General features: G+C 37.6%; 9 protein-coding genes and 1 pseudogene across 12 annotated transcripts; 3 read left to right on the forward strand and 7 right to left on the reverse strand.

Annotated features, from left to right (window-relative positions):
• Window positions 1–1,273: 1,273 nt before the first annotated feature.
• Window positions 1,274–3,173, reverse strand: LOC112195091 (F-box/LRR-repeat protein At3g48880). The gene is made up of 2 exons (XM_024335453.2): window positions 2,723–3,173; window positions 1,274–2,345 (listed from the first exon to the last, which is right to left on the reverse strand). The coding sequence occupies exons 1-2, from the start codon at window positions 3,103–3,105 to the stop codon at window positions 1,778–1,780; spliced, it is 951 nt and encodes a 316-aa protein (XP_024191221.1). The 5' UTR covers window positions 3,106–3,173; the 3' UTR covers window positions 1,274–1,777.
• A 3,752-nt stretch (window positions 3,174–6,925) lies between these two features.
• Window positions 6,926–9,134, reverse strand: LOC112176511 (F-box/LRR-repeat protein At3g48880). 3 transcript variants are annotated; one of them, XM_024314505.2, is made up of 3 exons: window positions 8,979–9,134; window positions 8,037–8,444; window positions 6,926–7,779 (listed from the first exon to the last, which is right to left on the reverse strand). In XM_024314505.2, exons 1-3 carry the CDS (start codon window positions 9,014–9,016, stop codon window positions 7,221–7,223), a joined length of 1,005 nt encoding a protein of 334 aa, XP_024170273.1. In that variant the 5' UTR covers window positions 9,017–9,134; the 3' UTR covers window positions 6,926–7,220. The 3 variants fall into 3 exon arrangements, with proteins under 3 accessions (XP_024170273.1, XP_040368571.1, XP_024170340.1); XM_040512637.1 differs by having other exon boundaries at window positions 8,866–9,108; XM_024314572.2 differs by having other exon boundaries at window positions 8,874–9,107.
• An 818-nt stretch (window positions 9,135–9,952) lies between these two features.
• Window positions 9,953–16,226, reverse strand: LOC112176623 (DNA mismatch repair protein MSH3). 2 transcript variants are annotated; one of them, XM_024314679.2, is made up of 13 exons: window positions 14,948–16,226; window positions 14,565–14,756; window positions 14,189–14,353; window positions 13,612–13,710; window positions 13,270–13,521; window positions 12,812–13,066; window positions 12,579–12,710; window positions 12,216–12,476; window positions 12,042–12,113; window positions 11,504–11,653; window positions 10,672–11,145; window positions 10,264–10,586; window positions 9,953–10,146 (listed from the first exon to the last, which is right to left on the reverse strand). In XM_024314679.2, exons 1-13 carry the CDS (start codon window positions 16,112–16,114, stop codon window positions 10,143–10,145), a joined length of 3,546 nt encoding a protein of 1,181 aa, XP_024170447.2. In that variant the 5' UTR covers window positions 16,115–16,226; the 3' UTR covers window positions 9,953–10,142. The 2 variants fall into 2 exon arrangements, with proteins under 2 accessions (XP_024170447.2, XP_024170512.2); XM_024314744.2 differs by lacking the exon at window positions 13,612–13,710.
• A 5,382-nt stretch (window positions 16,227–21,608) lies between these two features.
• LOC112196755 (WD repeat-containing protein RUP2) lies at window positions 21,609–23,378 on the forward strand. Its single transcript, XM_024337177.2, has one exon. The coding sequence runs from the start codon at window positions 21,693–21,695 to the stop codon at window positions 22,974–22,976; it is 1,284 nt and encodes a 427-aa protein (XP_024192945.1). The 5' UTR covers window positions 21,609–21,692; the 3' UTR covers window positions 22,977–23,378.
• Window positions 23,379–26,331: 2,953 nt separating this feature from the next.
• On the forward strand, window positions 26,332–29,245 carry LOC112176822 (pre-mRNA cleavage factor Im 25 kDa subunit 2). Its single transcript, XM_024314933.2, has 7 exons — window positions 26,332–26,602; window positions 26,731–26,776; window positions 27,307–27,400; window positions 27,512–27,585; window positions 27,957–28,043; window positions 28,144–28,254; window positions 28,561–29,245. The coding sequence occupies exons 1-7, from the start codon at window positions 26,484–26,486 to the stop codon at window positions 28,630–28,632; spliced, it is 603 nt and encodes a 200-aa protein (XP_024170701.1). The 5' UTR covers window positions 26,332–26,483; the 3' UTR covers window positions 28,633–29,245.
• Window positions 29,246–29,454: 209 nt separating this feature from the next.
• LOC112176893 (pentatricopeptide repeat-containing protein At5g43790) lies at window positions 29,455–30,051 on the reverse strand. Its single transcript, XM_024315045.2, has one exon. The coding sequence runs from the start codon at window positions 30,028–30,030 to the stop codon at window positions 29,470–29,472; it is 561 nt and encodes a 186-aa protein (XP_024170813.1). The 5' UTR covers window positions 30,031–30,051; the 3' UTR covers window positions 29,455–29,469.
• LOC112176752 lies at window positions 30,024–31,266 on the reverse strand (annotated as a pseudogene).
• Window positions 31,267–38,297: 7,031 nt separating this feature from the next.
• LOC112182461 (transcription factor LAF1) lies at window positions 38,298–39,805 on the forward strand. The gene is made up of 3 exons (XM_024320955.2): window positions 38,298–38,524; window positions 38,907–39,036; window positions 39,145–39,805. The coding sequence occupies exons 1-3, from the start codon at window positions 38,383–38,385 to the stop codon at window positions 39,743–39,745; spliced, it is 873 nt and encodes a 290-aa protein (XP_024176723.1). The 5' UTR covers window positions 38,298–38,382; the 3' UTR covers window positions 39,746–39,805.
• Window positions 39,806–41,101: 1,296 nt separating this feature from the next.
• On the reverse strand, window positions 41,102–43,209 carry LOC121048773 (remorin-like). The gene is made up of 5 exons (XM_024315210.2): window positions 42,871–43,209; window positions 42,336–42,386; window positions 42,128–42,215; window positions 41,665–41,746; window positions 41,102–41,565 (listed from the first exon to the last, which is right to left on the reverse strand). Exons 1-5 carry the CDS (start codon window positions 43,070–43,072, stop codon window positions 41,365–41,367), a joined length of 624 nt encoding a protein of 207 aa, XP_024170978.1. The 5' UTR covers window positions 43,073–43,209; the 3' UTR covers window positions 41,102–41,364.
• Window positions 43,210–50,754: 7,545 nt separating this feature from the next.
• On the reverse strand, window positions 50,755–54,367 carry LOC112176962 (transmembrane ascorbate ferrireductase 1). The gene is made up of 5 exons (XM_024315140.2): window positions 54,033–54,367; window positions 53,660–53,838; window positions 51,821–51,869; window positions 51,480–51,679; window positions 50,755–51,291 (listed from the first exon to the last, which is right to left on the reverse strand). The coding sequence occupies exons 1-5, from the start codon at window positions 54,232–54,234 to the stop codon at window positions 50,998–51,000; spliced, it is 924 nt and encodes a 307-aa protein (XP_024170908.1). The 5' UTR covers window positions 54,235–54,367; the 3' UTR covers window positions 50,755–50,997.
• Between the last annotated feature and the right edge of the window lie 15,257 nt (window positions 54,368–69,624).

Genomic DNA, 69,624 nt, shown 5'->3' on the forward strand with positions numbered 1-69,624 from the left:
ATTAATGGATCAATTTGTGTAAGGACCCTTCTTCTAGGTGGTCGATCTGGTAGAGGTGGTAGAGTTTCCATCAAAAGGCAATGTGATATATTCAGAATTTCCAAATCATGTAAACTATCCAATATAGCGATCAAATGCTCCTGCAGGACGTTCGAGCATCGGAGGCTCAAAACTCTCAGTTTTGGAAGAGCAACTAGTATTGAAGCTATCTGAAATTCAGAAGCTACCATCAACCTCAGCTATTTGAAGTTCTTGCAGTTGTTCGAAATCTGGTGGATGAGGTATGAGAAGCTTTTGTTGTCAGTGTCTTCTATTGTGAGGGATTCAAGGTCTTTCCAACAAGCAATGGCCTTGCAGATTCCATCACTATTTAATCTGTTCCATGCCTGCATAACCAGCCGTTTCAGCTTCAGGGACCTTTCAGCAGTGTAATTGAAGAGATTATTAGGCAGATACAAGTTGGGATGGAAGATCAAGGTGATTATGTTCCCCTTGCTAAGACTTAATGCACTCTTCAGAAAGCAACTCAATATCGAATCCGACTTTTCAGAAACATAAATATAGGGCTCGACAAGAATGTAGATGAAATCAGATTTCATTGTGGACAAGTCAAGTGTATTCCAAAGCTGGGGGTCAGAGAGAATCGAACGCCATGCACTACAAACGGCACCTCAATGGAGCCAAGAAATGAGAGAAGTTAAACCAGAGGTGTCATCAAAATCAGACTCAACTAGAATCGTCTGCAGTATGTCACTAGGCAGGCCTTCCCATCTTCTCAGAGTTATATGGGAGTCACCGTCTAATTCCATTGTTCTTCTCTTTTTCTTTTGCCTATTTACTCTTCAAGCTAAGCGATCTTATAATTCTGCAGTCACAATTGAGACAATTGCAGGTTATTTTTATATAATTTGGGGTATCCCCAATCCCTTCTCCAAAAGCAATTGGGAGACCCGGCTCTAGGTCAGTTTAGACCCTTCTCTCTAAGGATTGGGAATGCTGGGATTGAATTCCTTCTCTTACCGGGAATATAGTGTGGTGAGAAGGAGGCAGATGAGTGTAGAAATTTCATCTAGGTGGTTATTTTAGACCCTTCTCTCTAAGGAAGGAGGCACTAGAAATTTCTTTGTAGGATTTTTGTTGAGGAATATAGTTCTCTGAGGGTTCTGGGTTTTTGTTGAGCCCAAATACAGGAGAAATTTTTCCAAACTTTTTAATTTTATCATCTATAATTCTGCAAAAATCATATGGGAAAGGTATTTGGCACGGTTTGTGATAACACACGAAACAGGTGAAAGATTCTTGGTATATCACACAATAGTTCACAAACGCCATTTACATAAAACTTTCAAGAGTTTTTGCATAGATCATAAGAAAAGAGTCATAACCCCAAGAAAACCAATAAGCTAGAGCTTCCACTCTTCTACCTCCCAACTATCCAATTTGGTGGCCCAACAATCCAAGTGTACAATAGAGTGATTGATTTCAAATAGCTCCATTCACACACTAAAGTTGCTAAGAGCTGGGAGTCCCACAGTTTAGTTGAGGAAAATGACGGTGGCTTCGATCATTTCAATGTCATACTTAATAATCTCTGCTTCACTTTGTGGCTTTTGACAAGCAAAAATAGCCTGTTCCTACTAATTTATTCACTTCATCACCATGATGATATATATCTCCACCAACTTTCTCTTAGCACTGTAATTTCTCTAAATTAAAGATCACGGTTCAACACTTTGGACTTAATTTGGAGAGACAAGCATAACACACTTGAATAGAATCAAAGAGCAAGAGAGCTCACCTCATCTTGTTTCCAGAGCCCTGCTTCATATTTATACCACTTCATAATCCCCCCATCGTTTCTGGCCCTTCGGCACATGATGCACCGGCCTACTTGCATGCACGTTATGAATCTCTGCAACCGAGCAGCCTTCTTAAGAATAGCTTCATCAAGCTCTTCAACAATTTGAAGAGGCTGATTACGCCGCGGGGGTTCAATCAGAAGCACACAGTGTGCTATATTGAGGACTTCTAGTTGTGGTAAGCCGTCCAATATAGTGATCAAAGCTTCCCTTACCAGCTGCGAACACCGCAGGCTCAAGACCTTGAGATTCGGAAGATCAGTACCAACTAATGTTGAAGCAAATCGGACATCGAAACGACCCATGATCTTTAGTTCCCTGAATTTACCGCAGTGTTTGGAGATCACCTCCATGAGATATGGGGGATACATTATCCCCGGCACTGTCAGCGATTCGAGATCTTGCCAGTTTTGAATTGCCTTGCAGATTCCAGTCTTCTTTATTCTGTCCCCGGTTGGCATCACTAGTCGTTTCAGATTCGGGCACCTACAACCAATTAGTCTTAAGTTGTCATCTCATCTACCAAAAACTCATCAACACATTCACTATGTTCAAATTGCTCAAAAACTTGTAAAGTATCCACACTCATAGTGAACGGAACATACAAATATCAGTCACCAACACTCCTAACATGTTCAAATCGACGATCATTACGCTGCGATTGATCCAAAATTGTAACAAACTAACAAACGAGCATGTATTCAATTCTTTTTAACACATTTTTGCCATGTCGAAATCCTTAACTATATATTTTTCAACTACACTCTTAACATTTCCACAGAAACACCGAAACGAAAAACCAAAACAACCAAGCAAGATCAAGTAAACACAAACCCCACGAAAACCCAACAAGCCAGCCATACCTTTCAGCAGTAGACGTCAGCTGGTCGTCGCTGATATACAACTCCGGGTTAAAAACCAATGTGGTAATGTTACCTCTGCTAAGACTCAACGACACCTTCAAAACCCGGCTCAATTGCTCTTCGGACCGGCTATTAACATAGACGTACGGCTCCTGATGGATCTTGATGAAGTTGGATTTCAACCACGACAAATCGAGAGTGCTCCAGAGCTGAGGATCGCAGAGAATCGAACGCCAAGCAATACAAACGGCGCTGCAACGAACCTGAGCAATGGCTGCAGACGCATCAGTGATGTAATCGAAAGTCCCGAAAATCTTACGTAGTATATCGGTGTTTAGATCTTCCCATCTTCTCAGGGTTACGAGGGAGTCACCGTCTTCCATTGGTTTGGAGGAACACGGGGTTTTGAGGCGGGGGATCTGAAAGCGGAGACTGGAGAGGTTGGGGAATGGAAACTGGATGATGTAGTTTTGCCAAGTCAATCCGGTTTTTATAGGGAAATTCGTTCAAACGGTGTCTGAACTTTTCCACACTATTAATTTTCATACCTATACTTTGAAAAATGTCATAATGGTACCTGAAGTTTTGGCCCCGACCTAATTTCTGTACCTAGCAACAGTAAAGTCGTCAAGGGCGTTAAATTTTGAGGGGTAAATCTGGAACTTCAGGTATTCTCAAGGGAAAATCTTCTAAACAGTGTCTGAACTTTTCCAGACTATTAATTTTCATACCTATACTTTGAAAAATATCAAAATGGTACCTGACGATTTAAGCCCGACCCAATATTCATACCTAGGAACAGTAAAACGGTTGACTCCGTTGAACAGTACCAGAAAAGTATGCCAATAACTACCATGCCCAATACGAGATTCAAATACCAATATCAACATGGTATACCTAGATCTAAATATTCATATACCCGTATCCAGAAGAACTCAGGAAGATCGGCGTACGATGCCAGACCACCGCCAACAGCCGTGCTCAGACCCATACTTGATCGGAACTCGACCTTCATCTACATCGACGACCTGAATTCGGAATCGTCCTCCGACACCCCAGAACCTGACTTAGGGTCCCGCGTCAAGGCTGTCTAGCAGATTGCCCAAACTACGACATCCCGTTTTGACAGAGATCGGAATCGCTTCGCCATTCCATTTCCGACAGAGATCGGACCCAGACTTGACCCAAAGTGGAATTACCAAAATTTCAGATTCCTTTGCTATCAGACTCGTCGGATTCCAACCTAAAGCATTGAAATTTCCTTGTGCATCCACTCGAATAATCTCCATGATTCCAATTATCTGGTGAACTAGGCTTAAAACCGAGCAAACACTTGCAAACCAAACCATTTTTGCTGTTATAGCTACCAAAATTTCCACATGCATCTACCCGACTTTTCTTTCCTTCTTCTCTGTTGTCTTCTCCCAAACGCATCAAAAAAAGAAAAATTGAAATTGATTTCAGCTGCAAATAATTGAATTTGATTTTTTGGATTGTGGGTTTTGGGATTTTTGATTGAAATCGAAGCAGAGAAGATGCTGGAGAAGATCGCGTTGCCGGCGAAGCCATCACTGAGAGGGAATAATTGGGTGGTTGACGCCTCACATTGTGGATTCGATCTGTAATAGCGAATTCCAACATATCTTCTAGTACCAGAGCTTCTGTTAGGAGTAAAGAACCCGAGTTCAATTTTTTCTCCTGATAGAAAACTGAGGTAGGTAGCTGAGTTCTGCGGCTCTCAACTGAGGTAAGACGAAGACCTTTGACTTCGAGGTCTGGGGGGCAATATTTGAACCCAACGGTAGTTATTGACATACTTTTCTGGTATTGTTCAACGGAGTCAACCGTTTTACTGTTCCTAGGTATGAATATTGGGTCGGGCTTAAATCGTCAGGTACCATTTTGATATTTTTCAAAGTATAGGTATGAAAATTAATAGTCTGGAAAAGTTCAGACACTGTTTAGAAGATTTTTCCTTGAGAATACCTGAAGTTCCAGATTTACCCCTCAAAATTTAACGCCGTTGACGACTTTACTGTTGCTAGGTACGGAAATTAGGTCGGGGCCAAAACTTCAGGTACCATTATGACATTTTTCAAAGTATAGGTATGAAAATTAATAGTCTGGAAAAGTTCAGACACTGTTTGGACGAATTTCCCGTTTTTATAAGAGAAGGGAAAAGCAATAACTTATCCTTGGAAGAAGCTAATAGGCCGATAGGGTAAAAATGGATACTCATTTTTTGGACAAAAAGTTATAGCTTACGATCTCCGTTATAACGAACCTGATTAGATTTTTGAGTTCCGTCAGTTCTAAAATTATTTAAAAATTATAATTTTAAGGGTGGATAAATTTACCGGAAATAAAAACGTGTAATTTTATCTGAAAAACAGTGTGTTATAGTCAACAATTTTCGGATGAAAAATCATGTTATCGGGCATTTTTATTTTTTCTGGGGAGTTCACAATCAAAATTACTTGACAATTTGTTTGGATGAAGGAAAAACAAAGCAAAATTTACATAAAAATGAAGATTTCATAATCTCTAATTTGTTTGCTATTCTAAACTTGGAAATTATGAATTTTTTTATGAAAAAAAAATTAATTTTTTTTTATTATCCAAATTCTTCCAGTTCAATTTTCATCAAAATAAGTGTCGGTTTGAATTGAGTCACACATACCTCGATCACTAGAAAACAGAGGGAGGGAAGATATATAGAGAGAGAGAGAGAGTGTGTGTGTGTGTGGAAGCTATACAAAAAGAGCTCATCCCCGGAGTTATAAGAGGGTTGACCGGTGAGATCGCAAAGTTTTGGGTTCCCGAAATCAATGACATCGCGAATCCATGGCCGGAGTTCAAACAAACCTTCCTTCTTCCCAAGAAACCCCTTCCACTCTTTCACTGACAGTCAAATCAACGCCGGTGGTCTCGCCTAGGGCTGGATGTGGAGGTTGATGAAGCCTATGAAATCGGAAAGTATTAGCAATCAAGAGGCTTCAATAATGGCTGCCGCACTGCCAATGATTATCAAGCATGCCACAGCGCACCTCTTCCTCTCATCTCTACTCATCGTGCTCTGAAACAAGCTTTTTGAGCTCTTGAAGAAGCCGAAAGAGGAGGAGGAGAAGGAGAGCGATGTTGATGGCTTTGGTTGTTCAGGTTTCGATGCGGGTTCGATTGTTGCTAAATGAAATTTGGACCGCATTATGAGTCATCCTCTTTTATGCTATTTTTTGATGAAAATATTAGACTGTTACCTGACTTTTTTTGGACAAAGGTTATACTAAGCCACGATCTTCGTTATAAGAAATTCAATAAGATTTTTGAGTTCAGTCAGTTCTAGAATTGTTTAAAAATTATAATTTTGAGAGCAGACACATTTTGGTAAGAAAATAAAAACATGTGATTTTAGTTGAAAAAACATGTGTTATAGTCCCACAGTTATGGATGAAAAATCATGCTATTGAGCAATTTTTTTTTTAGGGGGGGGGGGGGGTTCATAATCAAACTTACTTGACGGTGTGTTTGGAAGAAGGAAAAAAAAAATGAAATTTAAATTAAATAAAAAAAATTTCATAATTTATAAACATGCATTACATTGTTTAGCATTCTAAACTTGAAAATTATGAATTTTTCTATGAAAAAAAATGAATGAATTGATTGTGCAAATGTTTCAATTTTCGTCAAAATAGGTGTCATTTCAAATTTCTTTGTAAAAATTTCTTCTTATTACTTTATTAGTTTCCAAAACAAGGTTTTTTCCTTTTTCATTTTTAGTATTTAAAAAAAAATATTTATGCATTCTAAATTCTATATAGATACAAACCAGACAATGAAAATTAAAAGAATTTATAATTGTCTCATCCAAATTCAGTTAAAGAATCTTGAGAAATAAGTAATCTAAACCCTAATTGAATCAGAGAGTTTGAGGAGTTATATCTTCTTGCCGTATAGACGAACAAATCATCACTAATATGTAATTCGGGATGGAAAATCAAACTTGTTATGTTAGCCCCGCTGAGATTCAACCGAGTCTTCAAAACAGATACAGTGCTTCTTCGGAGTTGGAATGAAATCGGACTTCATGGTTGACAAATCGAGTGTCTTCCAAAGCCGAGGGTCACAGAGAACCGAACGCTAAGCACTGCAAACGGCACTAAAATGAAGCAGCGGAAGCAACGGAGAAGCACTGACGTCTCAAGCTTACTGTGAATAAGTGTTATTTTAGGTCTTCACTACATTTCTATGAAAGATTCCAATACTTCCTGGTCCTGATTATCAGACTGTGGACATCTTTGGGTACAGAGGAGAGCTTAGATTATACAACAGTATACCAACACAGATATTATTCAGTAATACAGCTCTCCATCAGGTATTTTATATGTCAATAGAGGTAAAAGTTTTATTGTGTCATACAGCAACACAATCACGAAAGGCAAAGGTTACACAATATATAGCTTCTAAACAACTAGATTACAGTTGCATTCTCATGCTCTAATCAATGAGCAAGGGAGCTCACCTCGTCTTCTTTCCATAGCCCTTCTTCATACTTGTACCACCTCAAGATCCCCTCGTCGGTTTTCGTCCTTTGGCACATCACGCAGGTGTCTTGACTGCAAGTCAAAAACCTGCGTAGTCGAGAGGCCTTCTCATGGATAAAAGGATCGATCTCTCTCAAAATTTTTTTAGATGTAGGCGATGGAGAGAGGTCGAAAAGAAGGCAATGCGAAATATTCAGAACTTCTAGCTGTGGTAGGCCCTCCAAGATCATGAGGAGAGCCTCCCTTAGGAGCATTGAGCACCGGAGGCTTAAAACCTTCAGCTTAGGAAGATATGCAACTAGGGTTGAAGCAAAAAAGATATCACAAGGACCCATGATCTTTAGTTCTCTGAAGTTCCTGCAGTTCTTGGCAATCTCTTCTATGAAGTATGGGGGATTCGCTATGCTAGGCATTGTCAAGGATTCAAGATCCTTCCAGCAGGAAATGGCCTTGCAGATTCCTGTCTTTTTTATTCTGTTCCAACCTGGTAAAACTAGTCGTTTCAGCTTTGGGCACCTGCAATTAAAGGAAATAACTCACATTTTAATGCAACATCTCAGATTAACTTTGACATGTCTAGAGAACCATTACAAGTCGATCAATAGCTATTGACAAGTGAATACTTGCACCACGTAAACCAGACCCTAATTCAGCGGATGTCATATGCTGACCAAATGCAGATTTCCAAACTAAACATATATAAGATAGAAATGAAATGCCAAAAAGAGTGGAGGATATATCAAAAGGGAGGTCAGGTGAAAGACATTAGTTACCTTTCAGCAGTATAAGTCAACTGATCATCGCTCACATATAAGTTGAAATGAAAAATCAAGGTCGTGATGTTTCCCCTGCTGAGACTCATGGAAATCTTCAACAAACGAGACAAGAGCTTATCGGACGGGTCATCCACATATACATAAGGCTCCGACGGGATTTTGATGAAATTAGATTTCATCATCGACAAATCCAACGTCTTCCACAGCAGAGGATCACAGCACGCCAAACGCCACCCACTACAAACATGAGCTATTCCGGAAGTTAACTCAAACACATCAAACGACTGAAAAATCTTGACCAAAATATCCGTCTCCAAGTCCTCCCATCTCCTCACAGCAGAGACACAGTCTTCCATTTCACCAGATCTCCAAACTTGCCCGGACAACCTTACTCCATCGCAATGCCTACACAAACAAAAATAACAGTCATCAATCATAAATCGCCAACACAAGCCACTACTTTAACACTCAATTAACTCATACAATATTACGATTGTTCTTAGCAACAATGATTTGGCAGGTAGCTCAGCTACCAAATCCTTCAATCCGCAAACAGAGACCAGGTTAATTCAATCAAACTAAAGATTAAACAACAGTCTCTGCTTTAAACAAAAAAAAAAATCACAGATTCCACGCATTATCCAAAATTCTAGCTCCTACAAACAACAATCGCCTAGAAACCAAAAAACTGCGCAAAGAGATCAAGTTTCCAAACACTGCTAGATCTCGAAAATTCCGAATCCAATTCAGAACACGAACAATTCAAAGTCAATACGATCCAATTTTCTCAAGAATTCAAGCGGAAAATCATGACAATCAGATCTACCTACTAGCCTCGAAGCCGCGATTCACAGAAACAAAGAAGAGAGCAGGTAATGAAGAATTAGAGAGAGAGAAAGTAGTTAATGAAGAATTTAGAGAGAGAGAGAGAGGGATTACTTTTCGGTTCGGGTTCTGGAGGAGGGTTTATCAGTCATCTGCTGCTTGGGGTGGTAGTGGTGGTGGTGGTGGTGTTGGTGGTTGTTGAGAGTTTCAGCCTTGCAAACTCAAATAATGTAACAAATATAATATATTATATGGGGGGGGGTCGTCATATTCTTCTTCGTTTTTTTTTTTTTCGGTTACTAAAAGTGAAAGAGAAGAGAAGAAAGCGGATTCTGCCTCCGCTGTGGCGGTTGAAATGACGGAAAAGGGCCTGGGTTTTCTAGAAAGAGCCTCTGAGGCAGACTGTTTCTGCTTTCGTAGCTACCTCAACAAAATCTTGTTGGACTGTCACGTGCTCCTATCACGTGATAGTCGCTCTCTAAACGGACCTAGCTAGCTGCTAGCTTTTACTATTTTTGGTCCGTAAATAAATATCCCAAAACGACCTGCCTGCCAGTCTGGTGTTTTTGACTGCAATCGAATCATCATCGAAAGTCTGGTACTTTTTTCTGGATGACGTGGCAGACCAGGTTCATCTAACTTTGATAACAACTAACTACTAAACGGTAGCAGTTGGGTCTAACCATGTTAAACTACAACGCGCGTATCACGTATGTATTTCGAGAAGCAAATATGGTTGTTAACGTGGAAAAAATTTTTATGCACTGGCGGTGCTTTTTTCAGAAGATATGAATTGTTGATATTTATAAACAATTTTTCTCTTAATAACTAAAAAAATATATTTGATGTTATTCAACCGTCCGAACTGTTGATATTTATAAACAATTTTTCTCTTAATAACTAAAAATATATATTTGATGTTATTTAACCGTCCATTTCTTGTTGGTGTATATATACATCACTGCACTGAATAATGTGTTGAATTCGGTCATCAATATGAGAGTCTTGTATCGATTAAGTAATTGGTGATAATCGGTATGCAAACCAAAAATGGCTAATTTTAACTATAGGAAACAAATTCGATAATGGGAAAGAAAAACTGCTTTTAAAAAGCTGGATTAAAATGACTAGGAAAAATAGATATGGTGATGATTGGTTGGTAAAACCGTATCATTTTGTTGATTCATAATTTACAAAAATGGCAATGGAGAGCTTGAGAAACTGATGAAATTCAACGTTCTAAATCCGCCTCCATGTTGCCGTATTAGGAATGACTATTTACCTGGGAAATACATGACAATATGTAAATTTTACATATTTTCAGTTTATAATGCAGTGCCGGATAAACTACCATGGTAATGTAGCAAAATCAATCAGAACTAAAAACGTTCATATTTACCTGCTTACTAATTCTTGTGCAATGCTTCTTGCATGGTTCAAATACTGAATGCTTTTTGTAAGGTCATCACTAGATATTGCAGTTTTCAGATTTAGAAAGAATTCCTTGTATTCACCACCAATTTTATCCTCTTTAACCTGATTCTCCCGTCCACAAACGTTGGTGGGAGATCCCAGCATTTCCTCTTGCACTTCTTCTTTTTGATCTATTGTCAGTGATTTTAACAACCTCTTGTTGCCATATCTATTTCTCTCTCGGCTTCTTACTACTGCCTCCAACCTATCAGCCATGAAAGTGGCTCGTCTGATGCAAGAGGAAGGTAGCTGAACAACAAAGAGTGCCCAACTTAAAAACACAATCAAGTGATATAGTATCCATGATGGGACAGAGAAAGAGAGAGATAGATACCTGAGCAAGCTCTGCAACCTTGAATCCAAAACTCCTCTCTGAAACACCAGGCACAAGTTTATACAAGTATGTGACATCTTCATTTTCAGATGTCATGTCCACTGTACCTCTATCCCGTTCTGAAGTCAGGTAAGAAACATGGTAAGCCCCCACTGAGCCTGGGAATTCAGTTCTGATAGAAGCAATTTTTGGATAGTGCGTGACAAAGAGGACCATGCATCTTTTCTGCTGTAGCAAATGATGTAATGTAGCGTAAGCAATAGCCACACCATCGTGTGTGCTGGTGCCTCTCCCAAGCTCATCAATGATAACCAGTGAGCGTGCTGTGCAATTGTGGAGTATGTGTGATGCCTCGCTTAGTTCTTCAAGAAAGGTGCTTCTCCCTTGTTGGATACTGTCAGAAGCACCCATTCGAGTGTAGATGCCATCCAACACATGCAGTTTTGCCAATGATGCTGGTACAAACGAGCCAACCTGAAAGAATCAGAACACACTCACAACAATTAGATATTCATTCCATTAAAAGATAAGCAGAAACGAGAGGAAAAAAAGAAAAGGAAATACTTGATCAATATGTCTAGCTTCAGACAATTATAACTGGAGTACCCTTTGGAGAGCATTATGCAGAAGAGATGCATATACATACAAAGAAGAAGAGGACCAGCTAGTTCCCGTTATTTATGTTTCTATTAAGCTATAAATGCCTCCCAGCATATCAATTAACAACATACAAATATTCACTAGTAGCATGCAAGTGAATGTAGTAGCCTCAACCAATCCCCTTGTATCACCAAAACATAGAAAGGTACATTGGTGGAGCTCCTAGTCTTACCTGTGCCATAATAGCAATGAGAGCAACTTGACGAATGTAACAACTCTTTCCACCCATGTTGGGCCCAGTAATTATCTGACAATACTCTCTGTCAGTATGTAAATCTGTGTCATTTGGAACAAAGTTGTCCTGTAATGTCGTCTCTAAAACCTGGTCACAAGAATTGCAACTATCAAAGAGAAGACCACAATGACGATGCAATATATTCATATCTTAGTACAGCTACAAAGGACGGTTTTGAGTTATAATATTTGATATATGCAACATTTTTACACCTAACTCTTCAATTTTAATAATTTCTTCAGAAATCAACTGTCTTGGCTAAAATCAGCAGAACAAACTTGAATTGCAATAGTCTCTAGGTTGAAACCCATTGTTTCTCAATGTCAATCGAAGTACTAAGATTACATTTTGTATCATATAATAGATGTAATTGCTCAAAATGCAATTTGTGAAGTAACCAATAATGACACTTAAAAGCAATTGTAATAGCTAGCTATGTTCTTAAACCAAATGAGCATTATACAGGTATCAGTACCGGGTGACGTCCAGAACAGATATGTATCTGAACAGGTTCATCATCATATACGAACACTGGACGCACATAGTTCTGCAAAAGATAAATTTTACACGATTATAATTATTGAACATCAAAGTAAGTTGCAGAATGAAGCATGCATTTCAATTAAATATGCAGCAGATGGTACTATACCTTATTTCTTGAAAGCACAGCAAGTGAATGTAGACAATCTAAACTGGCTAGTGCCTGAATAGCAGCTTGATACTCGGCATAATATTTACTGAATCCACTTAGAAAGCTATCCCAAGCAGCACGACAGGCAACAGTGAGTTCCTCTTTTGCAAGGGCTAGATGATCTAAAGCAGTCAAGACATCAGGTGGGTGATACCGGACTGTTTTTTTGGTGCTATTAATCTTAACCCAAGTTGAAGGCACCTTTACATCTACAGCCAACTGCAGGCAATATCATTTTATATTAGATATGTTAACAGATCCAACTTGCACATTGAGTGTTCATATGTATAAATATTCTCAGAATGGAGTTCAACTAACTACCTCTATCAAGTGTGTTGTCCCGGACACACTCATGAATTCCAACTTACGCATTCCAAGCTGTTTGCGGTATAACCCAATGAGAGAATTCAATTTCTCATTTGCCAATTGAACCTCCTTTCTTGCTTTAGCAACCTAAACAGATAAACATGACAGAGTCTAAGAAAAATGAATTTTTAGCATATATTAGCCAAAGATAGATGTGACAATCAGAGTGTTAAACTCCTAGTACAAACCTCAGGAAATTGGCCATCAGAAATGGTGATTAGGTTCTGTAGATCCTGTTGGTCAGCTGCTTCTTTGTTAAGTGTAGACAATAGTTTTGCAGCATTTCCAATTATACTGGATGATGAAGCAGTCAATATCAACTTCCTCAACAGCTCAGAGCACACAGTCTTTCCTCCCAAAAAATTTTCGCTTCCCTCCTCTTCAATTTGAAGTTGCTGAAGTTGTTTTCCGGCATGCAAAATAGCTTGAATAACTGCAATGAACTGTACAATCCCATTATTGAAAACTGAACCAGCTAGGCGAAGAGAACTATATCACTAGCTTATTTATTATATGATTCATGTATTCATTATATATATACTATAATTAATTAATTATTATATATGACAAGGTCAATTAAACCAGAAGACATCAAATTGATGATTTACAAACAGAATGGCAGGATAGAGAAGAACCCCTGCATCACCTCAGATGGAGTGGCAGTCCGATGAAAGATCCTTGTTATCCCACGCTGAATATCAGGTAACCTTCCCAGAGTTGTAAGAACTGAAGAAAGTATATAATTGAACTCTGGTTTCAAGATTGTTACGTGACAATCATCTGCATCTCCCCCTTTAATAATCTGACAAGCTTTAGATGACCCCATGGATTCTGCAATCTCAGAAACAGCATCAAGACGAGCAGAAATCATGTTTCTATCACATAAAGGGTGAGTTACCTGTACCATGCAACAGAACTATCAACTACTGAATAAATGAAAAACTAAAATCTAAATAGAAACAATAAACAATTTGCATGACCACCATACCCAGTGTCTAAGAAGCCTTGAACCATATATGGTAAGAGTATGATTCATACACTGCAGCAAGGAGCCAGACTCAGACCCATCATTGCTGTTCTTCAATACCTATGGGCATGTTTCCCTAATGTCAAAATAAGGTATGAAAAAGAAATTTAAGAAGAGGAAAAACTATTGCAGCTTTCAGAATATAGGAAAAGCATCATTTCTATATCATGGCAATTACATTACGACAAACAAGACAAGGCTCCAAATTTGGAAAGTTTCTGACTCTGCCAACCAAGTAGCAACATGTAATAGTTCTCTGAAATAGTTTGTATTACATTCTTTTCACAAATATTGATCAATAAATTCAACTTTAACACATTGACTACTGAAAATAATTGAATAGATGACACGGATTTATGACTGCCAACAGATCCATGTGCGTTGGAGCCTATTGCAATTAGTATAAGTAAATTCCATGACTCGTTGCGAAAGTGGACAACTGGCTGTCATCCTAATATATCAGGTTTGTACAACTGTACATATATCAGTTGGTATTTTGAAATCTCAAAATATTGATTATTGAAAATACTAAAGATACCTCTAGTTGTTGAAGTGCATTGGCTGAGAGAGTCATTTCCATGTTGCTTGAGAATGGCCTGAAAGAAGCTCCCAGGTGAAGGATCCTTTCTAAACCAAATTGCTTCAGATGACGAATAGTTAGGGCCAGTGCTTGGACTGCCAAATTTGGCAACTTCATGATTCCCTTAAAAACAGAGGGAAAAAACATAAGAGTTGAGGACAAGAAGTGCAATAACAAGAAATACGTTCCACAGGTGTGGTGTATGGACCTTATAGTCGAATAATGCAAGATACTAGCATAACATGAATGGGAACCTACTGCCTAATGGTAAAATGAATGGCAAAGAAACAAACAAAAGGTTCTAAATCACATAATATATCAAAAAATAGAATACCTCAATTCCCATGTGATGATTACCCTTTTCTATAACCTCTGAATTTATCCTTGTTTGATCGCCTAAATTATCTTCATCCATGTTTTCATATAAAGACATTACTTCAGCCAGAGCACCACCGTCTTTGACGCAATCCCGCGAGACACGCTCCACGCGGACATTTGAAGCAGGTCCAGCAAAAGCAAGTAACATCTATATGAAAATAATCACAAACCCATCAGTCAAACTCTGTAATGCAATAAAGAGAGAATGCAAGCTTGGATAGCCATACATCTCCCTAACTTGCCTATAATCAGTACGGTTCCAAGTTCCATCATTACAGACTAACAAAGTAACAGAGATTTAGTTGCAAGTTAACATTTCTACGGCAAAAGACTATATACCTTCTCGGTTTGTTTCGAAAGAGGATCCCCAAGAAGCAACTCAGCAGGAGACAAGCTCACCACAAAAGCCTCAAGCCCACTCCTCATAAAATTATCACTAAACTCTCCATACACAACATCCCCAGTCGAAATCTCCACGGCAACAATCCCAATCCTAACTTCCATCCCCCCATCACCTCCACAACCCACATTCCCACTCTCATCCACCACACAAGCCAAGTAACTACTCTCCCCACCACACCCCTCCTCCCCTCCCCCCACATCCTCCGCCGCCTCCAGCGTCGCCTTCGTGTACAATGCCGACAACCCCCTCCCAAACGGGCCGCCCCGGTTCGCCCCATGGGCCTTGATCGCCGCCGTCTCGGTCTGCTTCACCACCCCCACCTTATACCCAGCACTCACCAGCCTCCTGACGTGGACATTCAGCCGGAAAGTGGGCACACTCGCCGTCAAGAAACTATGATCCATGTGTGCATAAATCCCCAAAATTCTCGCCGCGATTTCCGCATCTTCTCCGAAAAACCGGTACCTGTAACCGACTTCCACCATGAGAAGCACGTCAGAGTACCTCTTTTTCAGGTCGACGACCTGCCGCTCCAAAGGTGTCAGATTAGGGTTTGAGGGATTGGGGGTGGAAGAAGGCTGGGGGATGTTGGTGGAGGGTTCTAGGAGCTTCTGGAGGAATCTCTGGTGGAGGGAGGGATTGGGTGTGGGTGTGGGGGGTATAGGGTTGTGGGTGTGGGGAGAGAGCTTGGGGAGTTTGGTGGGTTTTGGGGAAGAGGTGAGTTGGGAGGAGAGGAGGCGCTTGGAGGGTGAGTAGGTGACGGTGGCTGTGATTTTGGGCGGTGGCGTTGGTGGGTTGTTAGGGTTTAAGGGTGGGGCAGAAGAAGAAGAAGAGGATGGAGGGTTTTGGGGTTTGGACTTGGGCGCGAAGAAGCGCGATAATACTTGCTGCTTTTGCTTTCCCATTGGGGAATTTGCAGCGATGGTTTTTGGGGGTTTGGGGAGTGAAGAGAGTGATGAAGAAGGAGGGACGGTTTTGTTGATTTGGCGCGCTCGGTTCAGGTCGCAATGTCGTGTTGGATTGGAAAAGCGACATGTCGTATGTGTACTAACTATGAAATTCAAAATGCATTTTTTAGGGCTCAATATTTCTACCACACGCATACAGAACTTAAGAAGTCGAAGTTAACAGCTTGAAGACCATATGTTCCCTACTAGTCAAATTGTTATGATGAAATGATGTGTATCTGTCTGCCATAAAGTTAGTCTCATTAGACAGGATGCTTAAATATGATATTATCGATTTCAATCATAATTTTGAAAAAGTGACATGAATGATTTGAAGTTACTAATTAATCATAACATGTTATGTTGTACAACACAAGAATATTTTTGTATATGTATAAAGTAATAGAGAAGTATATACAGTAGTTTACTTTACTCATCTAATTATTCTTGTTCTAATTTCTTTGATTTAACGAATACCTTAACGTGATTTATTTATAGGTCCTTAGTCACTCAACATCATCATCATCTTAACAAAGACATTATCCTTACATCCCCTTAATTTGGAAAGATCGAAGAATTGTGCTTCATTGATTTTGTTTATGGGCTTGGGCTAAAACTAGAAAGCCCAAAGGACAATGATTGAAACTGATATCCACTTTCAAGTAGAAAATGACTTGTTCATTGATCCTTCCCCATACGCATAGTGAGCTTAATTAATAGTTTCTGCATATGGATCAGGTAGAAGATAAAGTACTGGATAGATAAGAATCTGTAGCTGTAGCTGTTTCTTTCTATCCGTTACATATTATGGTCCATTTTTTCAAACTAACCCTGATGTTGTCACTATTAGCTAGTTTGGAAGGAACTTAATTAAAACAACACTCTACTGACTGTGAATTTAAACACTGTTCAGTTTAAGGAATAATCTGTAAACGTATTGAATCCAAGATCAGAAAAAAGCTGCCTTCTGCAGGCTGTACATCTTTGAGCCATCATTTTCCAACTGTAAATACCAAATTTTTCTACTTAAAGTAGTAAATGAAGTTTCCGGTACTAGCTAGCCTTCATTTTTTGAACGTGTTTAGGGTATTCCGATGTAGATTTTATCTTCAAAGTTTTTAAACGTGTTAAACCATGATGCTGAAAAATACACAAAATTAAAGCTGATTCTCCATTTTATGTCCATATTACGAGCCTTAATTAGGGAAGAAAAATGCTTTGGCTTATAGCCTTATAGACTTGCTTACGACGGTGCTTTGAATGATGGTGTAGTTTGGAGGAGAATCTTGCCTACTCTTTCGGCGGAGTATGGTAGGGAGTTGGCTTCTAGAATCAATTATCATTTCTCTTGGTCTGAGTTTGTTCCTTTTTTTTTTTTTTTGGTTACATGAGTTTGTACCTTTTTGGTTTGTTATTTTACAGTACATTTGGTTTGTTTTCCTCCTTGTTTTTCTTTTTTTAGGCGGATTTTCCTCCTTGTTTTACCTTTCTTACTTTGCATTGAGTGGGGCTTGTCTACCTCTTTTGGGGGAGGTTTCGATCTAGTTCCCCCCTACGTGTACTTTTTGATTGCTTTTATAAAAGTTCTAATAAGGGAGGAGTGGTGGGCTCCTGGTCCTCTTTGGAGTTGTGTGAGATAAGCATTGGCAGATCATATTATTTTGGTATTCAAATCAGAGGCCAGATCTCATGTTTGTTTGAATTAGGTTGGGAATATGAGCAAGGAAGTAAGTGAATGCATATATTTATGAGGTGGACGATAAAAGGTTTTGCTGAAACCACGTAATGCATAAGGGGACAGCACAGGCTGTGGCCACACCATCTTCCATGACCAAAATGAGGCAGAAATCCAACCAACGCTGCGTCTACTTCTCTTGTGCCTCCTTCTCCACTAGCTCTTTACTGCAGTTTTTATTATTAGTGTACCAAATAATAAATATGCACATCCCATCTTTCCCTTCCTAGGTTTATATATACTTATTTCGCATGCAGTATCTGTATATGGTATGAAACTATGAACTGTATTTTACGAAATTGGTGATGGAATACCATAAAAGCCCATGACACACTGATCATCTTATGCAATAGTTAAAGGTTGATTCTTTGATGCAATGAGAAGATTTTGCTAGAGAAACACAGAATTTTCAAGGAATTATACTATTAGAGAATGCTTAATTTGGCAATATGCTTGAGGATTAACAACCCATCAGTGTTATTTTTAGGGCTGGGATTTGGAACCGTAAAACCGAAGGAACCGCACCGAACCGCACCGAAAGTGTCGGTTCGGTTCGGTTCTACGGCATGTGTGTTTGCATTTTTCTCGGTTCGGTTCTTGGAGTTGTATATTCGGTTCGGTTCCGGTGCTTGGTTTTAAAACCTCTTTGGAACCGAAATACACATGTCATTGTATAATTGGATAATAAGGCCAAGCTTATTTCTGTAAAATAGACCCTTTCTCATGTGATCAGGTCTTCCAAATGCGATCAGAACCTTCCATTTTATCTCATAATCTCCTATCCATTCGATCAAAACCCTAAATTATCTCTTCCCTCAAACTCTCAGTCTCTCATTCGATCAGATTCAGAGACTCTCTCAGTCTCTCACTCTCTCAGTCAGTCAGTCTCCATCCTAGATCACTCTCTCATTCTCTCAGTCTCCACTCTCTCAGGCGCTCAGCCCAGACGTTAGCGACGAACCCAGACGAGCGAGCGAGACGACGAACCCAGAACGAGAGAGCGAGACGAACCCAGACGAGCGAGCGAGACGACGAACCCAGAACGAGAGAGCGAGACGAACCCAGAACGAGCGAGCGAGACGAACCGTTGCAGGCGAGACGAACCCAGAAACATCTCGTCTTCGATTTGTGTTGGCCATCTGCGATTTGGTTGATACAGCTCTGCCTGGGACTTGGTTGATGCAGATCCGTCTGCGATTTGGTCAATGTAAGCTTCAATCCTTTCATTTTTCTCGCTATACTCTCATCACTCTGCAATTTCCCGTGTGCATAACTGCTGGTTTTCTTGTTTGAGATGTTTATAAAAAATGGGAATGGTGGAACAAGGCTAAGGGCAAGGACCTAGGGTTTCTAATTAGTAATTAATTACTTACTGAGTTATTATGAATCCTCAAGTCGCCTCTGTGTTGGATGCATAATGGACTGATGGGGTATTACTTTATATTAAGGTATATGTAGGATCGAAGCTCATATGTTGAACCCATTTCTGATTATTACTGCACTTTGTTTCCTTCAGTATTTCACTCAAACTAAAGAAAAAAATAGTATAAAAAGGGACATTGGAAAAATTAGTCTAAGTTTTGAGTTCTCTCATGAATGAAGTTTGGAGTTTGACATGCATATCATTCTTAGCTCAAACTATTAATGGTGAGTTTTAAAGGCTCAGTTCATGTGAGTTTGTCATTAATTGTTAAGAAAGTTGAGATGACTCAATTATTTTCACTGTCATAATCTAACTGTGATGGGTTGGTGGATTGAATTACATAATAAATGCATGAGTTTCCTCGAATACCAGCAGTTGCAGATCAATTCATGCATATGCAGCAGTTACGCACACGTCAAGTTGACAGTAGTTGCAGATCCATGTTGATTGTTGAGATTTGATGCCCTAGAGTTAATTCTGCTACTTTAATTTGTGTTTAGTTCTTGTGATTCAGGGGTAACTGAATGTGGCTTCATGTCTATCTGTTTGCAGGGAGGAGATTGAAAAACAAAAGGCTCATGAGCGATACATATGGTTGCACCGTTGCAGGAGCAGGGAAAAACTGAACAAGCAAAGAAAGATTTAGCCATTTAGGTAATATGCAAAATTGACATATTATAGCTTCATTTTTGTGAAATTTGCGTTTGCGTTTGTGTTTCGCATCCTATTCTATTGTGATTTCAAGTGTTGGTGGATTGATATTGTATCTGTTTCTTGCAAGATCTAAGCATATGTTTATTCAAGAATAATCATGATCAATGATAATGATGCAAGACTCAGTGAAAAGGAAGAGAGTGAAAAAATTGGGCCTTATAAAAGCTTCAAACTTTTGAATAGTTTAGGGTGAAAAACTTGGACTATATATAGTTATGATTTCCACTAGAATAGAATATCCAGAATGTGAGAGATATCGAGAGACTATACAGTAATGTTTCATCATCCACCTACAGTTCTGAATTTTCAGCTTCAGCCCCTACAACCAAGAAGAAAAAGCAGAAAAAATGATCCAATTCACTCAACAATCAAGGCTGCACAAAGGTCTGAACATTTTTGCTTCATTTGAAGTTCAATTTTTTTTTAACTGTCCTAATATCATTGATTGCAGCTTCAAATTCTGCATGCAGATTTAATATTGATGGAAGCCTTGTTGCATTGAGGAAGCCATGCTGGAAATTTGTTTGAAGTTGTGCACTTTGATGAAATGTTGATGAACTATTTTAATTCAAGTTATTTGTTTCCGTTGGAGACTTTCAATTCATTTTAGTTTACTGCAAATTGATGCAGCTGCATTGTTCTGGATGGACTATGGACAATCTATTGCTTATTTTTATTTGTTGCAGTTTGCTGGAATATGTATAATTGTATATTGTTGCATACTTGCAGCTTTGCATTGTTCTACAGTTTTGCTTTGATAGTTTGAGAATTGTTGGAAATTGCTGATTTGCAATTATGATGTTGAATTGATGATTGTTATATATGTAGATAATGTTGAGCATGAATGAGTGAATAGATTGTGGTATTGTGCAATGTTGAGTGTGTGTCTGGAAAACAGGAAACATGAAACTAAAAATGGCTGGAAAGTGGTATTTCATGCCAAACTGACAGTTTGGTTAACATAGGAACCGAGGAACCGAACTAGGACCCGAGGAACCGTAGAACCGAAGAACCGAACTAGGAACCGAAAACCGAGGAACCGTAGAACTGAAGAACCGAACTAGGAACCGAAAACCGACCCGAACATAGTCGGTTCGGTTCTACCTCGGTTCTTGATCCCAAAAACAGCAAATCCGAACCGATAAGCCATAGTCGGTTTCGGTTCCGGGTTGAGTACTGGAAACTGCAGAACCGACCCGAGGCCAGCCCTAGTTATTTTGATCAAATTTGTAGAAATTACACGTGATAGCATAGAATGATTATTACCTCATCGATGGAAGGTTCTTGTAATGAGAAGTTTCCACTAAATAATTAAAATTTTGACAAAACTCTATTATCTTGAGTGATGATTTAAAACCATTTATACTTCAAGTTGCACTAAATAACTTCAAAAAAATTGTATGATGTATAAGCTAATAAACAAGCAAATTTCGCCTAAGTCTTTCAAATTTAGCTACATTGAGTTGACCGATATACTTACTGTGATCAATCAAACTTCGTAAACACCTGCAAATTGTTAAGATATTCACTTATCTAAGGAGTTCAGTACTCGAGATTTGTCTTATGCAATAGTATTGGCAATACTGGGAAGATGAAGTTGAAGGAGAATTTTTGAGTTTCAAAATCTATAACAAACAACATAAGACTCCTCCACCACCGCTACCATATCAGTTTTCGAACTCCTTCAACTTATAGCATGTTACATATTTACACGTCCTTTGACACCAAGGGCATTGATGTAATTTAGGGAGACATCACGAATATATATGAGAAAAGAAGCAGATAACAAAACATGGAGTAAAGAACGCATAGAAATTTGCAAGTATTTTATCCACTTCCTCCATGAATAATATGAAGGTCCTATGCTAGGGTACGGGAGCCTTTGGTTGGTACAGAAACACCCCCAATGCCTCCAAAACTTAACATCTCCACCACCACCGCCCCTTAACCATGACTGGACGATGAACCCACCATTCCATTTCCCAGTCCCACAACCATTCCAAAACCAGAACCAAACCCAAAACCCAGACCAACAACAAGTTCAAGATAACAAACCCACCGCCGATGATCATCATCTTCATAAGTCCAGGTTCGAATGGGACTTCACTCTCTCCACGGTCGTCTCCTCCCCCACCTCCACCGGCGCCGTCTCCAACACTCTCGGAGTAATCGAGTTCGACCCATCGGAAACTGTTCTAGCCACCGGAGGCATAGCCAGGAAGATTAGAATCTACAGCGTCAAGTCTCTCCTGCCGAGTCATGAACAGCCTAAGGACGACGTCGTTTCGCTAGACCACGCTGCTGCATGCGACTATTACATTTGCACCCCCGCCAAGCTCAGCAGCCTCCGCTGGCGGCCCGGGTCGAGCGGCCGGGTCCTCGGGTCTGGGGACTACGACGGCGTCGTCACGGAGTACGATCTCGAGTCCCACCTCCCCATCTTCGAGCGCGACGAGCACGGCGGGCGCCGGGTCTGGAGCCTCGACTACTCGGATTCGGATCCGGTTCTCGGGGCGTCCGGATCCGACGACGGGACCCTTCAAATGTGGGACCCGCGGTGCGAGGGCGGGGACTGTGTGGCTAGAGTGGCTCCTTCCGAATCGGGTAACCCGGTCTGTTGCGTGGAGTTCAATCCCTTCGGTGGGCCGCTCCTGGCCGTCGGATGCGCTGACCGGAAAGCCTACGTCTACGATGTGAGGAGAATGGCGGGCCCGGTTTTGAGTTTTGACGGCCACGATAAGACCGTGACGTACGTCAGGTTCCTTAACGGCCGTTCGATGGTGTCAGCGGGAACAGACGGGTGTCTGAAGATGTGGAGCGTGGATGACGCGCGGGAAATTCGGACGTATTCGGGCCACACCAACAATCGGAGCTTTGTCGGGTTGTCGGTTTGGAGAAACGGTGGGCTTCTCGGGTGCGGGTCGGAAAATAATCAGGTATTTGTGTATGATGTTAGGTGGGGTGAGCCTGTTTGGGTGCATGGGTTTGGACCAATGGGAAGCGAGGGTTGTGATGACCGTGGGTTTGTGAGCAGTGTGTGCTGGCGGCAGATGGGCGGTGAGGAACAGTGCACCCTCATGGCGGGTGGATCCGATGGGGTTTTGCAGCTTTTTGTGGGTAGAAGAAAGTCATTAGCTTCGGATTAGACGATAAAAATGGCTTAATTCTAACCCATTTTCCCTAATTACTTCGATATTTGCCGAAAAATACAAGAGAATTTACAGACACCATTTTGTTCGGAATAATTGATGAGATATCTTTTAACCTAGAATCTCTCTGCGGGTGTGCTCTATTTACTGTTCGTTCGTACTCTCTTCTATTAATTGTTCTTGAAGCAATATTTCATAAACGTGGACTGATCATATGTTAATTGCATAGCATAACTAAAATCACATGTATTAGTTTGTTATTGATTTCTGTAGCCATCTTCTTGACGTGTGTGTATGTTAGTAGTAAGTTGGAGACGCTCACATGGTGGTGTCGAACGTTTGGTATATATATGTACTTGCATGAAATTGAATCACTACATGGCTGCAATTCAATCCGTAGATGCGTTTGTTCATCTAGATCTATTCTTAATTTTTGCTGTCTGTTCAGATTTGTTTTGTCTTAATTTGTTCATGTATTCTTGCTTCATTTGTTGTGATAAATACATGTTGGATGCAGAAAGCCATAAATGTATGGCTTGTAGTAATTAACTGTTGCAGTTCTTCAGGTATGCAAGCTGAAGATTAATTCATAAGCTAACCAAACCTAAACCAAAATAACATTTGATGGAGCTGTACATGAATTTCCTATGTTGTTTGCAGCAATGCATATGTGTGCATAATATATTTTTCACAGTGTTCTTGGCATATGATATAGCTGCATGCACAACATAATTTGTAAACTTTACTCTCATGGTTGTAATTTGAATAGTCCAGGACATAGGTTTAGGCTAGCTAATGTAATGTTGGTAGGTTCTTACACGAGCATCAAGAGAATCATTGACTAAAATGATTATGAAAAAAGCTAGATTTAAGCTCTTTATTCATCGAAGATATTTGAAACGTAACCGAAAGATTATAATAAATTTTGTTTGATCATGATCTTCTTGGAATATGCATGACATACATCGTTGCAAGTTCTTCAAATTAGTTGCACAAGCAAGAGATTATTGTCTTTTCATGAGCGCTAAAGCAATAACTATATAGATCCGGAAGATTGTATTGCGATCATATCTATCTGAATCTTCATACCAAATGATAACAATTTTTAGCCAAAAGAAAAGAACAAATATATAGGCACATATATGCATAGTTGAGATGCCACCATATTTCCATATTGAGTTCTTTTGAATTTCTAAGTTCACACAAAGAAAGTCTTGTTAACCATACCAAAACAATATAGCAAAGATTAGTGTCGTGGATGATCTACATGTAAAAACATTTGCAAATTTGACATGCAACTTATTTAATCACTCAAAATATGTACTTGTATCTTTGTTTCTTCATTGTGCTCTTAGATTTTGAACATTTTTCGGTAATGACAAAATTTGTTTAGATTAATTCAATTTGTGGAATTTTTTCTAACATGTTCTTGAAGCAATAGTTCATAAACGTGGACTAAGCATATGTTAATTGCATGGCATTACTAAAATCACATGTACGTAGTAATTTGTTATTGATTTCTATAGGCATGTTGTTGTTGTTGTCTATGTATGTTAGTAGTAAGTAGGAAATGCTCACATGGTGGTGTCGAATGTTTGGTATATGTAGTTGCACGAATGTGGTGCCACTGCAATCCCATCGGTCAATATGTTTGTGCATCTACTTCTGTGTTATTGATCATCGTACTTTTCACCGTCTCTGTTCGGGTTTGTGTTGTCTTTTGTTCATGTATCTTTGCTTCATCTGTTGTAATATACATGTTCGATACAGAAAGCCATATATGTATTAGTGTACGACTTGTTCTTCATTAGATTGTACCAACGTACTGTCACAGTTCTTCAGGTATGTATAAGCTAACCAAGCATATAACATGCATATGGTAGAGCTGTACATGAACTTCCTGTGTTGTTTGCAGCATTACATTAGGGTGCGTGGATTATCTTTCATACTGTTTTTGATTGACTTCCTCGATTCCCCTCTGCGTGGCAACGATATGATAGAGCTATAAAGTATAATTTGTAAACTTTACTCCCGTACGGCGTACGCGTTGTTGTAATCTGAATAGTCTAGGACACAGATTTAGGCTAGCTAATTAATGTAGTGTCGGTAGGTTCTTATACGAACACATCAAGCGACTCATTAGCTCAAATGATCGAGAAAGAGATTTGATCAGTTATGTCATATGAAAAATATTTGAAATGACCGAAAGACTGTCTAATTGTAATCAACTTTATAACTTGATCTTAATGTTCTTAGAGATATGCAGAATATGCGTCATTGCAAGTTAAATTAGTAACACAATAATAAATTATTGTATTTTCAAGGGGATTAATGCAATAATCATATCGACAAGTTATAAATTTAGAAGGTTGTTTCAGTACCGTATTCATCTAAATTCTCATATAAGATGATAATTATCTTTAGCTAAAAGAAAAGAAAAAACTCGTAAGCATGTGCAGAGTGAAGACACTGCTAATGTATTGTTGGTACATATATGTTCGTACATGAGCATAACTAGTTCGAATGATGGAGAAAGAAATTTAAGCTTTGTTATCAAAGATGTTCGAAATGACCAAAAGATTGCCTTGTAATAAAGTTTACTTGATCTCGATCTTCATAGGGATATGCTAGACATAAATTGTTGAAGTTATTCAGATTAGTTGCACATTTGCACAAGTAATAAAACATTGGATCTTCATGAGCCATAATGCAATATAGATCTAGAAGGTTGTATTACTACCACATTGAAATAAGTTCTCATACCAAATGATAATAATCTTTGGCTAACGCCTAAAACGAAAAAGAAAAATTATGAAAATTACTATAATTGTCATATGTATGTAGAGAGCTAAGATACATAAATAAAGTGCAATATATATACACACGAGTTTTTTTTTTAAATATTAATACCGTGCATAAGAAAAAAAAAATCTCGGTAACCACCACCAAAATAATATAGCAAAAATCAGTATCATGTATATATATTTTCCAAATTTGTCACACTTTTTATTTAACCAAACAGGAGTGTCCTTGTTTATAGTGCTCTTAAATGTTGAACATTTTGATGACGACCAAATGCAATCAATCATCTCCAAAACGATCCCCCTAATATAAATTTCAATTGTAACTATGCACACTTCAGAAAAAGAAGAAGAAAAGATTTTGTACACAGTTACACACCGCATAACTATTTTCGTAAATAGGTTTCTGAAAAATAAAAACAAGTAAAAAACATCGCATAATTGGGAGGCACAGGCCTCTTGACCTCCACCGTTCGATTCAACTAAGTGGACACGTGGCAGCCCCTGGAGGAAATCAAACGGGGAGAAGACTGGTCCGTGATGCGGATTGGTGTTAAACGCGACTAGAGAGAGAACCAAAAACCCAGGGTTTTGTTTCTTCTGGGTTTGAATCTCTCTCTCCCTCGAAGTCTCACACTCCTCGCAGATCAAAAATTCTCGGAGCCAAAACAGAGAGACCGGAGATCTCCTCGGAGCTGTAAAAATGGTGACGTCGGCGGTGGTCAACACCTATCCACTGTCCAGCTACACCTTCGGGACCAAAGAGCCCAAGATGGAGAAGGACACCTCCGTCGCCGATCGCCTCGCTCGCATGAAAGTCAAGTATGCTCCCTCGTTTTTACTTTCTCTCCCTTCCGATTATTATTTGAATTTCACTATCCCTGAAGGTTCTTTATGCTTTTCTTATGAACCCTAATTTTATTTTCTTGTGTTCGTTTCTGAATTCACAGCTATATGAAAGAGGGGATGAGGACAAGCGTCGAAGCTATTTTACTGGTACGTTCTCAAAAGGACTTGGTAATTTTGTTCGGTGAAATTGTAAATTTTTTCTTTTCTTTTCAAAATGATATAGGCAATTGAAGCTCCTTTTGTGAAGCCTGAACACTTATCTAAGATGCATTTTGGATGATTAACCAGATTTATAGTTTTAGGAACATTTGCTATTGTGCATGACTTCATTTTATACATGATGCATCAACCGAGCCGCGATAGATTTAGGGATTTTATACTTGGGTGGGGAAAATAGGCGAATTTTGTTTGTGTGTTCAATGGTTTCTGAGAAAGGTCGGCAAATACTTAGTAATGGGTATTAGCAGGCTATTAGCTATCGTTTTAATTTTAATTTGATTAGGTCATGTTTTGGTATAGTAGGTCTCTAATTCCCAATATTCTTGCAAGCATAATTCATGTGTGAATTGTGGCGTGGCTTGGGTGGATGAAGATTGGGCGTGAACTTAGTTTTGATATATACATGTAGGTGTTTGCATTATTTCCCGGGGCTCAACATGTTTTTCTCGATTGTGCAGGTACAGGAACATAATCATCCCCACATACTGCTTCTGCAGATTGGAAACACGTTCTGCAAACTTCCTGGTGGACGACTGAAGCCTGGGGAGAATGGTATGGGCATACCCTTCACTCCATCCTTTTTATGGTCTATGCGTGATATTGCTAAAGGCTAAAACCTTTTCTTTTGTTGTTTATTTTGGGGTGGATCTTGTCGTGTTGCAGAGATTGAGGGGCTGAAAAGAAAGCTCACCAGCAAACTTGGTGCTAATTCAGCAAACCTTGTCCCTGATTGGCAGGTACTGTTATTAAGTGTTGATAAGAGAGAGATAATTTAAGCCTTATTAGTGGAAAACACGAGAAATATAACTGGGAAGGAAGTTGTTTGTAAGTTTAATAAGGCAATGAAAGATGTGTGAAAGTGCCAGAGCATCAAGAATGAGACGGATAATTGCATTTTAGGTGCTTCGTTAGTGTTAGTCTTCATAAAACTGACATTGGTGTATGGGAAGCTGCAATATGTCAATCTAACATGCCACCAATTGTATTTGAAGTTCTGAAATTTAGTTATTAATATAGGCATATATCCTACAACCTTAGCAAGCTTGCAAAAAACTACGTGCTCTATTTTTGTTAATGCCTGTTGCTTACCTTTTGAATCTTGATGCAGATAGGAGAATGCGTCGCTATCTGGTGGAGGCCAAACTTTGAAACCATAATGTATCCATATTGCCCTCCTCACATAACAAAACCAAAGGTAATGACCAACCCTGTCTACAACACAAACAATGGAATATTGTTTATGTTGCTTCCCAATCTTTGCCATGTACTGATCTTGCCCTATGTTTGTAATGCAGGAGTGCAAGAAGCTTTTCCTTGTTCACTTATCTGAGAGGGAGTACTTTGCTGTGCCAAAGAACCTAAAACTCCTTGCTGTTCCGTTGTTTGAACTCTATGACAATGTTCAGGTATGATAATTATATGGCATGCTTCTGTTATATAATCTTAGAATTGGACTTGTGTTTCTGTGTGAATTTTAAGTTCCAATGCTGTGGCTACTTCTTGTTAGAATGGTTTACCAAATATTTATAATGCCTCGTGGATATTTCGCTTACCCATCTTCCTATTGCTGTAGTCTATAGGATTAAAAACATTAATATTTCTTCTTCCCATGAATTTTATCTTCTTCTTCTTGTCCTTTCTGTTTTTTTTTTTCCTGATGTACAATCTTCATTATTCTGTTTGTTCTCATGATGCATATTTCTCAATTGCAGAGATATGGGCCTGTTATATCTACAATTCCTCAGCAGCTTTCCAGATTCCAATTCAACATGATCAGTTCATGAGTGGAGGATGGAACTTTGAAGTTACTGGGATAGAACTCTCCAATATAATGATGATCATATCTTAATATCATTGCATGGACTGATAGAGCTGAAGATCTGGACATTATTTCGTTGCTTAACTTGAGTTGGTTAGTTTTGGATACAGCTATCCAGATGGCTGAAGTATAACTTGTGATATGGTCAATCTATCTATATTGGTCACTATTATTTGCTGATGGGTTTGCATTACTCTTGAAATTTTATTTGACCTATGTTTGTATTGTGTGTTGTGCAAGTTCTTATAGTTTTAGTCTTAACAGTAAAGATACTTTTGTTTCTTCCCCGCAAGGAAAGATGTTAATTTCTGTTAGAACCGGGGAGTGATACAATTAGTTGTATTAGTGATGATTCAAGATTATTTTGGTTAAGATTTCGTAGCAGAACTTATTGTGCTTCACTGTATTGTAATGACGGGTAGGACCGTAGGACAAGGATGTATGTAGGGTGTACGTGGCAGCTTGTAACATTTTGTATCTTGCATTTCACAGCTTTCTCATCAATTTCATTTTGAGAAACCTCGTGACATGTATTGATCTTTGTAGAATTCGCCTTTGATCAATGAAATTCTTTCTAGAAGGTGTTTTCTTAAAGATACAAGGTTTGGTACGTTCTTGTTCCATGTCATGCTTAATATCTATTTGACTATTTGCATGCCAGAGGCCAGCCATAAAAAGAGAAGGGCTCATGACTATAAGAGTATAAGTACTGAGCACTGCTTGAGCGGCCAAGCCAATATTTCTCATCATTTTCACATTTACATAGCTTTGAAAATGATTGAATCCATCTGTATGCAAGACTTCAAGGAGCATAAACATGACTATGCCCTGTGTTCTTCCAAATATTCTTTTCTTCCATCATTTCTCTTGCACTTTGAGCCTCCGGCCATTGCCCTACTGAGGCATGCATGTTAGCCAAGAGCACATAAACTCCTGATTCATTTGCTTCCAACCCTGTAGCTTTCTCTATCACTTCCTCTGCCAATTGAAGGTGACTTATACCTCTGCAACCGCCAAGCAAAGCTCCCCATATTGCTATGTCAGGCATATACGGCATTGCCTTAAATAGACGTACTGCTTCCTCCAACTGACCGTTTCGGCTCAGTAGGTTAATTATGCAGCCATAATGCTGGAGTTTTGGTTCAACCCCAAAATCCCTCTCCATGGAATGGAAGATTCTTTCACCTTCCTTTACTAAGCCTCCATGGCTACAAGCGAATAGAGCAGCAGTGAAGGTGAAGTCATTTGGCTTCAACCCTTTTTTTTGCATCAATGAGTACATCTTGATGGCGTCTTCTGTTCTTCCGTGGATAGCTACAGATCTAATCATAACATTCCAACAAAATACATCCCTCTTTCCCATCTTGATAAAAAGTGTGAAAGCTCTAGTTATAATTTTATATCGCCGCACTTTGCATACATATCGATAAGGGCAGTCCCCAAAATGGCTCCAAACTGAGACCAGTCTTCTATCAAGTAGTGTACCCACTTTCCAAATTCTAAAGCACCCAACTGAGAACAAGCCGATAGAACAGAAACAAATGTGTATTTGTCCGCAATTTCACCACCCGATTGCATTTGGAAAAGAGATCCAATGCTTGTTCAAGTTGTCGATGCTGGGAGTAACTTGAAATCATAGAGTTCCATGAAACCACATTCTTGCAAGGCATTGTCTCGAAAAACTTTCTCGCTGTCATAAGGTCTCCTGCAGCGGCATACACTCTGATCATTATTGTCCATGATACAACATCCTTCTCGGGCATCCGCTCAAACAAATCTCTCGCATTGCCTGCATCCCTTACTGCAGTGTAGCCGGTGATCATCGAATTCCACGAAACAATGTCCCTTTCAGGCATGACATCAAACAGCTTCCTTGCACTCTGAACATCACAAGCACTCACATAAAGTGAAATCATTCGGTTCCATAATTCGATAGTTTTCACAGACACATCATCAAACACCTTCCGGGCATCACTCAAATCCACTATTTTAACGTATAAATGGAAAATAGCATTAGCAACTGATAGATTGGACTCAAACCCACCCTTCACAATCCGGCAATGCACTTGTTTGCCTTTTCGGAACCAACCCAGTTTAGAACAGGAGCTCAACACATACGGGCAAGTGAAGTTATGGGGTTTGAGTCCTCTTTGAGGCATTTCATCGAACAGGTGCAGGCATTGCTCAAAGAGACCATTTCCACCATACCCTCTAATCATAGCATTTTGAATCATGATGTTATTACTGAACTGAGCACCCAGTTGGGAATATATGAGATTGGGATATTCCATGGTTCCAAACTCCGTGCTCCGCCAGAGAAATTTGGAGAAAGTTTGGATGTCTTGGTTGAGTGAGGTAGTGAGAATGAGGGCATGTATTTGCTTCAACTGTCTGAATGTGCATTGCGGCAGTAATTCTGAGAGTTTGAGCTCTAAGAAATAAGCCATGCCATTCACTTTTTGCCCCTTTGTTGTTATTATGGAGAAAACTTACTAGTGGGTTTAGGGTTTAGGGTTTAAGGGAGAGTTTGTCAGAGTGCGTAAGAAACAAGGACAACTACTCCAGTATTCCATTTGAGATACGAAAATATATGCAAAATCCAAACAACTTTAATTTCTTATTATTGGTCTATAACTTTATAAGAGCCATCTTTATTAATTAATAGGAACTGATAATGATCACTGTCTTTGCTTGATCTCTTTGGCTTTGTTTAGCCAAAACGAATCTTAGGAAATCAAATTTAAAATTGAATCGTTAGTACCCCGAAACACTGTCACGGAATGAATTCAAGTTTCAGGAACCAGATTGTTCCCTATCATATGTATATTCCTTGCATAATTGTCATAGCAATGTAAGTTCATCTAACAACCAACAAAATGAAGGACCAGAACGGACCAGAACAGAGTCAACCTTAAGAAACCTTCAACATATCCAACTACCCCCCTAGGGAACAGAATCTTGATGGAAGCATGCAAGTCGTATTTTTGGCTTGTAAGACAAATAGCTATATATTTTGGTGGATTAAAATTTCTTATGCAACAAGTTGGTGTATATTTGACCCAAGGAGTTTGGTCTAGCAGAAATTTGACTAGGTTTGCAAGTTGGTGAATGTGAGTTGGATACTCAAAGAGCTCCGGCGCTCGATTATCCGCTTGTGAAAAACACATCTTGGGGAGAGCTTTATCCAAATCAGGTTTCAGCTCGGAGTCGTAGCACACTTTGCCACCATTTTATGTAACCAAAAAAAAGTTTGTGTAGATTTGGATCTTGTTGTTTAATGTTTACATGGAGTCCTAGTGTTTTAAGCGCATTCATGAATCAAATTTAGTGGGTCTTACACATTACACTTTTAATTTAAATACAATAATAAGCTCACCATTTATAGAGTACTTTAAAAAAAAAAAAAAGGTATAGAGTATTTTTTTTTTTAAACGTGTAGAATTGACAAACTATCGAAACTTCAAATGAACTTTTCTTACAAATATTATTGTTTTTTACTTTAAAAAATCATAAATAAAAAAATCATAGTGATTTTTGAGTTTTGTCCGTTTGAAAAGTACTTAAAAATCATTATTCGAGGGTGAAAAAGTTTTTGTGAGAAAATAATAATATGCAGTTTTGGTCAAAAATCATATGCTATAGTTTCCAGTTTTGTACACAAGTTTACCCAATATCTAAGATTTTTTTTTTTTTAATCAAGGAAATAACTTTATAGATTAGAACTCAATAGAGTTGATTACAATCATATCGTAACACGTCTAGAACACTTTCTGGAGCATCATCCAAACAAGAGAAACTTGTGCTAGCCTCAAGCCAGAATGACCATTACATACCATTCCGCTGCCATATACAGACAGAACAAGAAGATGTGGTAGTACCCACAGTGGTACATAGAAATAGGTCCATTCATTAAACACTCCATGCTCCGCCATTACAGAATAGCTTGAATCTTCCTTCAGTACTGCTCCAAAAGATTCGCTAGTACCATAGGTGACAAACACAGATGTAGTTCAAAATAACCCTCCGGGATCCCAAATACGAAACCCTAAAGAATTAGAGTCCATGAGTTTGGTCCACAAACAGGCCCAAATACAAGAAGTATCCAAACATAACTTGGACACCCAAAGTGTTCCAACTAATTTGGGTCTTGGACATGAGTTGGACCAACCAACAGATTTGGGCTGCACATTGGGCCTTGAAAGAGATCTGGGCACCCAACTCAAATCTCACCGTCCTTCTCCTGCACCGATCACGATCGCCGCAGCACGCACAGGCTGCCAGCCGGCCTCATGTTGAACCCTTAGACGCGAAGCCCAGGCCACTGCGTTTTGATATCTTTGCGCCGTCGTCACTGCCGTGAAAGCCAACGTCGTGTGCCTTAGTGACTTCGCCATAGATCCGACCACCGCGGATCGGAAAGCATAATATCCTATCACCCCTAGCAGCTCCTCGGATTTGCTCAGTAATCCTAATTTCGACCACACATCCTTGAGCGGCTCTAGTCCTGCCCGAGCCCGACCTGAAATATCCATCCCAGCAATTAGACACTGGAAGGCCATACTGCCCCAACATCATAGGCCGGTTTTCCTCCGAGATTCCTCTTGAGAAAAACGGAGACCTAGGTTGATTGATTCAATATGCCGGAGAAATTGATGTGGTTGGGAGTTAGCCGAAAAGAGATGCCTTTGGAGGGCTGAAAGGCCATGAAATGTGGAGAGAAGAACTCCCCTTAGAGAAGAGGTCGGCATCGGCCGCCATTGGAGAACCCCAAGAACGGGGAGTCTAGGGTTTGGAGAGAGCATATTTTTTTTAACTCTTTTATTAGCACCTTACCAAATATATGAAATAATACCCAATATCTAAGATAGTTATGTGTGTTGTATTTTAAATTTTGAATTGATATATGTACTTCTGTGAAAGAAAGTCTCTAACCCAAAAGAAAATAATAAAATAGACCTCATAAATAGGTCATTTGAAATCATACACAACTTTGTGAAAGATAGTCTCCACCCAAAGAAAAAATGACGAATGAATTCACTAGCTTCTATTTATATAGAAAAAAAAAAGCATACCAAAATTTCATGATTATATGATAATAATGAGAGTAATGTAAACACCTAAAATTAAAAACTAATAAAAACCTAAAGTCAAGATAATACCAACATTGACGTCAATCAAGCTCCATAACATTTGCCATATAATTTTAACTATTACTCTATTAGTGGCAGCTTGTGTAATTTTTTTTTTAAAAAAGAGAATATAATATATATCTTAGTTGACATGTTTTGAATGTATATGGAAAAAGAAAATATGGGTGGGTTTCACCCACTATTTCTTATCAAAATTGGGTCTATGATACATTTCCCCCAAGTATTTTTCAGTTACAAATCATAAGAATAGTGGGTAGCATACAACAGAGAACCCTTTTATTTTAAAGATTTTCTTTATTCTTTTTGAAATGAAATGAAGTTTCATTTTTGGTTATTCTCGCTCGTCCATTTTTTTCTTTTTCATTCAGTAGTAAATATGAATGAGATTGATACGAGTTCTAATGAAAAAGATTGTCAGTAAGCCAACTCCTTCAACCCTCTGTATACAAGTCATTGAGTTCTTTTTTTTTTTTTTTTTTTTTTTATTTATTTATTTTTTTTTTATTTTTTTGTCATTGAGTTCACTCATGGAATAAATATAAGTTTCAGAAAACCAGATTCTTCATTTTTCCCTAGTTAATATTCCTTGCATGTTTGTCACAGCAATTTTTAAGTTCCATACCAAAAGTCAGAACCTTCAGAAACCTTCACCATATACAGCTACCCCTCTTTAGGGAACAGATGACTTTCAGTCATATTTGGCTACATTATGGTAGAACGAAACTTCTACTGCTAGAACTTGGTGTTTAGGTAGTTTTCTCTGCAATTTACCCTACAATTCACTATTCAAAACTTGTGATTAACCAATTTATGACGATTCTGATATGCGTCATAGCTTCAGTTGTTTGTACTCATATTCTAAGTCATTATTTAATTAAGATGGCCAATGAGTTTAATGAACTAAAAGCTAGTGAATGATCCAATCATTTGCTTGCTGTCAATTTCTTTTGTATCACATAGAAGCTTCCAAAGAAGCACATGATTCAGTACCAATTACTTTATAAAGACCAAACTCAAGAAGCCAATGTATCCGGCCATCAGTTCATGACATAATTCAACTGAAATACACATAAAAGAAACTACTTTCGCACTCAATCCATTTTAAAGACAAGGGGGAAAAGACAATCTGCTTAAAACAAAGTGCATTCTGAATTATATATATTAGTGTCTGAACTGAATATCTAGCATGAAGTTTAGGATTATACTACTGTTGAAAATTCAGATTAAGTTGGGATAGAAAGTACTGAAGCAAAACAGTATGAAGTGTTCTGGCAGAAAAATGAGAAAAGCTACCATGTTACTAAAATGAAGCTCTTCGAGATCTTCATCACTTTCTAGCTTAGATTACAGTTTTAGAATGTTCTCTAACTACAAAGCACCAATCAACAAGCAATTTCTCTGCTGAATGGTGTTTATACTTTACAAAACACTCTTCTTTCATTGAGAATTTGGCGGGATTAATTACATACTGCTTGACATAAAAGAATGGAGCAATCATAAAAGTAACACCTTTTACCTTAAACCCTTGAACTCTGATGCTGGAGACTTCTGATGAAGTTAATATTTGGCATATATTGTATGGTGTAAATTACTTGATTTTGATATACTGCTATATATATAACAAGATGTCATCTTATTCTCTTAACTCAAGCACTGAGTTTGACTCACAGGTAAAGGACAAAAAAGATAACCCCATTGCAGTCTTTCTTAATTTAATATCAGGGGGTTATAATACAGAAAACTGAAATGATAATTTTATCAATGTGCTAGCTCATACTTGCATTGTGAACAGTTCAATTAGCTGCAACTTGATGGTCTACTTGAAATATATACATCTTGAATAGGTATTGTTAAGAAAGGCTTAAGCATATATGAATCTGAAAGAGGAATCTCATTACCTTAACAAGGAAGTGAGTTGCAACTTGATGATCCACTTGAAATCTATACATCTTGAATAGGCCGGTATTGTTAAGTAAGGCTTCTTCTCTACTTGATTAAGCATATATGAATCCGAAAGAGGTAATCTTATAAGTTATAACCTTAACAAGGAAGTGAATTAATGAGAGAGAAGAAATGGGAAGGACTTGAAGACCTACATAACTTTATGCAGAGAACGACATTTTGGGTCAATGGCTAGTGATATTATCTTGTCTCAAAGAATATGCAGGGAATTAGGAAGCAAACCTGTGCCAGTTATATATGAAAGTAACTTGCACCCTTTGAGAAACTAATTAAACTAATCCTATCACAAATAACAGAAGTAAGACACTCGCAGAATGAACCAGCTCAATGAACCATTTTCAGTTTTACAAACTAAGGTGAATCAACAAACCTTATCCTAGTTTTGGAGTAGGAGGTTCTATGTTCAAATGTCCATCAACTTTTTTCCAAATACGTACTGATCATTTGGAGAGCTATAATAGAAAATTCTTGCAAAATAAGCAGAATATATAGGGATAAGTTAAAAGGGAAAACATTGTTAATTCTTCCTTACACAAAGGGAAACAAATTTTTTTTAAGCTGTTGACAAATTTGGGGAGTTGGCAAAAAGATATGATTTTTATTTTTCCTCCTCCATGGAAAAAGCCATGCTTGCTATATTTTTTTCTTTGTTAAATCAGAACCATATTCCTATCGCTATTTAAAATGTAAAAGTACAATCTGTCAAGGAGTTTTAGTATGAATTTATAGGCCATGTTCTTCTCCATTTTACTAAATGAGTGAATTGAATTGGTCATCTATATACAATGTCCAATCAAAACAATGATTGCTAAATAATTGCTTCTGCTTCTTTGTCTAATAGCCATCTGATCATCATCATCAACTCATTGGTTCATCTGATAACCAATCGCAATTCGACAAAAGTGATATTTTCGAATAATCCAACAGATCAAATACAGTCTGCCTTGGATCTTTGTCCATTTGTCCCTTTTTACATTTCTTTATAGTACCATACCAATCAATCAGTGTTTCAATATTTGAAATCAATTTCAAGAGGAATCCAAATCCCATTAATTAGAGTAAAACACTGTCCTCTAATCTCAAATTTCTTTTTCAAGTGGAAAGAAAATGTTGGTAGGTTAGAGAAGTCCCTAAAATAATTTCCCATCATATATTAGTTTAATGTATATCACTTGGTTCCCCATGAGCATCATAAGCTTGCGTAATAGCCAGCACAAGCAGTTTTTCTCAAAGTTTAAGGTGGTGGCTGGTTCTTCATTAGGGTTAGAAGTTAGTTCATCTTAAGACCTTAATGCTTTTATTCACAAGCTGTGCCCCATGAAAGCTAGCTTAGCTGTGCCTCATCAGATATACAGAAACCTTTCCACTATGGTTCAAATTAGTTCCAGCTAAATAAGTACTAAGCTTTTATCAAAGTCTCTTCAGGAATATGATTAGCAGTTTCCTGCAGATTCATGACTTTGATGTGAAGTCAACTCTCATCTTCATGAGTCACATTTTGGAAGACAGAGTAGTGCATGTATTCTTTAGTCTCAAGCGTGATTCAAATGTTTGACATAAGCATGTCGGTCGTTTCCTAAACTCTAATTTTACTTCAACCAAGCTAGAAGTAAAGGGTTTAAACCATGCATCTGTAAAAAACAAGAAACACATGTCTGTAAAGACTGGACTATTTGGATAATTTGCTCGGATTTTGTGTGCTAGGATGTGCTTGATTTTTACTCCGGTTTCCGTATGATAAATTCGAAGGTGTGTGAGCAAAAGAAAATGTGAATTCGTAACACTTTCTGCTCGTGCGTTTGTGATGTCACAAACATGAACTCATGATTATTAGATTTGTTAATACACGGCTAAGATTGATCCAAACAAGTTGAAAAAACAAAAAAAGAAGAAGAGAACTTAAGTTCATAAAGACCAACTTCAGAGCCTCTTGCATATATCTTAGTACTATCTCAAAGTTTAGAAAAGGATTCTTTTTTATCAAAAAAAGAAAAGCATTCTTTCTAAAGAAGCAGGGCATACATTAATCTCATCTTTCTTATGTGAACATTGATTTGTTTATGTAATTAATTTATAATGGAACTTCAAGCAGAGATGGTGCTAAGCAGTTCATCTTTAAGTGATGCAATACATAAGTGGTAAGATATAAAACCTACTATGATCCTAAACAATGAGAACATAGTACTATGTGTAAACTAACTTTTCTCCCAAGTTAATACCTTTTATACATACATTAGGTATAGATTTAGAAGTCAATTAAGGGGGTGTGTTTGCAATCTTATGTAACAGTGACTTTCTTAAAACCCTGAACTCAGCTGATCTCATGATGGAATATGAAAATACAACCTAGCATAAAATATATAGGTAATATGCTTCTTTGAAATAAATAAAAAACAAGCAAAAAGGTTCATGCTTTGTTAATTCCTTTATGGAGAAGAATTCAACTAATCATTGCTTTTATAAGTAGAGCTTTTGGGGTCAGAGGTTCATTGCTCCTTTGGCCATAAACAAGCTCAGTTCTCCTGAAACACCTATTTCTCTTTCTCTCACAATTCAGATAAACACAGAGTAAAGCCTAAGCTTGTGTTGGTCAAAAAATCAGAATGGGGTGTAAGTCATCAGATAGTCCTAAGCCAAAGCCAAAGCACAGAAAGGGATTATGGTCACCTGAAGAAGACCAAAGGCTGAGAAACTACATTCTCAAACATGGCCATGGCTGCTGGAGTTCTGTCCCCATAAACGCCGGTGAGTTCATCTTTTACTGCTTGCTAAAATGTGCCTAGAATTGCAGTGACTTTGTAACTGGTAACTATAGAAATGGAAACAATCTCCTATTGCTTCAGTGGAAATTCTGGATGCTGATTCCTATGGTTCAAGTATAAAAAATTGACTAATTTTTCATGATGAACTGATTCATCCGTTTAGTCTTTTGGAGTTAGTAGTTCTTTGAGTGTACAACAATAGAGTTTGGTTTGTGGAAAACCATGAGGTAGATATCTAAGTAAAAGGGATTGATGGTGACTTTTCTTTATAATTGGCTCAAAATATCAATTCCTCCTCCATTTTAACTTCTGTACCGTAGTATATATATACGTGTACAAAATATAATATACAAGCTTCACTACAGGTTTGCAAAGGAATGGAAAGAGCTGCAGATTAAGGTGGATAAATTACTTAAGGCCAGGGTTAAAGAGAGGGACATTTACTAAACAAGAGGAGGAGACAATCCTAACCCTTCATCACATGTTAGGCAACAAGTAAGCATTTGTTCAAGTACTACCAACTTTTAACATTTTATACAGTTGAAAAATTGATAGGAGTAATTCTTGGATAATCAACTTTCTGGATCAATGATGGTTAATTAGGTGGTCTCAGATTGCACAACATTTGCCTGGAAGGACAGACAATGAGATAAAAAACTTCTGGCATTCTTATTTGAAGAAGAAAGTGGCCAAAGATAATGAAGATCAAGATCATATGGAACTAGCTCAAAGCAAGTCTCAGTACACAAGTACTTCAAGCTCAGATCATAACTTAGATCAGCCTTCACCATGTTCCGAAAAGCTCACAAGCACCCAAATTCCAAGTTACAATGAATCTCCAATATTAGTTCCACAGATTGATCATCAAAGTCAAAGACCTAGCCCCTTGCCAAAGATTTTGTTTGCTGAGTGGCTTTCACTAGACCATGTTCAAGGGGGTAGCATTGGAAATAATACTGGCATTGATCAACATGACTATAATCCGCGAGCAGATCATGGGCTTGGACACACTTACTCATTCAATAATGAGGCAACATTTGGCAGTAGTGGCTTCCATCATGGTCCGGCTACACATGAGATAATGAACTCACAATTTAGATATGATCCTCAGGATCAGATTCCAGGAACTGGGTTTGCTGATTTTATATCTGGGGGTGATTTATGTAGTGATTTTACCTTGCATGATGATGTGATGTATATATAACGGGTGAAAAAGTAACCTCTAATTATGTTTCTATACAATAGTAAGATTAGAGAGATTGAATGGTGCTTATTCTTACATGTGAGTTTGCTGTTGGATAGACATAGTGACATTCATTATTTGTGATGTAGAACGAATGGCAGTCCGAATTGAAGAACAGCTCGATCGTGGAAAAGGAGGAAAACCTGGTTTGCTGTAACTTTGGCATTTGGTGTCCGAATCGTGTTTGCTATAGCTTTCCGGAAAGGGAATGACGCTAGGAACAAAACTAGTAGATTTTCCACGACATGTGGGCTTTTTCAGGCTTTCGGGATCATTTAGGGCCTCAAAACTGCAATTTACTGTTTTTTAGGATTTTCAGTTTCCTAGTTTGTTTTGGATTTGTTTTATTTTTACCCGTGGACTTTAGGGTTTCATTGTTAGTCACCCTAGGGTTTCTTTTCTCATATATAAGCAACCTTAAACGGCTACATAACCTATCTTTTATCATATTACCAATCAAATTGAGAATTTTCTCTTTTATCTCTGGTGGACTCCAGAATCCTTGTTTAAGGTTTATTACTTGTAAACCTTAGATGATCTTTCTGATTGCGTCAATTTGTTTCAACTCATGGACTTGGATTTGATTTGCTTATCTTTCCTATAGCTGCTTTCTTAGCTGGTCAATATGAAATTGTATATAGCTTGGCCACCAAAGCAGGCTCTTCTTTTACAAACCAAAACCTATTTAGCTTTAGTCCACAGCTTTGTACAGCAGAAAAGTTGGCACCCCCCACATTGGAAGTAGCTCGGTCATCTTTGCCAGGTCTTAGCATGAGTACTGGTGTAACTGTGTAAGGAAAAGCTTCTATTTCGGAGGGTCAATGCACCAAGACCATCCAGTCCATGATCTCCAAAATCAATTCTTATGTATCTTTATCATTTCTCTGATGAGAATACTGTTTAACTTGTCAAATCCCTCTTCAAAATCTTATAGATAATGGAAACCCACCAGTCTTCTTGGATATGAAGATTTGAAGAATATGTTAGAGGCAGTTTCATTCTCAACCAAGTAAACTTCATTGATGAAATACCTCATTGAAATTAAGATGTCTATCATGAGGAGGAGAACAAAGGAAAATGAAATGAAGTTATTCATGATGTTATCATCACTAATTGTGTGCAAATCTGACGCCATGGATGGTCGTAAAATGATGTCGGTATGCAGCTTAATTGAAAGATATATCAGTTGGAGAAGCGCAAAAAAATTAGCTTTTACTTTCTATAGTCTCGCTCAGTCCTCCTCAGATGAAGACCACCTTAGGTCCAGATGAAAAAGACAAGCAATTATGAAACAACTAATCCAACAGTTCACTAAAATGCCTCATCAATCGCTAAAAATTTATGAATTCACTTCTGTAGAGTTAAGAACTTGAGATTATACAGACACAAGTACTTATCACACTATTCACACAGTAAAATGTGACATTGACAAATTCCCCATTTTACAAAGGAAATGAACACATCTATAAGTTTACAAACAAATGTACCCCAATCGAACAAAATATACAAACAACTAATTCAAATTTTGTTCTTGTTCTTGTTGTCAATCAATTTGTGGACCTGAATTTAGTTCGATCACTTTAGCATGAAAGAAAACCAAGGAGCTTCTTAGGAGCTTTTCCGGTGGCTCGGTATTTAGCGGCAGTTTCCTCTGCCTTGAGAAGATCTTCAGCACGCTTAGCTTCAATCAGTGCCCTCTTTTCCTCTGCAGCCTTGTGGATCAAAGCTATCTTGTTTTTCATCTGCTCCACATACTCTGCCTTCTTCTTCTCCAATTTTTCCTGCTCATTGTACACAATTTATTTAAGCCAAAACGTTCGAATGGGAAATAATCACCACAATAAGATTACAGGTCAGATGGGCAAATTGTTCTTAGTTACCTCAATCTTTTTTAGCTCAGCCTCCACATCTGCCTTCTTGGTGTTCTCCCATGACCCAACAACGGATAATTTTTTATGAGCTCTGTTCACCAACAAGGAAACAATATCATATTTCATTTCATCAGAAACTATGTCAAAGAAAATAATAACAAAGAATGTGTTCAAAATTAAGAATTTTGATGGGAAAGTAGAGAATTGCCCGTGTACTACAATGCTTATCAATTTAAGGTTTTGACGCTTGTCTAATCCTTCTATAATATGTCTCATCGGTCGATGTTGAAGAACACATGCACTAGCTGCATTTACAAGGAGCTTTATAACACGATCACTTGCAAATTAAGACTACAACTCAAAACAGTCTTTGGGGGAAATCTCATATGGCCTTACTTGGAATGAAAGTATATCACTTCTATAAACACTAGCAAATTGTACTAACTCTCACGAATTGAGAAAGCTCTCTTACTTGTTCTCTACTTTTGATTTTTCACTTTCTTCCCATGCATTGATAAGTGATATTCTTTTCTCAGTTGCAACTCTTGCAAGCACAGCATCTGATGTAGAAGAAGACAGGATTAACAAGTTAATTAACCTACTTATTATACAATTAATGTGCACAAAAACAATTAAGCAGGACTAAAAGGACCTCAGAATGAAATTAAACAGAAACTCACCTCGATCCACTGAACCCTCCTTACTTTTCTCTTCTGCTGGTTCACAAGGCTCTATAGGAACACAAGAAAGTAAAGCTTCTTTCAAACTTTGTGATATCAAGGATTAACAAAAGAAGAACACATAGGCAATGAAACTATCTAAGTTTCAAATTTCTAAAGTTTGCAACAAAGATTCCAAAATCAAATTACCCTTAACAATAAAGTTCCAAACATAACGAAAAAGCACTAGAATACCAAGAAAAAGGTCAAAGGAGAATAATTTTTGTCATCTACCAATAAATAGTAGAGTGGAATTGAAAAAAAAAAAAATTCAGTAAAACAAATATAAATTTCATGCATACAAATATGTCAGGATCAAATCATCCCAAGCCATCAAGAATAAGCAGATTAATCAGATTCTTTAGGGAAGAACAAAAACTGGTAAGTCTAAGATTTTCTTATATCATACCAACCAAGCAGATAAAGTAAAAGCTTTAACAAAAATAGAAGCACAAATCAAAGTGAAAGGAGGATTAAGTAGAGGTGGAATTTATACTCTCAACAATAGCAAGAACTTTCGTCTCATCTTCAGGCTTTGGCGCCTTCTCTTCTGATTTCTCTTTGTACTCCTCTTTCGGAGCTTCCACAACCACCGGCTTCTCTTCTGATGATGTTGTAGCCGTGGCCGGAGCTGGAGGAAGATCGGAGGGTTTTTCGGATTCTAGTACCTGCTTCTTGGGTTCCTCTGCCTCTGCCATGTTTGTCACCAAGTTTTAGAAAGAGAAGGATGAGAAAAACACAACCTAGGAAAGCTTTCAAAAGGGAATGAGCACACTACGGTGTAGAGTAAGAAGAATATAGAAGCAAAAGCAACAGAGAGAGAGAGAGAGATGTGGAGATTGTGTACAGGTATTATTAGTTGGGGGAAGGTAACTGTTATGTGAAAATGAAACCCTATTAGCTGGATGAAAGCTACAAGCGGCCTGTTGTGAGTTGGCCTACTTTTTTAGCAAGCTAGATTGGAGTGTGACGATTCCTATATGGAAATCAAGTAGATTACACATCAAAAAGCTAAAATTGTTGTTTCTAAAGTAATCGATGATTATGTTGACCGAAAGAAAACGTAATCAATTCATTATCCATACGAAGAAAATGATAACAAAACGTACTCGATAATTGAGATACGTACTGAAATTTGAGTGGAAACTAAATATTAAGAATTGATTTAGTGTATCAAAAACACATAATGATTTTTTTGAAAGAATTATATGTATATTATAATTGAAAATTAAATATTACGTGATAGTAACCCTCAGTGCCACCTTATAGATAAGCTAGCAAAACTAATTGAGTAATCTAATAACTTTTGATTAACAAAAGAGTAAACTTATAAATTGAGTAATTTAAAAATCCTTAAGAGTGTGTTCGGATGAGGGAAGAAATGATGAAATTAATTGAAAGTAAGGATTTCATAATTCCTAAAAGTCAATTCCCTCATTTGACATTATCAGATTATAAATTTTAAATTTCTCTGTGGAAAAAAACGAATAAATTCATTATTTAAATTCCCTACTTCAATTTCCACCAAAATAAGTATCATTTACGAATTCTTTTGTAGTATTCAATTTTTATTTCCAAAACAAGGCTTTTTCAATTTTTTTTTTTTTAACTTTCTTAATTTATTACACATTTCAATTCCTAAATAGATACAACCAAACAATGGAAATTGCAATTAATTGAATTTTAGATTGATGGAGTTAAAGATTCCATCATTTATAAATTCATACGGATTTTATAATTTTCTCATCCAAACGTGCCATAAAGATAGCATTAATTTGAGGTCCGATCAATTGATCGTAGGCCTGGGCACGGGCCGAGCCCTCAAGAAAATCATAGGTCCTGGGACCTAGCCCGAATTAAACGGGACAGGCCCAAATTTCATATTTAACAGATAGGGACCGGGAAAGGCCCAGACCGGATAGAAACGGGCCGGTCATTGATTGTTTTCTGGCCCAAATCTATAACTGGAAAATTTCCAGAAATAAAGAAGAAAACCCTATGTTTCAACATTGCCTTCACATTTTCTAAACATATCCATATAAACGTAGGTGATTATTAATCACTGGTCTTTATATTTGTGCACCATGACTGCTCCTTAATTACTGAGATTTGTTATTTGGTTGTGGTCAAGATTTAGGTATGCCAACAAGTTATCTCAACCACTTCATGGTCTACCACCTCTTCATCAAATTATCGTTAATTAGCGTTCTGAGACTCTTAGCTTGTTTGTCACAAATATTACTGCTATCCATGTATGGTAAGGACTAACTAGAAATGATATTTGATTTTGATTTTGAGGTTCTAAAGTAGCTAGTTGTGACACTTATCAACTAATTACCGATGCACAATAGATATGAAATTTGCTTATATGAACTGTCGAACTAACAAAGTGATTAAGAACACATAAAAAAAAAAAGGTGATTAAGAAGGGTAACGTCTCAAGCTTATGTAAAAATGACATGCATGTGATTTAATATATAATTACGAACATATGATATTAACTCGATGACTCAAAACACATGAATATTTTGAGTCTTATATATGACATAACAGTCTGCGAATCAGATTGTGTCATAACTCATTAACTCATTTGCCAAAATGAAATTCTTTTCAGATTTTGCGGTGAAGGAAACAAATGATTGCTCTTGTTCTTGGTTCGAAAAATTACTATGTAATTTCTAAATTTAAACCTTTGCCATCTTATTGACGTAACAGTCAGTAATTCACTAATTTGTATTTACTATTGCGGCTGCGAAGTAAAGGAGCAGATCACGTGGATGTCACTCGCCTTAACCGTTAAGCTGCTAAGTTCCTCTGTTATCGCTTTACTGAGTGATAATATAAACAAGCAATATAAGATCCCCACTTTTGAATTTATTTACAAAGGTACCATTGAATTTTCCTTTAGTCGACTCTTCCTCCCGGCCATCTCGGTCTGTTATAGACTTGCAGAACATTTATATTTTTCCAGTATCCTCCAATGTTTTTTTTTTTTTTTTTTTAATCCCCACCCCTCCCCACCCATGATGGGGCTCGAACTCCTGACCTCCCAAATGAGAGTTCAGAGCCTTACCACCCCACCAACACACACACACGCAGTATCCTCCAATGTATTTCTCTTGGTTTTTCTAAATTGTGGTACATTTCCCCATCAAATCTGTGGTACATTTCCCCACCAAATCTGCAGTTGACGAATCTGAATTTGAGCCAAGTCATGTCCTAATAAGGTGAAATAAATTAATAAGTTGATATTATAAGGATGTAACGTTTTATTACTATGAGGCATTAACAAAGAAAATTATATGAATAAGTATCCAAATAAAATCAAAATTACAAATATATAACTAAAAGTTACTTTTGAATAAGCTCCAACTAAACCGCTGTCGCTCATGTAATAGAGACAATAGGGGGCAGGGGACTCATCTAGTTTTATACAAGTGCAAGATTTTTTTATATTTTTTTTTTGTAAATTAAATAGAAGATTAGACGATATTAGTTCCTCTGTGATAGCCAATTTGGGGTGACTAACACCCACCCACAATCTCAAAAGAAAGGGGGTCATCGCAACCGAGAACTCACACCGCTCATCCCTCTATTTTATGTTATTAAATAAAATAAAATAAAATAAAATACAAGAAGAGAGAGGGGGACATTAACCAAAACCTCTATGTGAACAAAATAAAGTAAAGTACAAAGTGAGCACTAAGCAATAGTGACAAACTGATGGATAGAAGGACATGCAGTAACCATGCATATATATGTGACCATGCATGCAGTAACCACATATATGGAACACACCTATAGTTCATCAGCAACCATGCAGCAGAAACTAGCATAACCTAAGCCCACCTTTTCATGAAGTCTATCAAGCCCCACAGATTTAGCTAATACGGAAATTCGGTAAACCTTGCAGATTGTGAACAAAGGTAGCCGAAGCACAAGGAGGGCAAGAGTCCCACCAATAATGCCCCTCATGATCCACTCCATAGTTAGCTAAGTAGTCAACCACTTGATTCCCTTCTCGATAAACATGTGAAAATCAAATATGCATAGAGGAGAGAATGGTACAACAATTGACCCAATCAACAAATAGACGCCAAGGGATTGAGCAATTTTTATTGGCAAGAAAGTGAATTGCTACCGCTGGATAATTGCTTATTGAATTTCTTTTTCTTTCTTTATACATGATGTACATTTAATATTACATACTCGAGAGTTTGCAAGTGTGACAACTCATTGAATCAATCGACTTTAATGAAAACACTGCATAAAAGAAAAAAATTTCATGAACACTAGGTTCCTTTAGGGATGGCAATAGGGAGGGTATGGTAAGGGGGATTAAATTACCATCCTCATACCCAACTTCATTCCTCATCCCCTTACCCGCCCCAATCCCCGTTAATTATATTACTAATTTATTATATAAAAATTCATACAAATAATTATGGATTGTAAAGTATGAAGTTAAAATCAAACATCAAAATAAAATAAATTATTTATTTCAATCAAACAAAAACAAATACAAGTCTTGCTTAAAAAAAGAACAATAAAAGTCTGCATTCGACAAAAAAATTCCACAAGCAACTGCTTAATGTAACCTAACAACTTGCTCATTCACTCCAACAATGTGAAGTGAATAATATCAAAAATATATTGACAGAATTTAAATATTGACAAAAAGATGAAGTTTACATAAATATTTATTTATAAATAAGATTAAATATATATATTTCAGATCATTCTTATTGAGTGGGTATGGGTTGGGGATCAAAATACCATCCCCGCCCCGTACCCGATTTTAGAATTCCAATATTGGGGATCCCCGTTCCCGTTATCCGATTTCCCCCGAATTTCTCCCCGTTAGGGTCGAATACCCGATGAGGATTATTGTCATCCCTAGGTTCCTTGCCTTGGGGACAAAGGAAATGGCAACTCGGTAAATAACTAAATATGGAGGGGTTTTGTAATGCTAAGTTATCTTTCCATGTCACAGCGAGGCCCACATAGATTCTGTTACTGATACGAAGCCCAAAGTAGAAACCAAGAGCTCACGTCATATCTCTTGGCCGTAAAAATAAATTACATTATTTCTATATACGGAAACTACTGGAATTACATTATTTCTACATACGGAAGCTACTGGTTTTTATTTTCTATATATAGAAAGTTGGATACAACTCGTATTTTCTTTCTTAAATATGACATCTAAGGATTAGGCCCTAATTGCTAAGGCAATGCCAACAATAAAACACGATCAATTAGGCCTGGGCATTTTAACCCAGAAACCCGAAAAACTGGTTCGGACAGGGCTTTGAAAATAAAAAACACCAAAATTTAAGGCCCGGACCGTTTATGAATAAAACGGCTGGTCCCGAGCCTGAGGTCTCAATTGTGTAAAAACCCGGATAAGAGCCCGTATAACCCATAGTGCATATGTCCCTCAGTAATAGACTGGTTATACAAGCCTACTATGAAGTTAACCACAAGTGATCACAATTCACCGAAGCCTACTCATCTCAAGTCTCAACGACTCGTTGCTCTCCGCCTCTCTCTGTCTTCTCCACCTCCCTGTCTCTCATCTTCTCCACCCACTACTCTCCCTCTCTCTCATCTCCCACCTCCTCTTCTCCACCTCTCTTTCTCATCTCCAAACTGTTTTGGTGTTTTGGAGGACAGAGAAACTAGATCTGTTTTTCCCTCCCTCCTCCGACACCCACTGTTACTCACATCCAGCTTCATGGACCTGACCGACCTCCGACGAGTTTAACGCAGTCTCCTTGTCTTCCAGCAACAATGCACGCGCCGACACTGGCGATGCCAAGATTTGTTTGGGGCACCCATGGAATCCTCCTATCGCTTCCGTCTCCCTCCTTGAGTTCCGTCGCCTTGTCATCCCAGATTGCTCGCCTCCAGCGTCAAACACCGCCTCCCTCCACTCCATCAGCATAACTGATGTCAACAACACACTGCCTTCCCTCTTCTCTCTGCCGGCAACTTGCAAGTGTGCTGGTTGTTATGTAACATTGTAAACCACTTCATTTGGTTTGTCAGACGTCTATTTCTGTTCTTTAAATTAGGCCATGAGGTATTCTGCATGTCTTGGTTTGTACTCTGCATGTCTTGGTTTGTATTCTGCAGGTCTTGGAACCTTGGTTTGTACTTTGTAATTTGCTGGCTTGTAATTTGTTGGCAAACTGTTAAAAATAAATTTAAGTATGATTTATACAGAATTATAAATATTGTAATACAGTGATGTTCACATGGTCAATGCTGACCATGACAACCATGCTCAATCACCGTTGGATGTAAATTATTGATGGAAAATAAAAGAACTCAACTTAAATATCATTATTTCCACCGTTGGATTAATATTCAAGGGTGGTTGAGCAAGATACTCTTGAATCAATAACTGACCAGATAAACATTATTGTATTATATTATGTAACCTAAATCTTTTATTGTCTAGTTTGACCTCAAAACACACTTGGTCATTGGTTGGCATACAGGAACTACTCACTGAGTCATCGCATTTCATCTGTTAACAATTCGAGTACATTTTTAATATTTGATGCTCAAGTTTGTCATTGACCATGTCACCATATATGAACTTTTTAACAAAAATTAAGAAGTGTGTACTCAAATAACAACGGAATTGGTATTTTACTTAACCCTACGGATAACAATAACAGCTCAAGTATAATACTAATTCATTGACGAGCTTTTCTATTTCCATGGAAAGACGAACTTCTACTGTTGGATTTTGCCTGAATATGCTGCAATTTACTGTTAGTAATTTACATTTTACAGCAAGAGGCTCTAAGGTCAGCACAGCTCATCATGGTGGGCCACGCTGTGTACACGTTTTTTTTTACCCTTCTCATTCTAGAAGAGTAGAAGTCAGATGACTTGTGAATCTTATAACCATATACATTTTCGCTTATTTACTAACATGCCATTGAACCTCACAAGACGTAATTCAACCTTATCAGTTATGTTCTGGAAAAATGGGAGGAACAACCTGAGTGTATCATGTGCAATGCTATTCTTGATCTTTTAAGAGATGCATATTTGGATGTCTTTCCATTGCAACATGACACCTGCAAATTTGAACGGGCGCAATGATCTCAAAATTCTGTGACTTCAAATGATCATAGAGATTCAATAAAAATGACTACTTTAAGTCTTTAGTGAGATTGTTATGAAGCAATTTTGTTCAGTTTAAAATTGCACTGAGAGTGAACAATGAACTAATATGAAATTAGATCTAAATTCATAAAACTACATGCACATATATATATATATATAGCAGAATAATTAGTAATATATTTTGGAAAAACAAAAAAAAAAAAACTCTAAGAAAGATCAATGATGGGTTCAATCATTCTAGTGTTTTCTCTTTGAGAACATAATGACTGAAGTGTATGCTTACCTACAAAGCCACTTATTGATTGTAACCAAAAAAAAAAAAAGGCCACTTATTGATGAGACCGTTTGTTTTTCACCACTTGAGAAATAATATTTTAGTTAGTCTATTCATTTTTCAAAATATATTGTTATTTGAGTTAGTATTAACTTACCATTCATGCTTTCTAGAAATGTGTATTATTAGTAACACTTTGTGCTAACGAAAGGTTATCTTCTCTTCATGTTTGAGGTCTTTGACCTCGTTTAACCTTAAATTGTTAGGAACTGAGGACATACCTTTGGATTGATTCGAATTGGTGAACATCATGTTTGTTTGCCTGGAATGGAATTCAAATTTGTTATTAGACATTAAAAATGTTATAAAACATATGAAATTAAGTGTACTGGACTGGAGGCAGTGTCAATAGTATATTCCAAAATAAAAGCAAAAGTTTAGACTTTTGACCTCATATTACTAGTTCATAAGATAAAAAAAAACATTAACAATTACGGCGTTTACTTGACAGCTACAAATATCATTTTACTCCAGTAGTCTCATTTCATAGAAACGACAAATCAATAACTGTTACCTAAGAAGGAGTAAGGATAAATCTAGAAGTCACTCGATGTAGTTTTCTTAACCAAGAAGAAGAGTAAAACCTTTGATAATTGAGAGTTGGCAAATGAGTTATCACACGTACAATACAATCGGCGTAACTCGTATGACAAAACATGATACGACACGACACACAAACATCTAAAGTCATTGAATTGAAATCACGCATTTATAATGACTTGTAAGATCGTTATTGTAACCAAAAAGAAAATCACAATTCGTTATCTATAAATTAGAAGTTACATCTCTCAATCATTTCGACTTTGGTCATTATGCATAATCCTTTTGTGGTTCGGCAGTTCCTAACTTCCTATAAACTAATTTCAGAATCTCGTGTGCATCAATATCGCAGCTACTTTATAACCACAAAATCAAATTCTTATATTTTTAGTAATCAACTAGTCATGTCTTTAGTTCCTATCCATAATGGACAATAGATAGAGTGGTATAATAATTGAGACAACTCTTATGTATAGAATTAGGGCTACACATACAGATCATGATAGCCAGATCTCCATGGTTTATTGGTTCAAGCTAATTAAGTATGGCGACGTGATGCAATTAACACTATATAACAACATAACTATCATTTAGGATCGTAGTTCATATATCTGAGTAGCTGTGGTCTTCTTCTACAGGACCCTGAGAAATGACCGAGATTAATATCACAAAGGCCCCAAACACGAGTGTAACCAGAGCAGTGAAGTTGACAAGAAATGCCTCACTTCCAAACTTTTCGACTCCTGAGCTCTCAAGGAATGTGAGCTTCTCCAAGAACCCCAAGGTAGCATTCCCGACGACCAAAATGTACACGAAAAGCCCAAAATGTTCCATGGAGTCACTTCTCAGCCCTGGACTTCCTTTTGGGTAGAAGAATACCAAGAACCCATATATCCACTGCCATGACCACAAATTTACACAATTAGGGGAACACATTTTATATCATGAAAACCCCCTAAATTCCTATCAGAGTCCTTTTGAACATCTCACGTGTGTTGATGGACGAGAATAAGAAGTAACGACTACATTGATATGTTTCTTAGCCCCGATTAGGTTGTCTACAGTGGGATAGAGGATTAATGTACCTGAATACCATAGAGGCAAATAACCCCAATGCCAATCCAGGAGTGCAGACTGTAGAGATTGGCAACCCCAGTCTCATTGTGGTTCTTAAATGCAGTATAAATGCCGATTATACCGAGTGCTAATGCGATAGCATGAAGAACCAGGTGCACTAATTTCTTCACATCTTTCCTCAAAGGAAGGTATCTATAGCTGATAATGGCTGCAACACAGACAAAAGTGAAGGACGGTTTCATCCAAATGTATTTGCAAGGAACGTATGTATAAATTTACTATAAAGTATTCTAAAAAAAGAAAAAAAATTACTCTATATATAAGGATACATTAACTTGTTTTAAATTACCTTCTCCTCCAAGGAAAACTAAGCCCAATACCATGAGAAAAGGATGGAGCTGTAAAAAATTGAAAGAAAATGAAAGATCAGTTGAGCACAACGTAAATTCTTATTACTTTATTATTCTCAACTATGTAATACGAATTCAACGACAATTAAACACAATTAATTAAAAAATTCATTAAATATGTAAACAATACCGTATTAAAATCATTTTATATAAATTTCACCTCTATTTGGACCTAGCTAGCATTATAGTTTATAGTTTAACGAGCCTCTTTTGATTTTACATCCCATCTTACTCTTTTCACAAAAAACCAAGTGAGCTGAAAGAAAAGGACACTGGTGTAATATTTGACAGCTTGAAATCAGATAACACCAAACCCTCATAACTAATTAATTAGGTCCCACTTAATTCCAAAAATATATGGTAGATGGCTACAACACTTGCTTCACTGATTTTCCCATCTAACAATTAACTGAAATGTGTTAGCTCAGTGGTTAGAGCACCCACTATCTATGTACGAAATCATGAGTTCGAGTCACCATGGGGGTAAGAGTGAAACTCTTTGATCCTCTTTAAATAAAAAAATGAAAGGAAAAAAAAATTAACTGGAACAAATCAAATATTTTACATACCTAGCATCAAAGATTTTAAAATGTGCTCATTAGAATATGCATACTACAAATCATAAGACGCTTTCAAGGGAAAACAATAATAATAGGGAACTGAAATTTAAACAACATATTTTCACCCTTTACCTTTTTTTAATATTTCTTATCAATTCACGTTATTCCTCTTCCAAACTACCCTCTCTCTCTCTCCCGCTCTCTTCTCTCTCCATCCACATGGTCCTTCACTCCTTCCTCTTCAGACCGGGGTGGAGCTGGAGGAGTAGAAGCTGTTGTTCAGTGTGAAAGAGAAGGAGGATGAGGAGCATTTAGACGCAGCGGGTGTGAAGGATAATTCCAGGATTATGTTCTTGCAGGAACCAAAAAGGAAAGAGTAGAGCGTCGGGGAGTTGAATGAGAGCAGTGAGACGTCGAGTGATGCGGGAGGGAGGGAGGGAGGGAGGGAGAGAGAGAGAGAGAGAGAGAGAGAGAGAGAGAGAGAGAGAGAGAGAGAGTTTTAGTTGTAGCAGGCTGTGGAAGGGAGAAGATGACACAGAAAAGTATATTTGGTAAAAGCAGCGCAAGGATATGTAGAATGTAAAGAGCCAAAGAGGTGTGCAAATTTCAGCCTCCTAATAATATTATGATTACAATTGTCATGGCAGACGTTTTTCCCAGACCTACCTTAATTTTCCAAGAAAAAGGTTCCAATACAGTAAGGTAAACGAAGGTTACGTAAGCCGTAAGCTGAGTTAGAAGGGTAGGTGAATATGTGAAAGGTAGCTTAGTGACCTGTGGATAATCATTAATCATATAGGTAAAAGTAACTGAAATAGTAGACACAAAGCTTAGAGTCCATGAAGATGCATTAGTTTCACAGATTCAACCACAAGGAAACACGAGCCTGCTTGTGTCAACCACATACTTGGATCAATCATGTTCTACAATGCCCTTAATTATTTAAATACATCTCCTTCATAGAAAAACAAATGGAAGAAGGGTCAAAGAAGGTTGGTGCCAAAAAAATTATCATCCATAATTCCAAAATATTAATTTATAAAAAAAAAAAAAAGCATCTAATACCATATGATGGATTCTTGGAGAATCAAGACTTATGCTAGACGTCTATAGAGGCCGTTGATTAAGTATTACAGAAGCAATAGACATTCTACGGAGGAAGAAACAGTCGCCGGGAAAAAGAAAGCAGAAACAGAGAGAGAGAGAGAGAGCTCTTACGTTGAAGATGAGGCTCTTGTCGGTGGCTTCCCATGCGAAACCGCCCCTGAAGTATATGGACCAAACCAGAACCAGGACCAAAGCCGCGACTCCGAGCGCGTGCATTACAAACGTCAATGGAGTCGAAGATACTCCTATGGCGGGCATCGCTCTCTTTCTCCTTTGTTCTTTCTCTCTCTCTTACTCTCGCCAATCATCCCAAGGCATCAAGAATAATCAGACTAATCAGATTCTTTAGGGAAGAACAAAAACTGGTAATTAAGTCTAAGATTTTCTTTTATCATACCAACCAAGCAGATAAAGTAAAACCTTTAACAAAAATAAAAGCACTAATCAAAGTGAAAGGATGATTAAGTAGAGGTGGAATTTATACTCTCAGCAATAGCAAGAGCTTTCGACTCATCTTCAGGCTCTGGCGCCTTCTCTTCTGATTTCTCTTTGTACTCCTCTTTCGGAGCTTCCACAACCGCCGGCTTCTCTTCTGATGATGTTGCAGCAGTGGCCGGAGCTGGAGGAAGATCGGAGGGTTTTTCGGATTCTAGTACCTGCTTCTTGGGTTCCTCTGCCTCTGTCATGTTTGTCACCAAGTTTTAGAAAGAGAAGGATGAGAAAAAAACAACCTAGGAAAGCTTTCAAAAGGAAATGAGTACACTGTAGTGTAGAGTAAGAAGAATATAGAAGCAAAAGCAACAGAGAGAGAGATACGTTGAGATTGTGTACAGGTATTATTAGTTGGGGGGAAGTTAGCTGTTACATCAAAATGAATCCTGCCAAATTCGGTCGGTAAAGGCGGACTTAAGGTGTAAACTCACACAAGTTTGATCTCCGCTATCAACAATCGATCTCTCATTTGGTGGGCAATCTAGAAAATGTCCTGCATAATTCCATACCAATGCGCTAGGCTGAGACACTGGCCTGTTTCGTAAGTCATGTTGGGTTGAGGTTGTTGGTTTGCCCTAACCCTGGTAGTGTAGGGAAGCCTCCCTACACTTTCATGTACCAAAAAAAAAAAAACCTATTAGCTGGATGAAAGCTACAAGTGGCCTGTTGTGAGTTGGCATACTATTTTAGCAAGACAGATTGGAGTGTGCCGATTCCAATATCGAAATCAAGTAGATTACACATCAAAAAGCTAAAATTGTTGTTTCTAAAGTAATCGATGAGTATGTTTTTTTTCTTAAAAGATGATCAAAGAATTCCACTCCTACCTCTATAGTAACTCGAACTCAGTGTTGAGAATATTATGTAATTAGTTGAGAATATTATGTAATTAAGAATAGATTTCTTGTATCTTTATCTATATCCCTAGATTATAGGGTTTTCTTGTTGATCAAGGTTTGTATATCTGTATATATTGGTGATTATCAATAGAAGTAAAACAATTCAGTCACAATTATAATTCTTTTATGGTATCAGAGCAGGCAACGTCCTGACTCTTCTTTCTTCTGCAAATTCCTTTGCAGCCTTTATCCTTCTTCGTTTCCCTAACCCTCCATGGCTGGAGACGATATATTTTCTGAAACTCCCAATGGTGGCAGCGGCACCAGCGGCACCTCCTCTGATGAATCTGCAAATCCGCTATTCCTCCATCATTCAGACCATCCCGGTCTCATCCTTGTCTCCAAGAAATTGACAGGAGACAATTACAACTCATGGTGTCGTGCCATGAGGATCTCCTTGAGTGCGAAGAATAAGACCGGATTCATTACCGGTGCAATCAAAGAACCATCTGCAATCAAGAAACCAGAGGAGCATGCTCTATGGCAGCGATGCAACGACATGGTCTTGTCCTGGATTCTCAACTCTCTTGAACCAGACCTTGCTGATTCGGTCCTCTCCTGCAGAACACCTCATGCAATTTGGGAGGACCTTAGGGAACGCTTTGCCTTGGGAAACGCCCCACGTATCTTCTAGGTTCAAAGAGACATCTACAAGATTGAACAAGGCCAATTGTCAATCGCTGCTTATTATACCAAGTTGAAAGCACTTTGGGATGAACTTGCCTCATACAATACAGTGGAGAATTGCACTTGTGGGGCACAGAATGACCGCACCAAACTCATGCAATTCCTCATGGGCTTGAATGAATCGTATGCAGGTACTCGTGGTCAAATTTTGCTAATGAATCCATTACCTTCTGTGAGACAGGCCTATGCTTCAGTAACTCAGGAAGAGAAGCAGCGAGAACTTGGTGTTGTTGCCCTTGCTCCATCCAATGCAGCAGCAATGGCCGTTCGTAACTATCCCAGGCCAGGATTGATACCTCGTCGCAATCCTGGAAACCCAGGATTGATACCTCGTCGCAATCCTGGCAATCAAGGCAGCAGTTCTCGCAATCACACTCCAGTTCAATGCACCTATTGTGACAAATTTTATCATACTGAGGAGACTTGTCACAGGAAACATGGCTTTCCACCTGGTCATCGGCTCTATAAACGCAATCCACAACAAGGAAATCGACCTCCACCACACAATGATGCCTCTGCTAATCATGTTGATTGCACACCTTCATTTAAGGAGCTGCAAGCCACACTTCCCAACCTGACTGAAGATCAATACACTCAGGTTATAGCTGCATTGAATCCGAAGCCACCAACTCCTCAGGCTAATGCCGCTTCTGCTACAGAGTTTGCTTCAGGTTTGTCTTTGGTGGATCCTAATCGATGGATAATCGATAGTGGAGCAACTCACCACATTATTAATGCACCACATCTTTTTACTAACCACAAGAATGCATCTTTTCCTTCTGTTTCTTTGCCTAGTGGAGCCAAGGCAAACATCACTATGAAAGGGTCAATTACCATTAATAATGCAGTTTTGCGGGACGTGCTTTGTGTTCCCTCATTCGATGTCAATTTGATGTCTGTTGGACGCACTATAGATGATTTGCACTGTTCAGTAACTTTTTTTCCTTCTTGGTGTATTTTGCAGGATTTGGCTACGAGGATGATGATTGGTGTGGGTAAGCGACGTGGAAATTTATACTATCTTGTGGCGTTGTCTTCCTCCATTCCTACCACCCATCCCTTTGCCGGTCACATCACCATACCATCTGATCTCTGGCATCGCCGCTTGGGACACCCCTCTCCTGCTCGTTTACAATTTCTAGCCAAGAACTCTCTTTCTTTTGATTTTGATTCTAGTCATAACTGTGCGGTTTGTCCTTTGGCTAAACAGACCCGCCAACCTTTTCCTTCTAGTTTAATTAAAACTTCTCGATGTTTTTCCCTTATTCATTGTGATATTTGGGGACGTCATAAGACTCCTTCTCTTACTGGTGCTCATTATTTTTTGACTATAGTAGATGATTTTTCTCGTTTTACATGGGTTTTTCTCATGCGTCACAAAAGTGAGACGCAGCATTTACTTCGACATTTTTTTGCCTATGTTCAAACTCAATTTAATACCCATGTTCAACAATTTCGTTCTGATAATGGTGCTGAATTTCTTTCTTTACGCAACTTCTTTCACGATCAAGGAGTCATTTTTCAGCATTCTTGCGTTTACACACCTCAACAAAATGGTGTTGTTGAGCGCAAGCACCGACACCTCCTAGAAGTTGCTCGTGCTCTTCGTTTTCAATCTCATTTGCCTCTTCAATTTTGGGGTGAATGTCTTCTCACCGCCGCCTACACCATTAATAGGCTGCCCACTCTTTTACTTCACAAGAAAACTCCTTTTGAGATACTTTATCATAAACCTCCTGATTATTCTCGAATGCGTGTTTTTGGATGTGTAGCTTTTGCTACTTCTGTCAATCCTTCATCAAAATTTTCTCCACGTGCTCATAAATGTATTTTCCTTGGATATCCTATTGGTCAGAAAGCATATAAGTTATATAATCTTGAAACCAAAAAGATTTTTACAAATCGTGATGTTATTTTTTTGGAGGATACTTTCCATTTTCAATCCTCTTCTCAAGGGATTTCGTCCTCTCCTCCTCCTTCCTTGTCGCTTCCTATTCCTATCCTTGACAGCCCCATCTCAAATCAACCACCTCCAGCTCCTCCCTCTTCATCTCTCGAACCCGTGTCGCCCAGGATTGATACCTCGTCGCAATCCCCGCCTAGGATTGATACCTCGTCGCAATCCTCCAGCTGCCCTCCTTCCTCTCCTCTTTTGTTCGACACGAATACTGCTGTCATCAATCCTATTGACCAACCTGTTGTTCCCATCGAACAACCTGCCATTGAACCTCCTCCTTTGGCCGACCCAGATCCTCTCCTTGCTCCGCGACGCTCACAACGCCCACATGTTTCTAATGTCCGTCTCAAGGACTACGTCTGCTCGCAAGTGATTTTGCCTCCACACACTTTGTCATCTCCTCCGCCGAATCCTCTCAAAGGTACACGCTATCCTCTCTGCAAGTTCATCTCTTATCAGCGTTATTCACCGCTGCACCTATCCTATGTTGCTGCTATTAGTAGGGATGAGGAACCTACTTCTTATGCTCAAGCTGCTTCTGATCCTAAATGGCAAACTGCCATGGATGCCGAGCTTGCCGCTCTTGTTGCCAATAATACTTGGACTCTTGTTCCTCTTCCTCCTGGCAAACGCCATATTGCATGTAAGTGGGTCTACCAGATTAAACGTAAAGCAGATGGTTCTATTGAGCGTTATAAAGCTCGTCTAGTTGCCAAGGGTTTTACACAGGCTGCAGGCATTGATTACCATGATACCTTTTCCCCCACTGCAAAGATGATTACAGTCCGTTGTATTCTTGCTCTTGCAGCCTGTCAAGCCTGGTCCCTTCATCAACTTGACGTTAATAATGCCTTTCTTAATGGGGATCTCAATGAAGAACTGTATATGTCACCTCCTCCTGGTCTTCGGCGACAGGGGGAGAATTATGTTTGTCGCCTCAACAAGTCCTTGTATGGTTTGAAACAGGCATCACGACAATGGTTTGCTAAATTCACTGAGGCAATACTTTCTGCTGGATTCACTCAATCAAAGGCCGACTATTCCCTCTTCATTCAGAAGGTTGGTAATTCCCTTACAGTATTGTTGATTTATGTTGATGATATTCTCATCACTGGGAATAATTTGGACTCTATTAAGGCTCTTAAACAGTTTCTACATACCCGTTTTAGAATTAAAGACTTGGGTGATCTTAAGTATTTCCTTGGGATTGAAATTGCTCGTTCAGGAAAAGGTATATATTTGTCCCAAAGGAAGTATGCGTTGGAAATCATCAAGGATACCGGTTTTTTGGGTGCCAAACCCGTTGAGTTTCCAATGGAAGAAACAAAATTGTCAAATAAGGGAGACTTGCTTAAGGATCCGGCAGCATATAGGCGTTTGGTTGGCCACCTCATATATCTCACCATCACCAGACCTGACATTACCTATTCAGTTCATGTTTTAAGCAGATTTATGCATGAGCCACGTTTACATCATATGGCTGTAGCACTTCGGGTTGTCAGGTATTTAAAGTCATGTCCTGGTCAAGGCCTTCTTTTGCATAGTGAAAACGATTTAAGTTTGAGAGCTTTTTGTGATTCTGATTGGGCGGGTTGCCCCATTACTCGCCGTTCTACCACTGGCTATTGTGTGTTTCTGGGAAAATCTCTTATTTCATGGCGCACCAAAAGGCAGAAAATAGTCTCTTTATCAAGTGCTGAAGCTGAATACAGAGCTATGGCAGGTACATGTTGTGAGCTTACTTGGTTGCAAAACTTGTTTGCTGATTTGCACATACCTATTGCCAAACCTGCCATGTTATATTGTGATAATCAAGCAGCTTTACACATTGCTGCAAATCCAGTTTTTCATGAAAGAACTCGTCACATTGAGATGGACTGTCACTTCATTCGTGACAAGATAGTTGATGGGTCTGTTCGCACTAGATTCGTTGGAACCTTGCAGCAATTGGCAGACATTTTTACAAAAGCGTTGTGATGTGCTCATATTTTCCTATATTCCTGTGCCTCTTAATCTTTGTTTTTATGTTTAGTTCTTCTTATTTATGATTCATTTACATCTTTTAGTGTTTTTGTAGGTTTGCCTCATAAAGAGAAGAAAAGAAGCCAAAATGAGCTAACTAGGATTGAAAGACGCCCAGGTGCCAGAATCTGCCTGTGCAGAACAACCAACTTCACCGAATTACTGGGAGTTACTCAGATCGAATCAGACAATGAACTTTATATCAATGGAAAGCTACGGATGTCTACTTTCTGTAGAATTTTACGGATCTTGATTTCGATACTTCTGGAGAAAGTTATGATTATTTTAGTGAACATAGGTCAGACAGGAAATCTACTCGGGAATTTACAACCATTCGTGGAGAACTCAAGTTTCGCTGCACAAGATGATCAATCCTAATGTTTCAAGGAAGTTAATTCAGATGAGGATTCAAGAATACATGTATTCCTACTTCTACAAGAGATATTTCAAGGTTTTCCCATTCCAAATGAAGAAAGGAATCCAAATCCAAGTCTTACAAGGAAACTTGAAGCCAAAGATGAGCAGAAATCTTCCCTATATAAGGGAGCACGAATTTACATGAGGAAGGAGAGTCTTGGGAGCACATTGAAGACGCCTAAGGAGCGGAGACGACTCATCCATCTTTCCCCATCTTTTTCCCTTCCATTCTTTTTATGTTTTTCCTATGTTTTATTTAGTTATATTTTGCTAAACCTTTTTCTAGGGTTAGGATGATGCCCTATCATGATTGTTTATGTACTTTGATGTTATATTGATGGATTTATAGTTTTTTTTATGATGAATGCTTAATCACTATTTGAATTGATGCTTTATGTTTAAGTTCTTTGATTGATCACCTTAGGGCTTTGCATATAGTAATTGGAAGACAAATTTGAAGCAGAGATGCAATATAATTTGATTAGCTTCTTGTGATTAAGTGTGGTAAATTACATTATTACTTGAGAAAGACTAATGGTTTGCTTGATTCCCTTGTTTTCTAAAGCGTAATGAGTCTTGCATGTTAAATTTATACCTGAGAAGGATAAACTGCATAGTTAGGATATACGATCTTTACCCGAGAGGGAGAGCATCATACACTTAAGGAAAACTATGGTCTAGAGTACCTGAGAAGGACTTAGATACGGGAATTATCATCTAGAGAAACAAAAGAATATGTTAATTGCATTGAAACATGAATAGGATTGTTAGTGGTTGATTATGAAACCCTAAGTTTTATCATTATTTGTTTCTTTCTTTCTTTCTTTCTTTAATTTTCATATTATTTCTTTATTCAAAAATCCAAAACCATATCTTCTTTAGTTTGATTTCTTATGTGTTTTTGTGTTTGGATTAATTAGGTTAGGATTTAAATTAATTATCAATCCTCAGTTGGAACGACCTCGTACTTGCACACTATACTAACGACGATTCGTGCGCTTGCGAGTTTTAATTAAAATTTCACAACAAGTTTTTGGCGCCGTTGCCGGGGATCGATGATTGATTTTGATTCTAACCTGATTACCAATTTTGTTTTCTTTTTGTTTGTTCTTTTGTTTCTCCATTTTCTATAATTTTCAATTTTGAATTTGTTGACGTGAAATTTCTTTTTATCTTTTCAGGTTCTGTACCTTCTTTGTGATGTAGATTCTGGATATCTTCCTTGAAGTTTTAATAGCCTTACTGCATATCACCGGAAAGCTACACGAGTCTAGTTTCCAACGCACCAAGCAGATCATCATTCGGAGCTGTGAGCTAAGAGATATTTGAGAAATACCGAACAGTGCTCAATCTGTGCGGAAATTTTTCCTGATGACTTCTGCAATCGTTTTTTGACTTCAACATCGGCTTTGTGCTATTCTTCAACATCGGCTTCATGCTAATCTTCACTAAATCCCAGGGAGCTCTAAACTCTTCTCTTTACTTTTATGTTTTTTTATTTTTCACTTGTCTCTTTTCCATGCTTTTATGTGCATTGCATGCTTTAATTCTTTCAACATTGAGGACAATGTTAGATTTAAGTGTGGGGGAAGGGATTTTGATTTTTCTTTCTATTAGGTTGTTAGTTTTGTGGGTTTATAAAAAAATAAATAAACATAAAAAATTGTGTTTTCTTTGTTATTTGTGTCATTATTTTTGGTTTTATTTTCTTGAGTCTCAGGCCTTTCAACAACTATGATGAGTATATATTTTAGAAATCATGGCTTAAGAGGATCATAAAATTGAGATGATGTTTGACTTTATTCTTTGGTTAATAAGGATGTATGATTGTCATATGTATGTGTAGTGGATGTGGTTTTGCTTACATGGTACAGAAAAGAGCATGTTAAGACAAGTTTTTTCATACATAACCTATGTGAGATATTTGAGCCTATTTGCCTTTTCTTTGTTGAGTGTTGAATGAAAAAAAAAAATATATATATATATATATATATATGTCATCTTATTTTCTTGGCGATGATTTTGTTGATCTCATTATTCTTTCATCTTGATTGATTGCTTGCCATAGATTAAATTTAATGAACTATAGAATGCTAGAATTCACTCTTATACTTGTCAAGACTTTTATCAATATATGCTTGGACCTTGGAAAGGATAAAGGCACCTTAGGAAATTATCACCATTGCCAAATTGCCATGTGTCCCTATTTGTGTGCACAAGATGTACACCCCCATAGATAAACCCCTTTGAGCCTACATTGAGTCTTTTCTTTCATCACCCTCATAATCCTTAACCCCTAAACCTTAGTATAGTTATATCTTTATCCTTTGTTCTAAAGACTTAGCGGAGCTAATTTTTGAGACATATAAGAAGTTTTTTGGCATCAAGAATGAAGATGGAGAAGAGAAGGAAGTTCAAGTGTGGGGGTAAGACTTGTCCATAGAAAAAAAAATGCATGTATGTATATGCCGTGAAAAGTATAAAAAAAGAAGAAGAAGAAAAAAAAAATTGAAAAAAAAATTTATATGTGACGGCAATGAAGAAAAAAATATATATGATAATTGTTTATGGATTTTAGTCCCCCCATGTGGATTTGGAGTTTGCTTTGAAGTGAAGGCCCATACAAGAAAAATTTGGTCTTTGTCCGATTCACAAACATTCAAAGGAAAAGGAGTCTATGATGTTTCTATTAAAGTGGAATTTCAAGATTGTCTCTCTACATCAACAAGAGCTCTACTAGGTTTTTAGGATACTTTGCTATTTTCCTATCCCCTCGTTTCTATAAACCCTAAGCCTTGGCCCAATTACAACCTTAATTATAAGACCTCTTTGATCCTTGAAAAGAGCAGCCTTTGATATGTGGAGATGAGTTATAAGAGTTGAACCTATGGCTTGGTCCATTTGTGCAAGTAGTGGATATCCTTCATGAGATCATACTTGAAAAATATTTTCAGAAAAAGCTTTTTATTTCTATTATATGTGAGTTATTTGTTTGTCTTATATATTATCTCTCTCACATATATCTTGAGTGAATATATGCTTTTGCATGAGCAATGAATCTGAGAGAAGAAAGAGGGTAAACCGGTGAGGATTTGAGTCATAACTTGTTTGAAGCATGCTGAGATTAATATCACCAATGTTGCCCCCATGTCCTACATGTTTATATGTTAAGTTATATGTTTTTATTAACTCTCGAATAAATGTTGGATTGATTCTTGGTTGTTGTGCTAATCTTGATGCCATGAAAGTATGAGATTTTTGAGACTAACGTTGAAAGGCTTAGTGTGTTTTCATTTGTTTTGTTTTGTGTCTTTGTGTTTTTAGTTTCATTGTTTTGCTCGAGGACTAGCAAATTAAGTCTAAGTGTGGGGGTATTTGATGTGCTCATATTTTCCTATATTCCTGTGCCTCTTAATCTTTGTTTTTATGTTTAGTTCTTCTTATTTATGATTCATTTACATCTTTTAGTGTTTTTGTAGGTTTGCCTCATAAAGAGAAGAAAAGAAGCCAAAATGAGCTAACTAGGATTGAAAGACGCCCAGGTGCCAGAATCTGCCTGTGCAGAACAACCAACTTCACCGAATTACTGGGAGTTACTCAGATCGAATCAGACAATGAACTTTATATCAATGGAAAGCTACGGATGTCTACTTTCTGTAGAATTTTACGGATCTTGATTTCGATACTTCTGGAGAAAGTTATGATTATTTTAGTGAACATAGGTCAGACAGGAAATCTACTCGGGAATTTACAACCATTCGTGGAGAACTCAAGTTTCGCTGCACAAGATGATCAATCCTAATGTTTCAAGGAAGTTAATTCAGATGAGGATTCAAGAATACATGTATTCCTACTTCTACAAGAGATATTTCAAGGTTTTCCCATTCCAAATGAAGAAAGGAATCCAAATCCAAGTCTTACAAGGAAACTTGAAGCCAAAGATGAGCAGAAATCTTCCCTATATAAGGGAGCACGAATTTACATGAGGAAGGAGAGTCTTGGGAGCACATTGAAGACGCCTAAGGAGCGGAGACGACTCATCCATCTTTCCCCATCTTTTTCCCTTCCATTCTTTTTATGTTTTTCCTATGTTTTATTTAGTTATATTTTGCTAAACCTTTTTCTAGGGTTAGGATGATGCCCTATCATGATTGTTTATGTACTTTGATGTTATATTGATGGATTTATAGTTTTTTTTATGATGAATGCTTAATCACTATTTGAATTGATGCTTTATGTTTAAGTTCTTTGATTGATCACCTTAGGGCTTTGCATATAGTAATTGGAAGACAAATTTGAAGCAGAGATGCAATATAATTTGATTAGCTTCTTGTGATTAAGTGTGGTAAATTACATTATTACTTGAGAAAGACTAATGGTTTGCTTGATTCCCTTGTTTTCTAAAGCGTAATGAGTCTTGCATGTTAAATTTATACCTGAGAAGGATAAACTGCATAGTTAGGATATACGATCTTTACCCGAGAGGGAGAGCATCATACACTTAAGGAAAACTATGGTCTAGAGTACCTGAGAAGGACTTAGATACGGGAATTATCATCTAGAGAAACAAAAGAATATGTTAATTGCATTGAAACATGAATAGGATTGTTAGTGGTTGATTATGAAACCCTAAGTTTTATCATTATTTGTTTCTTTCTTTCTTTCTTTCTTTAATTTTCATATTATTTCTTTATTCAAAAATCCAAAACCATATCTTCTTTAGTTTGATTTCTTATGTGTTTTTGTGTTTGGATTAATTAGGTTAGGATTTAAATTAATTATCAATCCTCAGTTGGAACGACCTCGTACTTGCACACTATACTAACGACGATTCGTGCGCTTGCGAGTTTTAATTAAAATTTCACAACAAGTTTTTGGCGCCGTTGCCGGGGATCGATGATTGATTTTGATTCTAACCTGATTACCAATTTTGTTTTCTTTTTGTTTGTTCTTTTGTTTCTCCATTTTCTATAATTTTCAATTTTGAATTTGTTGACGTGAAATTTCTTTTTATCTTTTCAGGTTCTGTACCTTCTTTGTGATGTAGATTCTGGATATCTTCCTTGAAGTTTTAATAGCCTTACTGCATATCACCGGAAAGCTACACGAGTCTAGTTTCCAACGCACCAAGCAGATCATCATTCGGAGCTGTGAGCTAAGAGATATTTGAGAAATACCGAACAGTGCTCAATCTGTGCGGAAATTTTTCCTGATGACTTCTGCAATCGTTTTTTGACTTCAACATCGGCTTTGTGCTATTCTTCAACATCGGCTTCATGCTAATCTTCACTAAATCCCAGGGAGCTCTAAACTCTTCTCTTTACTTTTATGTTTTTTTATTTTTCACTTGTCTCTTTTCCATGCTTTTATGTGCATTGCATGCTTTAATTCTTTCAACATTGAGGACAATGTTAGATTTAAGTGTGGGGGAAGGGATTTTGATTTTTCTTTCTATTAGGTTGTTAGTTTTGTGGGTTTATAAAAAAATAAATAAACATAAAAAATTGTGTTTTCTTTGTTATTTGTGTCATTATTTTTGGTTTTATTTTCTTGAGTCTCAGGCCTTTCAACAACTATGATGAGTATATATTTTAGAAATCATGGCTTAAGAGGATCATAAAATTGAGATGATGTTTGACTTTATTCTTTGGTTAATAAGGATGTATGATTGTCATATGTATGTGTAGTGGATGTGGTTTTGCTTACATGGTACAGAAAAGAGCATGTTAAGACAAGTTTTTTCATACATAACCTATGTGAGATATTTGAGCCTATTTGCCTTTTCTTTGTTGAGTGTTGAATGAAAAAAAAAAAAATATATATATATATATATATATATATGTCATCTTATTTTCTTGGCGATGATTTTGTTGATCTCATTATTCTTTCATCTTGATTGATTGCTTGCCATAGATTAAATTTAATGAACTATAGAATGCTAGAATTCACTCTTATACTTGTCAAGACTTTTATCAATATATGCTTGGACCTTGGAAAGGATAAAGGCACCTTAGGAAATTATCACCATTGCCAAATTGCCATGTGTCCCTATTTGTGTGCACAAGATGTACACCCCCATAGATAAACCCCTTTGAGCCTACATTGAGTCTTTTCTTTCATCACCCTCATAATCCTTAACCCCTAAACCTTAGTATAGTTATATCTTTATCCTTTGTTCTAAAGACTTAGCGGAGCTAATTTTTGAGACATATAAGAAGTTTTTTGGCATCAAGAATGAAGATGGAGAAGAGAAGGAAGTTCAAGTGTGGGGGTAAGACTTGTCCATAGAAAAAAAAATGCATGTATGTATATGCCGTGAAAAGTATAAAAAAAGAAGAAGAAGAAAAAAAAAATTGAAAAAAAAATTTATATGTGACGGCAATGAAGAAAAAAATATATATGATAATTGTTTATGGATTTTAGTCCCCCCATGTGGATTTGGAGTTTGCTTTGAAGTGAAGGCCCATACAAGAAAAAATTTGGTCTTTGTCCGATTCACAAACATTCAAAGGAAAAGGAGTCTATGATGTTTCTATTAAAGTGGAATTTCAAGATTGTCTCTCTACATCAACAAGAGCTCTACTAGGTTTTTAGGATACTTTGCTATTTTCCTATCCCCTCGTTTCTATAAACCCTAAGCCTTGGCCCAATTACAACCTTAATTATAAGACCTCTTTGATCCTTGAAAAGAGCAGCCTTTGATATGTGGAGATGAGTTATAAGAGTTGAACCTATGGCTTGGTCCATTTGTGCAAGTAGTGGATATCCTTCATGAGATCATACTTGAAAAATATTTTCAGAAAAAGCTTTTTATTTCTATTATATGTGAGTTATTTGTTTGTCTTATATATTATCTCTCTCACATATATCTTGAGTGAATATATGCTTTTGCATGAGCAATGAATCTGAGAGAAGAAAGAGGGTAAACCGGTGAGGATTTGAGTCATAACTTGTTTGAAGCATGCTGAGATTAATATCACCAATGTTGCCCCCATGTCCTACATGTTTATATGTTAAGTTATATGTTTTTATTAACTCTCGAATAAATGTTGGATTGATTCTTGGTTGTTGTGCTAATCTTGATGCCATGAAAGTATGAGATTTTTGAGACTAACGTTGAAAGGCTTAGTGTGTTTTCATTTGTTTTGTTTTGTGTCTTTGTGTTTTTAGTTTCATTGTTTTGCTCGAGGACTAGCAAATTAAGTCTAAGTGTGGGGGTATTTGATGTGCTCATATTTTCCTATATTCCTGTGCCTCTTAATCTTTGTTTTTATGTTTAGTTCTTCTTATTTATGATTCATTTACATCTTTTAGTGTTTTTGTAGGTTTGCCTCATAAAGAGAAGAAAAGAAGCCAAAATGAGCTAACTAGGATTGAAAGACGCCCAGGTGCCAGAATCTGCCTGTGCAGAACAACCAACTTCACCGAATTACTGGGAGTTACTCAGATCGAATCAGACAATGAACTTTATATCAATGGAAAGCTACGGATGTCTACTTTCTGTAGAATTTTACGGATCTTGATTTCGATACTTCTGGAGAAAGTTATGATTATTTTAGTGAACATAGGTCAGACAGGAAATCTACTCGGGAATTTACAACCATTCGTGGAGAACTCAAGTTTCGCTGCACAAGATGATCAATCCTAATGTTTCAAGGAAGTTAATTCAGATGAGGATTCAAGAATACATGTATTCCTACTTCTACAAGAGATATTTCAAGGTTTTCCCATTCCAAATGAAGAAAGGAATCCAAATCCAAGTCTTACAAGGAAACTTGAAGCCAAAGATGAGCAGAAATCTTCCCTATATAAGGGAGCACGAATTTACATGAGGAAGGAGAGTCTTGGGAGCACATTGAAGACGCCTAAGGAGCGGAGACGACTCATCCATCTTTCCCCATCTTTTTCCCTTCCATTCTTTTTATGTTTTTCCTATGTTTTATTTAGTTATATTTTGCTAAACCTTTTTCTAGGGTTAGGATGATGCCCTATCATGATTGTTTATGTACTTTGATGTTATATTGATGGATTTATAGTTTTTTTTATGATGAATGCTTAATCACTATTTGAATTGATGCTTTATGTTTAAGTTCTTTGATTGATCACCTTAGGGCTTTGCATATAGTAATTGGAAGACAAATTTGAAGCAGAGATGCAATATAATTTGATTAGCTTCTTGTGATTAAGTGTGGTAAATTACATTATTACTTGAGAAAGACTAATGGTTTGCTTGATTCCCTTGTTTTCTAAAGCGTAATGAGTCTTGCATGTTAAATTTATACCTGAGAAGGATAAACTGCATAGTTAGGATATACGATCTTTACCCGAGAGGGAGAGCATCATACACTTAAGGAAAACTATGGTCTAGAGTACCTGAGAAGGACTTAGATACGGGAATTATCATCTAGAGAAACAAAAGAATATGTTAATTGCATTGAAACATGAATAGGATTGTTAGTGGTTGATTATGAAACCCTAAGTTTTATCATTATTTGTTTCTTTCTTTCTTTCTTTCTTTAATTTTCATATTATTTCTTTATTCAAAAATCCAAAACCATATCTTCTTTAGTTTGATTTCTTATGTGATTTTGTGTTTGGATTAATTAGGTTAGGATTTAAATTAATTATCAATCCTCAGTTGGAACGACCTCGTACTTGCACACTATACTAACGACGATTCGTGCGCTTGCGAGTTTTAATTAAAATTTCACAACACGTTGGGCAAAGAAAGGTTTAAGAATTTGTTGCACAAGTTGGGAGTTCTTGACATCCACTCTCCAACTTGAGGGGGAGTGTTGAGAATATTATGTAATTAGTTGAGAATATTATATAATTAAGAATAGATTTCTTGTATCTTTATCTATATCCCTAGATTATAGGGTTTTCTTGTTGATCAAGGTTTGTATATCTGTATATATTGGTGATTATCAATAGAAGTAAAACAATTCAGTCACAATTATAATTCTTTTACTCAGGACCTGAATCCTAGGTAGTGAGTGCTCTAACCACTAAGCTAGCGTGCATCGTCAATCGATGAGTATGTTTACCGTAAGAAAAAGTAATCAATCTATTATCCGTACGAAGAAAATGATAACATAGTGTACTTGATAATTGAGATAGTATTGAAATTTGAGTAGAAACTAAACATTAAGAATTGATTTAGTGTATCAAAAACACACAATGATTTTTTTGAAAGAATTAATGTATATTGTAATTGAACATTAAATATTACGTGATAGTAACCCTCGGTGCCACCTTATAGATGAGCTAGCACAACTGATTGAGTAATCTAATAACTTTTGATTAACAAAAGAGTAAACTTATAAATTGAGTAATTTAAAAATCCTTAAAGGTCGCATTAATTTGAGGTCCGATCAATTGGTCATGTTTTATTGTTGGCATTGCCTTAGCAATTAGGGCCTAATCTTTTCATTTTAAAGGAATATGAACGCTTAGACGTCATATTTAAGAGATAAAATACAAGTAGTTTCCAACTTTCCATACATACAAAATAAAAATCAGTAGTTTCCGTATATAGAAATAATGTAATTTACTTTTACAGCCAAGAGATATGACGTCAGCAGAGCTCATCAAGTATCCAG

The sequence above is a fragment of the Rosa chinensis genome, chromosome 1, assembly GCF_002994745.2.
Source record: "Rosa chinensis cultivar Old Blush chromosome 1, RchiOBHm-V2, whole genome shotgun sequence".
NCBI classification, from domain to species: Eukaryota; Viridiplantae; Streptophyta; class Magnoliopsida; order Rosales; family Rosaceae; genus Rosa; species Rosa chinensis.

Excerpts from the sequence above, each read along its gene's own strand:
- LOC112182461 (XM_024320955.2), top strand. The coding sequence starts at position 38,383 with ATGGGGTGTAAGTCATCAGATAGTCCTAAGCCAAAGCCAAAGCACAGA. Across the intron at positions 38,525-38,906 it reads TTCTGTCCCCATAAACGCCG|GTTTGCAAAGGAATGGAAAG; the intron begins GTGAGTTCATCT and ends GCTTCACTACAG. Across the intron at positions 39,037-39,144 it reads CATCACATGTTAGGCAACAA|GTGGTCTCAGATTGCACAAC; the intron begins GTAAGCATTTGT and ends ATGGTTAATTAG.
- LOC112176962 (XM_024315140.2), bottom strand. The coding sequence starts at position 54,234 with ATGACAGAGGCAGAGGAACCCAAGAAGCAGGTACTAGAATCCGAAAAA. Across the intron at positions 51,870-53,659 it reads ACAAGAGCCTCATCTTCAAC|CTCCATCCTTTTCTCATGGT; the intron begins GTAAGAGCTCTC and ends AATTTTTTACAG. Across the intron at positions 51,292-51,479 it reads TTTGCCTCTATGGTATTCAG|TGGATATATGGGTTCTTGGT; the intron begins GTACATTAATCC and ends TGGTCATGGCAG.
- LOC112196755 (XM_024337177.2), top strand. The coding sequence starts at position 21,693 with ATGCTAGGGTACGGGAGCCTTTGGTTGGTACAGAAACACCCCCAATGC.
- LOC112176511 (XM_024314505.2), bottom strand. The coding sequence starts at position 9,016 with ATGACTGATAAACCCTCCTCCAGAACCCGAACCGAAAA. Across the intron at positions 8,445-8,978 it reads TCCAGAACCCGAACCGAAAA|GCATTGCGATGGAGTAAGGT; the intron begins GTAATCCCTCTC and ends TTGTTTGTGTAG. Across the intron at positions 7,780-8,036 it reads TTGACTTATACTGCTGAAAG|GTGCCCAAAGCTGAAACGAC; the intron begins GTAACTAATGTC and ends CTTTAATTGCAG.
- LOC112176822 (XM_024314933.2), top strand. The coding sequence starts at position 26,484 with ATGGTGACGTCGGCGGTGGTCAACACCTATCCACTGTCCAGCTACACC. Across the intron at positions 26,603-26,730 it reads CTCGCTCGCATGAAAGTCAA|CTATATGAAAGAGGGGATGA; the intron begins GTATGCTCCCTC and ends CTGAATTCACAG. Across the intron at positions 27,401-27,511 it reads ACTGAAGCCTGGGGAGAATG|AGATTGAGGGGCTGAAAAGA; the intron begins GTATGGGCATAC and ends GTCGTGTTGCAG.
- LOC112195091 (XM_024335453.2), bottom strand. The coding sequence starts at position 3,105 with ATGGAAGACGGTGACTCCCTCGTAACCCTGAGAAGATGGGAAGATCTA. Across the intron at positions 2,346-2,722 it reads CTGACGTCTACTGCTGAAAG|GTGCCCGAATCTGAAACGAC; the intron begins GTATGGCTGGCT and ends AATTGGTTGTAG.
- LOC112176623 (XM_024314679.2), bottom strand. The coding sequence starts at position 16,114 with ATGCGTGTGGTAGAAATATTGAGCCCTAAAAAATGCATTTTGAATTTC. Across the intron at positions 13,711-14,188 it reads ATGCACTTCAACAACTAGAG|GTATTGAAGAACAGCAATGA; the intron begins GTATCTTTAGTA and ends ACATGCCCATAG. Across the intron at positions 13,522-13,611 it reads CAAGGCTTCTTAGACACTGG|GTAACTCACCCTTTATGTGA; the intron begins GTATGGTGGTCA and ends TGCATGGTACAG.
- LOC121048773 (XM_024315210.2), bottom strand. The coding sequence starts at position 43,072 with ATGGCAGAGGCAGAGGAACCCAAGAAGCAGGTACTAGAATCCGAAAAA. Across the intron at positions 42,387-42,870 it reads AGTTCTTGCTATTGTTGAGA|AGCCTTGTGAACCAGCAGAA; the intron begins GTATAAATTCCA and ends GTGTTCCTATAG. Across the intron at positions 42,216-42,335 it reads GGAGGGTTCAGTGGATCGAG|ATGCTGTGCTTGCAAGAGTT; the intron begins GTGAGTTTCTGT and ends CTTCTACATCAG.
- LOC112176893 (XM_024315045.2), bottom strand. The coding sequence starts at position 30,030 with ATGGGAAAGAGGGATGTATTTTGTTGGAATGTTATGATTAGATCTGTA.